Raw genomic sequence first — 71,391 nt, 5'->3', positions numbered from 1 at the left:
TGTGGCTCCAAGAGCAGGTCAGAGGCTAGGAATCCTGGGACCATTAACTCACCTCCTGACTTCCCAAAGCCCCTGAGGTGAGTAACTCACTTCCTGGCTCCCCTCCGAGCCACTCACCATCCTGACTTGGAAATATATCACTGTTCCTTCAATGTCGCTGGGTCAAAATCCTGGTACTTCCTCCCTAACAGCACTGTGGGTGTACCTACACCACATGGACTGCAGCGGTTCAAGAAGGCAGCTCACCACCACCATCTCAAGGGCAATTAGGAATGGGCAATAAATGCTGGCCCAGCCAGCGAAGCCTACATCCCGAACGAATAAAAAGAAAGTTGCTGTACTATTGGAAGTTGTGCTTTCAGCTGCCTAGGCTCTTAGCTATGGAATTCCCTTCCTAAACTTTTCCAGCTCTCTAACTCCTGTTCTCCCTCAACATTCCTTAAACTCTGACCAACTTTTGACTATTTGCCTTTCCATCTCTTTATGTTGCTCAGTGTCAGATTTTGCTTCATAATGCGCACTTGTGAAGTGCCTTGGGGCATTTTATTATGTTAAAGGTGTTGTGTAACAAGTTGTTATTGTTAAACTCAGCTGGCCTGCCCTCTCAGGGCGCTGTGAAAGATCCCTCGGCACTTATTTTGAAAAAGACCCGCAGAGTTCTCCCTCGTGTAGTTTCCAATACTTATCCCTCATCACTAAAAACAGATGATCTGGTCAGTTATCACATTGATGTTTCTGGGATCTTCTTGCTACGTTTCAAACGTCACAACAATACACAAGCAAAATACTGCGGATGCTGGAAATCTGAGATGCCATCGCTGGAAACACTCAGCGCATCTGATGCGGTCTGGCCGCATCTGTGGGGACAGAAACAGAGTTCACGTTTCAGGACTGAGGAAAGGTCATCCAACTGAAACACTGAGCAGGATTTTCCCTGTGAGCGATTCCATTAGGCTCAAATGGGGTCTGAATCCCCCACTGTGTGGAGGACGGGCACTCCCTGCGATTTTCTCCAGAATGACAATTAATGGTCAAAGGGCGTGCTTGCTGTCTGATTAACAATGGTGGGCAGGCTCTCAAAGCTGAGCCTTCCGGCTTGAAAGCAGCGGCAGGTTGCAATGGGAGGTAAGTGAGGCAGGAGGCCCTTCAAAATGGAGATGCCATCTCTCTTAACCTGTCAAACTTGAAATTAAAAATGCCCTTTGCACTAAGCCGGGCCATGACTGTGGGTAAGGGGAGTGGGAAATCCTCACTATTGGGTGGCTCAGGGTGACTAACCCTTATGGGATAATGCAGATAAAAGACATTTTGATGAAAGATCGTCTTGCACTCATTACTATTTGCATGTACTGGAAGCTACATATATTAATATACAGGGCTCTGTTCTTTGCAGACAGAAAGGACATGTACACACATTGCACCTGTTTCAGCTAAACAAGTGATAGCCATTTGCTGATCCATTTCTCAGGGCAATGCCTTGACCAATCAGAGCCAAGCAGCCTGGTTTAAATTTCAAACAATGCTTGGCAGTTAACTGTCAGTCACCATTAACTGGAGGAATACCTCCACGAATCAGAGTCCACTTGCCAACCAATCAGCACTCTGTGCTCATAGTGTGTTGTTGCTTCCCCTGACATTGGTATTCTTGTGCTTGTCCTGATGAGTGCAAGATGAAAAGCTTCAACAAAATGTCTTTTCTCAGCAATACTCAAGTTCTGTACCACCAAACGACTATCTTATGAGATAAACTAAGGGACTCTTTGACCCTGGGACCGGTGGGTGGTTCTGGAGGCCATACCAGCATAGAGAGAGGGGTTTAAAATCTACTAAAACTTACAACTCTTGTTGAGTCACAACATTGAGCTTGCCGACTCACTCACTTGCGGTCCCACTCAGATATCACTCAAATCAACTTGGAGACTCCCAGGATCAACCTTCCACAGAAAGATGGGAGAAAAGACCTCCTTTAAGGCCAGGACACTGTCAAAATAAGGGATAATCCCTCGAAACACGGGACAGTTGGTCACCCTGCGATGGCCCATGTGGCTGCAACTGCTGTCAGGCAGGCAGAGAAAGGCCATTGCTGCCGGGAGACCGCCCATAGGCAGCTAAACTGTCCCCCGTTGCCTCTGGGAACCTGTGGGCCCATTGAGAGATCCCACGTTAACAGGCCTTTCAAGTGGTGGCGGATAGGCGAGCAGGGTAGCCCTCCTTGCCTTTTTTTTTTGCAAAAATATACTTTATTCATAAAATATCTTCAATCACATTCCAAACCATTTCAAAAACACCATTACAAGGGTACAACCCAGGTTAAACTTTTACAAAATGTATCACCAGGTGCATCAGTACAAACAATATTACAATCATTTACAGCCTTTCATTTTGAGCTGTACAGCCCGAGGGGCTCTAAACAGTTCCCAGTCTCTCGGTGCGCTGTGGCAGAAAGGTCTTAGACAGCGACCCTTCCCCATTGCGCCTTTGCGGCAGCTGCCCCAAGCTTTAGTGCGTCCCTCAGCACGTAGTCCTGGACTTTGGATTGTGCCAGTCCGCAACAATCGGTCGGGGACAACTCTTTGTGCTGGAAGACCAACAAGTTTCGGGCAGACCAAAGCGCGTCTTTCACCGAGTTGATGATCCTCCAGCTGCAGTTGATGTTTGTCTCGGTGTGTGTCCCTGGGAACAGCCCGTAGAGCACAGAGTCCTGTGTCACAGAACTGCTCGGGATGAACCTCGACAGCAACCACTGCATCTCTCTCCAGACTTTCTTTGCAAAGGCACAATCCACAAGGAGGTGAACAACGGTCTCTTCCCCACCACAGCCACCTCGAGGGCAACGTGCAGAGGGGGTGAGCCTCCTGGCGTGTAGGAAGGATCTGACGGGGAGGGCCTTTCTCACCACCAGCCAAGCTACGTCTTGGTGCTTGTTGGAAAGTTCTGGCGATGAGGCATTCTGCCAAATGACTTTGACAGTCTGCTCGGGGAACCATCCCACAGGGTCCACCCTCTCCTTTTCCCTCAGGGCCTCTAGGACGTTACGTGCTGACCACTGCCTGATGGACTTGTGGTCAAAGGTGTTTTTCTGCATAAATTTTTCCACCAGGGACAGGTGGTACGGCACGGTCCAACTACTTGGAGCGTTCCACGGCAGCGTGGACAGACCCATCCTTCGCAACACCGGGGACAGGTAGAACCTCAGCACGTAGTGACACTTGGTGTTTGCGTACTGAGGGTCTACGCACCGCTTGATGCAGCCACACACAAAGGTGGCCATCAGTATGAGGGCGATGTTGGGCACGTTTTTTCCCCCTTTATCTAGAGGCTTGTACATCGCGTCCCTGCGGACACGATCCATTTTCGACCTCCAGATAAAGCGGAAGATGGCTCGAGTGATCGCCATCGCGCAGGAGTCTGGAATGGGCCAGACCTGCGCCACGTACAGCAACAGCGAGAGTACCTCACACCTGATGACCAGGTTCTTACCCGCAATGGAGAGGGAGCGTCGCTCCCACATGCCCTGTTTCCTTTTCACCATAGCCACTCGCTCCTTCCAGTTTCTAACGCATGCCCCGGTCCCTCCGAACCATATCCCCAGCACCTTCAGGCCGTCAGCCCTGACAGTGAAGGGGACAAAGGATCGGTCAGCCCAGTTCCCAAAGAACATGGCCTCGCTCTTCCCACGATTTACCTTGGCTCCCGAGGCCAGTTCGAACTGGTCGCAGACGTGCATCAGTCTGCGCACCGACAGCGGATCCGAGCAGAAGACGGCGACGTCGTCCATGTACAGGGAGGCTTTTACCTGAGTGCCTCCACTGCCTGGGATCGTCACTCCTCTTATGCCCGGATCCTTCCTGATGGACTCGGCAAAGGGTTCTATGCAACACATGAAAAGGACAGGCGAGAGAGGACAGCCCTGCCTGACTCCAGATTTAATCGGAAAGCTATCTGTTTCCCACCCATTGATTGAGACTGCGCTACTGATGTTAGTGTAGAGCAGTTGGATCCAATTTCGAATTCCCTCCCCAAACCCCATTTTGGAGAGCACATCCCCATGTAGGTGTGCGATATTCTGTCAAAGGCCTTCTCCTGATCCAAGCTGATGAGGCAGGTATCCACACCCCTGTCCTGTACATAGGCAATCGTATCCCTGAGCAGCGCCAGGCTGTCAGAGATCTTCCTGCCTGGCACAGAGCAGGTCTGGTCAGGGTGAATCACCAATTCCAGAGCGGATTTGACCCGATTGGCGATGACCTTGGACAGAATCTTATAGTCCACATTCAACAGTGAAATGGGTCGCCAATTTCTAATTTCCTCCCTTTCCCCCTTGTGCTTGTAGATGAGGGTGATGATGCCTTTCCTCATGGATTCTGACATACTACCGGCCAGGAGCAGACTCTCGTACACTTCTAGCAGGTCTGGGCCGATCAAGTCCCACAGAGCCGAATACAACTCCGCCGGCAAGCCGTCGCTTCCGGGAGTTTTACTCTTCTCGAAGGACTCAAGGGCCTTAGTCAGTTCATCAGGAGTTAGCGGTTTGTCCAGGCTCTCCCGCGTACTGTCGTCTAAGACCTCCGTGATAGAGGACAGGAAGGACTGGGAGGCCGTGCTGTCCGTGGGCTTCACGTCATACAATCCGGCATAAAAGGATTTGCTGATCCTCAGAATGTCGGACCGTGATGACTTTACTGAGCCGTCTTCTTCCTTCAGGCTGCTGATCACAGAGCGCTCTCTGTGTACCTTTTGGAAGAAGAAACGTGAGCACGTCTCATCCTGCTCCACGGAGCGGACTGGAACGGAAGATGATCTTGGAGGCCTCCGAGGCAAAGTGCGAGGCTTGCTGGCCCTTCACTTCTTGGAGCTCCTCCTTGACATCGACCCCCATCGACTGCAGCCGGAGCAGATTCTGCATCTTTTTCTGGAGTCGGGACATTTCCCTCTGTTCCTTTCTAGCTTTCTGGGTGCCTTTGAGGATGAAAAACTTCTTGATGCTTCCCTTGATCGCTTCCCACCAGTGTGTCAGGGACTCAAAGAGGGGTTTCACGGTTCTCCAACCTTTGTAATCCCTCTTGAGCTCCTCAATGTTCTCTGGGGTCAGCAGTTGCACATTTAGCTTCCATGCCCCCCTGCCCACCCTCAGGTCCTTCTCCAAGTGGCAGTCCGCCAGTAGGAGGCAGTGGTCAGAGAAGAACACCGGCTTGACGTCGGTGGATCTGACTGTGAATGCACGGGACACAAACAGGAAGTCTATCCTGGAACGAATGGACCCGTCTGGCCGCGACCAGGTGTATCTATGCTGCGCTCCGTCTGCAGGGTTGCTGAAGACGTCGTGCAGCTTGGCATCCTTAACTGTTTCCATCAGGGATCTGGACGTAGCGTCCAATCTGCTGCCGGCCCTGCCAGATCGTCCAGCCGCATCGATGATGCAGTTGAAGTCACCGCCCAGAATGACCGGCCTGGAGGTCGCCAGCAGCAGTGGGAGCTGCTGAAAAACCTCCAGCCGCTCAGCCCCTTGTGCCGGGCCATACACGTTAATTAACCGGAGTGGAGCGTTCTTGTACATTACGTCTGCTACGAGGAGTCGCCCGCCCACCACCTCCTTAACCTCGGAGACGGTGAAGTTGCCTCCCCGCAGCAGAATACCCAGGCCGGAGGAACGAGAGTCGTTTCCGCCCGACCAGATCGATGGCCCATGGGACCACCATCGTGACCATTGCCTGTAGGAGCTGAGGTGTGGTATCGCACACTCCTGCAGAAACAACAGGTCAGCTTTGACCTTGGCTAGGTAGTCCAAGGTCGCAACACATCGCGTAGTAGATTCCTTGCCGTCCCATGCCACCTCTGAGAAAAGGGCCCGGCGTGGGCTGCAGCACACAGGCCAGCTACAAAATTCTGCCCCTGCCAGCCTCTCTTCCTGATCTCACTTGGAGCTAAAAATCAAGCCCACATGTGCCTCTCTCCACAGATGGTGCAAGACCTGCTGAGCATTTCCAGCATTTTCTACTTTTATCCTATCTTACAAGACTGTAGCTATGCTTCAAAAGTACTTTTATAGTTGTAAAGCGCTTTGGGATGTCCTTAAGTGGTGAGTGGCGCCAATAGAAATCAATGCTTTGGAGAGGGGAGGTGGCCCTTTCTGAAGCTGCCCAGACTAAAAATGGCGCCGCGCCGTTTCTTTCAAAGCGCGTGCGCCGTTTCCCACTCGCCTTGACTAAAGATGGAAGCAGGTGGCACCCTAGGTGCATGCCCCAATCCGGCAGCGCTTGCCCCGCCCCCTTCACGTGGCCGGGGTCGTTGTTGGGGGGGGGGGGGGTGCCTGCATGAAAGATGGCGGAGGTGCCTGCATGAAAGATGGCGGAGGTGAAGCCGTTTACAAGATAGCGCATGCCCAGTTCCCCGGCGTCGCGCGTGCTCCGCGGAGAGGGCCCCTGCTTTATGATCGCGGTGCAACCCGTGGGCTGGTCTTTTCGGCGGCGGATCCTGAGTGTGGCAGGTGAGGGAGGCCAGCGGGCGGCTTCTTCAATAGGGAAGGGACGGACATCCCGGCTCCGGGGAGCGGAATAACCCGGGAGAGGAGGATGGGTGTGAGAGAGAGAGAGAGGCACCTGGGGAGGGAGGGAGATTTTGGAGCGAGGTGGGAGTGGAAAGTGTGCCCGAAGCCTCTGAGCTAGGCCGCGGCCTCGGTGCCTGGTGAGGGCCGAGGCCGGGGAACGTGGAGTGGGTGGGTGGCTGGGGGAGAGGTGTGAGGGTCCCGAGTGGTCCCGGGGTTGGGGAGAGACTGGACCAAAAGCAGGAGACAGTTTAAATGGAGAGAGATTGGGGAGCTCGGTGGGTAGCGGGGTCTGGATGTCCGGGTACATGAAGCTGGTCTGCAGGCGCAGCGAGTGATGGGGAAGGTTAGTGAAATGTCCCCTTTTATTGCCATATAAACAAAGGGCAGTTTTAATGTAGCTGCACAGGGCCTTGGTACGAGCACTTTTGGAGGACTGTTTGGTCTCTACTTAAAAAAATGGGGACATGATCGCCTTAGAAGCAGCTCAGAGAAGGTTCACTCACCTCATTCCTGTGATGAAGGGCTTCTCTTATTAAGAAAGGTTGGCCTATCTCCGTTGGAGTTTGAAGAATGAGAGGTGATCTTATTGAAACATGCAAGATCCTGAGGGGATTTTATAAATTTGGGAACAGGAGGATGGTTCCACTTGTGGAAGAGCCTGGAACCAGGGGGTACAGTTTTGAGAAGGAGGCTCTCTTTCTCCCCCACCCCCACCCCCACTTTGAGACACAGATGAATTTTTTTTTTTCTGAGGGTCATTAGTATGTGGAATTCTCTTCCCCAGAGGAGTGGAGGATGGATCATTGAATTTATTCAAGGCAGAGTTAGACAAGACAGCTTTTTAATTGACAAGGGAATCCAGGGATAACGGGGGCAGATGGCAAAGTGGAGTTGAGACCACAGCCAGATCAGTCTTGATCTTATTGAATGGCGGAGCAGGCTTCAAGGGCCAAATGGTCTACTTGTACTCCTAAGTCTTATCTTCCGACATAAATGACCATCGGGTCCTGCTTTCCTCTGCTTATAAACTGCTCCCTCGCTATTCCAGGATCATCCTGCGATGCAAAGATAATCCCCCCACCGAAGCTTCTTAAGCCCTTGCAGTGTCCCTGCTATCTTCCACCTCTAACAAGTGCCAGGAGCTCAGGGACTCCTTTCTCACTTGAGATTGAGACTGTCTGATTGGCTGTGTTGCTCACATCAGCTCGGCTATTGGACTCTGCCCTGCCCAGGTCCTGAACCTACATTTTTCTCTCCTCTCGTGCCCTCACTGTGTTCGTCTTGCCCGTGAAACCCACCTCGACCCTATTTCCACTAAAAGTGCTCTGATCACCCAACTTGCCCTCCTGACCCCCCCCCCCCCCCCACACCCAGTGTTAGCCAGTATTGTAAACAATTTAATTCCATTTTCTCTTTATTGTCCATGCAGAAATTCATTTTGGGTACATTGCTTATTCATTAAAAAAAAGTCTGCATTGTTGTGTGATTGCTCGAGTATAAATGAATGATAACAGTAAAAGAAAGTAAATTGCCTGATAACAGAGATCTAAACTTAATTAAAATGTGTTTAAAAACTATTCCAATGCATTAAAATAAATCAGTCAATGAGTCTCAACCTGAGTGCATATCCATTCCTCAAACTCCTGTTAAAGATTCTTGTAGAGAAGGGCATGAGCGAGTTCAGGAACCAGTTTGTTCTGCATCAGAGAGGTTGTAGCGCTTTCCCTGAATGCACCGTGTAGTAATACTCAAACAAGGGGTTGATTCTCATTGTTCATGACATTCAATGGTTCCCGCTCTTTTCAGGCGTTAGGCGTTGTCCTCTCTCCTTTAAATCTGCCATCACACCTCACCAAAAGCCAATCCTGGGCTCCACCCTCGGTGCAAACTATAATCCCATCTCCAACTTCCGTTTCCTCTTTAAGGTCCTTAAATGTGTTGTCCCTCGCAAATCCGTTCCCAGAACTCCATGTTTGAATCCCTGTAATCAAAAGTCCGCCCCTGTCACAGTACCAACATGGCTCCTAGCAAAGTCACACATGACCTCCTATGTGACTGTGACAAAGGTAAACTCTTGCCCCTCGCCCTTCTCAACTTTCCTGCAGGCTTTGAGGCTTGGTTGACCACACCACCCTCCTTCAGTGCCCCTCCACTGTTGTCCAGCTGGGTGGGATTGCTCTCATTTGGTTCCACTCTCATCTATCTAATCGTAGTCAGAAAGTCACTTGCATTGGCTTCTCTTCCCACTTCTACACTGTTACAGTGTTAGTTTTCACATATAGGACCATAGAACACTACAGCACAGAAAACAGGCCATTCTAGTCTGTGCCGAAATATTATTCCGCTAATCCCATTGACCTGCACCCAGTCCATTACCCTCCAGACCTCTCCCATCCATGTATCTATCCAATTTATTCTTAAAACATAAGAGTGAGCCCGCATTTACCACGTCAGATGGCAGCTCGTTCCACACTCTCACCACTGTCTGAGTGAAGAAGTTCCCCTTAATGTTCCCCCTAAACCTTTCCTCTTTCACCCTAAAGCCATGTCCTTTCGTGTTTATTTCTCCTAATCTAAGTGGAAAGAGCCTACTCGCATTTACTCTGTCTATACCCCTCATAATTTTGTAAACTTCTATCAAATCTCCTCTCATCCTTCTATGCTCCAAGGAATAAAGTCCTAACCTGTTTAATCTTTCCCTGTAACTCAACTCCTTAAGACCCGGCAACATCCTAGTAAATCTTCTCTGCACTCTTTCAATCTTACTGATATCCTTCCTGTAGTTAGGCGACCAGAACTGCACACAATACTCCAAAGTTGGCTTCACCAATGTCTTATACAACCCCACCATAACATCCCAACTCCTATACTCAATATACGCTGACAAGACCCAGTTCTTCCTCACCGCCACCTTCTTTGACTCCACTGTTGCTAAATTATCAGATTATTTGTCTTAACATCCTGTACTGGATGAACAGATATTTCCCTTTAATTAAATATCGAGACTGAAGCCATTGTTTTGGTCCCCGCTCCAAACTGTTCTCTGGTGCTGTCTGAGACTGAACCGGTCTGTTCACAGTCATGGTGTCATATTATGTTAATGGTGCAATATAGCTGCAAGTTGCTGTGGGGGCTGGGGAAGGGGGGTGGGTAATGTGTGGTCAGAACTCACTCCTGGGTAGAGAGGGAATCAAACCCACTCCTGGGCTGAGATAGGGTTGCACTATCTTAGCTGCAAGTCCTTTGGATGAAATGAATAGAAGCCTTTGTCTGTTTAGGTAGATGGGAACAAGCAGAGAGTATTGGGTGGCTGGAGGAGTTTGGACTCAGGAGTTCTCTCTGAACCTACTCTGCAAATTCACACAACTTTATGGAAATAAGATAACATTAATGCTGGGAGTGTGATTGTGCAGAGATATATTGCTATTATATAATTTAATCCTGGGAGTGTGGTTGTGCAGAGATATATCGCTATTATATAAACTAATCCTGGGGGCAACAGATATGAAAGGGGACAGACTACAACACAAGAAATAGGAGCAGGAGTAGATGATCTTGGGCTTCAACTCCATTTCTCCACCTGTTCCCCATATCCCTTGATTCTCTGAAATCGAAAATCTGTCTATCCCGCCAGCCTTAAATAAATTCAACAATGGAGCGTGCACAACCCCATGTGGCAGAGAATTCTGAAGATTCGCAACCCTTTGAGTGAAGTAATTTCTCCTCATCTCAGTCCTGAATGATCGGCCCCTTATTCTGAGACTGTGCCCGTGTTCTAGATTCCCTGACTAGTGAAAGCACTCTGCGTCCACCCTATGAAGCCCCTTCAGAGTTTTGTAGATTTCAAAGAGATCACCTCTAATCCTTCTGAACCCCAGAGAATATAAACCCAATTTATTCAGCCCCTCGTCATAGGACAACCGCCTCATCCCAGAGACCAATTGAATGAACCTTTGTTGTACCGCCTCCAATGCAAGTCTGTCCTTTCTTAAATGTGGAGACCAAAGCTGCACACAGTTTTGCAAACGCAGTGCACTGGAGGGTTTTCTGTGCCCGTGTTAGGGTTTGGAGTTTTTGGCGGCTCTTGGTTTTAAGTTGGAAGTAGGCTGATGTCTTTTCTCTCTCTCTCTTTTTGCAGAATGACTGAGTGGGAGGGTGTGCCCGCAGTTGCAGAGACCCCCGAGATCAAACTCTTTGGCAAATGGAGCACGGACGATGTTCAGATCAATGACATTTCGCTGCAGGTGCGTGAAGCTTTTCCTGTTCCCTTGTGTGATGATCGGGTTTACCCCCTGTGCAAGACGATGGGCCCAGTGCCTGGTGGAATTTAGGATGGGGCCTGTTTCTTCTGAGCCTCTACCTTTATTGTTCTTCCCCCCCACCTCCGGGGCAGAGCTTCCAATGGGGGTGGGTAGGTGCTCTGCCTTTGCCCGCTTCCCCCTTGGTCGAAGAAGTAGGATTGTGCAGAACGGCCATGATGAAGGTACAGGGAAGGAAGGGAGAGCCTGGGACTGGTTTCTTAACAACAAGAAGTGAGGGCACCGTTTTAGTTAAAATGGTTGGCCCAACCATTTCACTGCAGGATGTCCATGGCGCACTATAGATCAAACCTGGAAGGAAGACTTGTGCCTTGAATTGTTGTAATGTGGGAATCGTGGCAGGCAATTTGAGCAGAGCAAACTCCTGCCAGTGGCATTGTGACAATGATGTTAGTCGGGGAATAACTATTGGCTTGGGCGCTGCGGGTAACTCTCCTGCTCTTCCTCAAAACACTGCCATTGGACCCCTTACGTCACCCTGAGAGCGTGGATAGAGCCTCAGTTTAGTGTCACACCTGAAAGATGGCACCCCCTCGGCTCAGCACTGCGCTGACAGTGTCGGCTGCGATTGTTGTGCTGAAGGCTCTGCAGTGGGAATTGAACCTGCAACCTCCTGATTCAGAGGAGAGTGTGTTCCCGACTGAGCTGTGGCTGGACACTCCTGTTGTTTAAATGACCTTGTTCCTGGGGATTTGGGGCTGGGTTAATGTCGGGGAAGACTCGCATTTGGAGTTGCTGCCTCACCACACTAGCAGCAGCAGCAGAGTTGGGCTTCAGAAATATCTGAGCCACCGACTAGATACTACGGCTGCAGGTTCCACGTGTGCCAGCACCTCAGTCGAGTGATAATTTCTCGCTGCACTGAGTACTGCCAGGCATTAGTTGAAGGTGGGCAAGGGAGTTCTCCCAGTGTTGTGACCAAGAATACCCCCTCTCAACCAAAGTCACCAGCAATAGATTCACTGCTTTTTTGCTGCACGTGAGTCTTTGTTGTGTACAACATAAGGTGTTGTGTTTGCCTGTGTAATAACAGCCCTTTGAATGTTAGATTGTTTCATGTCTTGGTAACTGGCTGTATGTAAGGTGAGCGTGCCTGTTGCTCATTGAGATCCCAGGAATGGTGAATGCTGACCCCTAGTGGCTTTTCCTGGAATCCCAGTCATCAGGCCACTTGTTGGAAAATGCAAAATGCATCCCTTGAGGCACTGGAACTTCCAGCTCTGCCAGGTGACATGCGACAGAAGTCACTGGTTGACCGCATCAGATAATTAGTGAGCGAGCTGGGCTTTTGGAGTGATCTGCTTTTTAGTTTATCAGTGCTCACTTTCCTTTCCAAATGATAAGCACAGCAACTACAGGCCAGTCGGTTTAACTTTGGTAGTGAGAAAGCTTCTAGAAACAATAATTCGGGACAAAATTGATAGTTACTTGGACAGCCTGGGCTCACCATTGACCAGAAAATGACTGGATCGGCCATTTCAATACTGTGGCGACAAGAGCAGGTCAGAGGCTGGGAATTCTGTGGAGAGTAACTCGCCTCCTGATTCCCCAAAGCTTGTCCACCATCTACAGGACACAAGTCGGGATTATGATGGAATACTCTCTACTTGCCTGGATGAGTGCAGCTCGAACAGCACTCAAAGCGTGACACCATCTAGGACAAAGCAGCCCACTTGATTGGCACCTCATCCCACCACCTTAAACTTTCACTCACTCAGTGGCAGCAGTTTGTACCATCTACAAAATGCAGTGCTGCAACTCACCAAGGCTCCTTTGACAGCATCTTCCAAACCCATGACCCCTACCAACAACAAGTGCAGAAAATGCATGGGAACACCACCATTTGCAAGTTTCCCATCAAGCCACACACCATCCTGACTTGGAATTATATCACCGTTCCTTCACTATCGCTGGGTCAAAGTCCCTCCCTAACAGTACTCTGGGTGCACCTATACCACATGGACTGCAGCGGTTGAAGGGGGCTTACTACCATGTTCTCAAGGGCAATTAGGGATGGGCAATAAATGCTGGCCTAGCCAAAGATACCCAGATCCCATGAAGGAATAAATAATTTTAAAAATGTGGGTTAATTAACTAGGGCCTTTTTGTTAAGGGAAAATCGTGTTTAACTAATTTGCCGGAGTTTTTTGATGAACTAACAGCGAGGGTTGTTGATAGCAGTGCTGTTGATGTGGTGTATGGATGTCCAAAAGGTGTTTGATACAGTGCCACACAACAGACTTGTGAGCAAAGTTATAGCTCTTGAAATAAAAGGGACAGTAGCAACGAGGATACAAAATTAGCTGAGTGACAGGGAACAGGGTAGTGGTTAATGAATATTTTTTGGATTGGAGGAAGGTTTGTAGTGAAGTTCCCCAGGGGTCAGTGCTGGGGAGCCTTGCTCTTCCTGATATATATTAATGGCCTTGACCTTGGTGTATGGGGCACAATTTCAAAGTTTGCATGATGGTACGAAACTTGGGAGCATTGTGAACTGTGAGGAGGATGGTATAGCACTTTAAAAAGACATAGACAGGATGGGCAAGTGGTAATGCAGAGAAATGTGAAGTGATTGATTTTGGTTGGAAGAACAGGGAGAGGCAGTAAAAGGTACAATTCTAAAGTGGGTATAGGAGCAGAGGGACTTGGATGTGCATGTGCACAAGTCATTGAAGTTGGGTGGAGAGAGTGGTTAATGGAGCATATGTTAACCTGGGGGCTTGGAGTACAGAAGCAAAGATGTTATGTTAAACTGTATAAAACACTAGTTTGGCTTTAACTGGAGTACTGCATCCAGTTCTGGCCACCGCACTTTAGGAAAGATGTGAGGGCACGAAAGCACCCAGGCTTTAAGAGAGGGTGCAGAAAATATTCATGAGAATGGTCCTAGGGATGAGGAACTTGAGTTACGCAGGTAGATTGAAAAAGTTGTAGCTGTTTCCCTTGGAGAAGCGAAGGCTGAGATTTGATCGAGGTATTCAAAACCATGAGGGATCTGGACAGAGTAGATAAGGAAAAACTATTCCCATTGGTGGAATGTGAGGGCACAGATTGAAGGTAATTCCTGTCGAATCTGCTTCCATCGCCTTATTGGGTGGTGCATTCCACATGATCAGAACTCGATGTGTAGTGTTTCTCCTCATCTCCCCTCCGACTAGTTTGTCAAGTTGCCTCCAGTTAAGTATGGTGCCTTGTTGAACTTCCTTTTTCTTTCCCCCACCCTCCAGGATTACATTGCTGTCAAGGAGAAATATGCCAAGTACCTCCCGCACAGCTCTGGGCGCTATGCTGCGAAACGTTTCCGTAAGGCCCAGTGTCCCATTGTGGAGCGTCTGACCAACTCCATGATGATGCACGGCCGGAACAATGGCAAGAAGCTGATGACCGTGCGGATTGTGAAGCACGCCTTCGAGATCATCCACCTACTGACTGGCGAGGTGAGCGGTGGAGGGGCTGGTAAGGAAAGGGGTTGGGTAGGACAGAATTCCACCCCCCTTGTCTTCCAAGAGAAAGATAAGGTGCAAAACCGACTTGATGTTTTTGGAGTTAGACCAGTGAGGTGGCTGATGTTTCCTTTATTCTCGAGCGCGCACGGGCATCATTTAAAATGCTGGTGAATTTTCTTATCCTGCTCGCAGTGAGCCAGGTATCTCGATATAGCCGACGGCTCAGCAAGTCAAACTGAGCCTTCACTGCCCCAGCTGTGGTAGTTGCCAGACAACTGGTCAGCACAAGTGTCTGCCACATTTCCTACATCTCTGCTTCCACCTCTTCCCATCCCTCCTAAAACAATGATAGATCCCCCTTGTTCTCACCTTCCACCCACCAGCCCCTGTGTTTGGCAGTCATTTTCCACCACCTCCAGCGTGATGCCACCACAAAACACATCTTCCCCCTCCCCTTTCAGCATTCCCTCTGTGATGCCTGGTCCACTGCCAGCACCCCGTCCCCTTCCCACAGCATCTTTCCATATAATTGCAGGAGGTGTAACACTTGCCCCTTTACCACCTCTCTCCTCACTGTCCAAGGCCGCAAACACTCCTCCTAGGTGAAGCAGCTATTCACTTTGTCTTCTTTCAGTCTGATTTATTGTATTTGCTGCCCCCAGTACATTGGTGAGACCAAATGTAGATAGGGTGACTGCTTTATGGAACACCCCTCTGTTCAGCCCACAAGCATGACCCTGAGCTCTCGGTCACCACCTGTCATTTCAATTCTCCACCTTGTTCTCACGCTGGCATCTCTGTCCTCAGTCTGCTGCACTGTTTCAGTGAAGCTCAACGTAACTCTGAGGAACAGCACCTCATCTTTCAGTTGGGAACTTTACAACCTCCAAGTCTTAGCACTGAGTTCCACAATTTCAGTCTGTAATCTCTGCCCCCATTTTGTTTCCTTCGTGTCTTTTGGTTTTTCTTTCATTCAGCAGCACACCTGCTTCAGGCATAACTTTTGTTTATTTTCTTGCCGCATCACCATTCTCTTTGGCCCTGGAAGACTAACTCTTCTGTCATTCAATTTCTCCTGACATTTATAATGTAAAGAAGGGCTCTGAAGAAGAGTCATACAGGCTCAGAACATTAACTTTGTTTCTCTCTCCATAGATGCTGCTGGACCTACTGAGGTTTTCCCAGCATTTTTTGTTTTTAATCTCCTGACTTTTACCCTATCTCAGGTCTACCTTTTACTCCTTGTCCTACCCAACCCTTGCTCAAACCCCTATTACAGCTCTAACTTTTCTCTGCTCTGAAGAAATGTTAACTCCGTTTCTCCATGGGCGCTGCCTGACCCACTGAGCATTTCCAGAATTTTCTGTTTTATTCCGCCTTAATCTTGCTGCTTTTTAGTTAGTCACAGCCATATGTTCTCTGCCTGCTTATACAGTATGGCCAGTAGATGGCCACCAACTTCACCTGTTAGATTTACAGAACAGAAAGAGACCATTTGGCTCAACAGGCTTGTGCCTGTTGGCAGCACTCTCCTCTGTGGTTGAGGCAGTTGTGGACTAGAGTTCCATTGAGCACAGTATCAAGGCTGATGCTTGGGTGCAGTACTTGAGGGAGTGCTGCACTGTCGGAGGTGCTGCCTTTCAGGTGAAATATTAGACTGAGGCCTTGTCTTTCCCCTTCAAGCTGATGTAAAAGATACCTTGGTATTATTTCGACGGAGCGCAAGGACGTTCTACTCTGTGTCCTGGGCAATATTACGCCCCCCCCCGCCCCCCGTGCAATCAACACTCAAATCATTTTCTGGTCCTTACCTCACTGCTGTTTGTGGGAGCTGGCTGTGCACAAATAGCCCCATCAGTGTAGTCTTCTATTCCTTTCTCCCTCATGTATTTATCCAGCTTCCCCTGAAATGTATCTGCTCTGTTCACCTCAACCGCTCTGGTAGCCAGTTCCACTCTCTGGGTAAAGCGGCTTCTCCTGAATTCCCAATTGGATTTATTGGTGACTAGTTTGTATTTATGGACACCAATTATGTACACCAGCCTTGCTCCCTGCCACTCAAAATGAGAAACATCTTTTCAATACCTACCCTGTTCAAGCCCTTGATAATGTTAAAGACCTCTTATTGTCAGCTCACCTCTCGGCCTTCTCTTTCTTCTCGAGACCAAAAGGCTGCAAGATTGGGCTTGGAGTTTGGGTAAATGAACAGAATGGGCCTGTTGTTCTTAGGCTGTGAGCAGCACTGAGAAGTTCACACCTGTTGCCTATTCCTAGGGATCCTGAGAAATGGATTGCTGCTTGCTGTGGTGGGGCTTGAATTCTGGGTCTCTTTTTTTAGCATCGTAACCACTAATCCAACTGGCTCTGTTGCCAAGGTGTGAGGAAGCGTGGCCAGTTCTGAACTACGATGAGTAGTTGGCTTACAGCTGGGGTGTTACTGTGATCTGTGATGAATGCTTTGAGCTCCGTGTGTTAACCGTGTCCTTGTGCTGTTCAGAACCCACTACAGGTACTGGTGAATGCCATCATCAACAGCGGCCCTCGTGAAGACTCCACCCGTATTGGCCGCGCTGGCACTGTCAGGAGGCAGGCTGTCGACGTGTCCCCGCTGCGGCGTGTTAACCAGGTATAGGGGGTGGGTGGGGGGCACTGGTTTTCATAAGGGAGATGCTTTGTCCGAGTAGTGCTTGGATTTTTGTGCGCAAATGAATTTGGGCCATGCAGTTGAGCAGGATTTCGCAGCTTTCTGCAGCGCATTCAGCTTGGTGCAGAGAAAATCACGTTGGAGTCAAATACTGGATGGCTTCCAGAACCATTGACAGATTGGGCCTTGAGAAATATGTTTGTTGTTCCCTCTGGCTGCTCTCCACACTACAACAGCTGCCAGGTTTGGGGAAGTGCTTTCACTGTCCATACAGGGAGCTCTTTTGTGTAAATTCAACCAATTAGCAAGACGTGTGCAGCGAACTAGATATTTAACATCTCTTGCTGTTAATCCCCAGGCCCACTCGCATTTTCCACACACAGCTGCTGCCTGCTGCAGAGCCATATGTGTCCATTAATCACTAGGCACCAAGTGATGAGGCCATTCAGCACTTTGAATCTATTCTAGCATTCAGTTAGATCATGGCTGATTTGGTATTTTAAACTGCATTTATCCACCTTGTTTCTGTAACCCTTAATACCCTTGGACATCAAATATTGGCCTGTCTCGTGTTTTGAAAGTTGCTTGGCGTAGGATTTGACCATGCAGTCCGCCGCTTCAGTATCGCACTGAGGGAGTGCTGCATTGTTAGAGGTGCCATCTTTTGGATTGGACCTGTTAGAAGCCTCCAGTTGCTTGTTTGAGTTGGAGATGAAAGATCACATGGCACTGTTGAAGGAACATCATGGCAGTTCTCTGTCTTGGCTGACCACCGAACCAACTGATTAACCAGTCATTGGGCTTGCTTTATGGGAGCTTGTGTGAAAATTGGGCACAAAGTGCTTTTGGGGCCGTCTGGAAGTTATGAAAGGGGCTATAACAAGTCATTCTCCTTTTCTGGGGCGTCCCGGGAATGCGAAAGATGTAACATAAATGCAAACCTCTCCATTTGTAACACAGCACTATAGATATTGGCTCCTGGATTGGAGTAGGAGCTAGTCGCTTGTGGGGGTTTGCACCCCTGAAATGGGTGGAGGTGCTCACAAGCGCTTTCTGTCGCATATTTGAAGTCTCTGATTTTTTTTTTTTCACAGGCTATCTGGTTGCTATGTACTGGGGCCAGGGAGGCTGCATTTAGGAATATTAAAACCATCGCAGAGTGTCTGGCTGATGAACTGATCAATGCTGCTAAGGTAAGCCGCTGTGGCAGAGAAGAACTGTGTTTTCTTTTTTAAAAAAACAGAAAATGTCCCTGTTAATGGCAGTGCTTGAGGCTCGGGCTGGGTCACCTTCTGCAGTGCAAGGGAGGGGAAAGAAAACTACTGTAAACAAGGGAGTGTCCCTGCCAGAATGAGGTGGTTTATTGGCCCTGTGAAGGGTCCTATCACTGACTTCTTTGCTGCCTCTCAAAGGACTTGCTGTGTCATTCTGAGTTTGTTCAAAACTTTCTTTTGTGTTTGCCGATTATGAAAATTGCAAATCACTGGACCACTCTGCACGTCACGTGGAAGGCCATTTTCCCCATAATTGGCAAAAAGACTAGAGAGGTGATGAGTGTTTTTTTAAACCAGGCAGTTTTGTGTCTGAAAGGGCAGTGGAAACAGATTAAATGCTAACTTTTAAAAGGGAACTGGACTTGGAAAAAGAATGATATTTCATGGTGAGAGAGTGGGGAGCGGCACGAATTGGGCTCGTTCTTTCCCAAGAACTGACATTGGCGCGATGGGTTGGACAGCCTTCTCTTTGTGTGCCTGTTGATTGAATTGCTGAGGTGGACTCTGCATTTTAGAATGCTTATCTCAGCGGGTAATAAACTCCCTTATGTCTGAACTTCCCCTGAGCCCTTCTGAAGGTTTTCTGGGATAAATAGGCTGAATTATTTTATTTTACAACATCCTCCTGCCTTGCCTTCGGTGGTATTCCTCCTCGCCTCAATCTGTGGGTCGGGCATTGATCTCAGTCTAGGCTGACTGTCACCCACCCACCCAGCCTACCTGCCCTGAACACTATTCGGGAGCGCTACTTACAGCAGGTGCCATTTAAGGAATGCCTGTGTAGATTGTGGTTAAAGATCCCATTTCTTGAAAGGCACATCGAGGTCTATCGAGTGTTCTGGCCAACATTCCTCCCTTGCCAAACACCATTTATTAAAAAAAATAGTGTGAATGCTTGCGTGTTTTGATACTTATCTGACTTGCCGTGCAATTACTAAGCTGCTTTCTCATGCTTGACTGCCCCTCCCGCTTGCATTCACACATGAGTTTCTGAACCAGTTGATTGTATAAATCAGAAGCAGTCCTGGTTCTCACTGGGTCACTCTGGATTTGCCTGTCCTGAAATTACTCCTACAATGAGTACTTCTCCCATTTGACCCTGAGCCTATTTCTTGCTGCTTGTGGCGAGCTTGCATAAGAGTTAAAAGCAGCAAATTGAAAGGCGCTTTCTCTTACAGTCAGGTACACAGCCTGAATTGTGAATCTGATTGTGTGTGACCCATGACAGCTGCCTTCATCTTTTCCTGAGAACTTGGCATCTGGACCTTGTCTTTATTCAGTCCTCCCTCCCTCTTTTTTTGTACATACAAGTTCTCTGAAAGTAGTCACTGTTAGCCTTTTCCTTGACAAGGTTGGGTGAATGGATGGGGTGGAATTTGTAACTGCAAAAAAAAAAAAATGGCTACAGCAGGTGTTCCCAAGCTGTCTAGGCAGTGCCCTGGTTATTAATGATTCACTCTTGTCATTCACAGGGTTCCTCCAACTCTTACGCCATCAAGAAGAAGGATGAGCTGGAGCGTGTGGCCAAGTCTAACCGTTAGTTTTGTAACGTCTGGGCATCTGAATTCTCTAATAAAAGTGTTGAAAAGATACCTTGTCTCTTACGCCCTTCATAAGATAACAGTTCAGAACAGTGCGGGGGATGGATGGTCTGTGCTTTGGCAGTGCACTGTTAACTAGATTGTGTCAGTTGTGGCTCAGTTGGTACTATTCTCACCTCCTGAGTTGCAAGGTTCCAAGTTCAAGTCCCACTCCAGGACTTGAGCTCAAAAATCTAGGCTTATATTCCACTGCAGTGCTGGGGGAGGGCAGCGTTATTAGAGGCCCCATGTTTTAAGATATTAAACAGAGACCTCGTCTGCCCCTCAGGTGAATGTGAGAGATCCCGTGGCAGTATATTTCAGAGAAGAGCAGGGGAGTTATCCCTGGTGTCCTAGCCAATATTTATCCTGCCAGTCACATCATTAAAAACACATTATCTGATCAGTATTGCTAATGTTGGGGAGTTATGGTGTACAAATTGGCTGCTGTGTTTTCTACAATGCATTGGCAAAAGAAACAATGGCAAAGTGAGGAAAAGCATTTTTATGCAGCGGGTGGTTAGGATCTTGGAGTGCACTGCCTGAGCATGTGGTGGAGGCAGATCAATCGAGGCTTTCGAAAGGGAATTGGATAGTTACCTGAAGAGAAAATTTGCAGAGCTACAGAGAAAGTGCCAGGGGAGTAGGATGAGATGAGTTGTTCTCACAGAGAACCAAGAAAGACACAAAAGATGTAGGAGCAGAAGTAGGCCATTCGGCTCATCGAGTCTGCTCCGCCACTCAACGAGATCATGGCTGATCTCGATAATCCTCATCTCCACTTTTCCCCCATAACCCTTGATTCCCTTACTGATTAAAAATCTGTCTATTTCCACCTTGAATATACTTTACGACCCAGCCTCTACAGCCCTCTGCGGTAAAGAATTCCACAGATTCACCACCCTCTGAGAAGAAATTCCTCCTCATCTCTGTTTTAAATAGGCAACCCCTTATTCTGAGATTATGCCCTCTCGTCCTAGACCCTCCCACACGGGGAAACAACCTCTCAATATCTACAGTGTCAAGCCCCCTAAGAATTTTCTATGTTTCAATAAGGTCGCCTCTCATTTTTCTAAACTCCAATGAGTCCAACCTACTCCACCCCCTCATAAAATCCCTGCATACCAAGGATCAACCCAGTGAACCTTCTCTGGACTGCCTCCAATGCCAGTTTATCTTTCCTTAGATAAGGGGACCAAAACTGTTCACAGTAATCTAGATGTGGTTTAACTAGTGTCTTGTATAGTTTCAGCAAGACTTCCCTGTTTTTATACTCCATTCCCTTTGAAATAAAGGCCAACATTCCATTTGCCTCTCCTATTACCTGCTGAACTTGTATGTTAGCTTTTTGTGATTCATGCATGACAACCCCCAAATCCCTCTGTGCTGCAGCTTTCTGCAGTCGTTCTCCATATTCAGCTCCTCCACTCTTTCTGCCAAAGTGCATAACCTCACATTTTTCCCACATCATATTCCATCTGCCAGGTTTTTGCCCACTCGCTTAACCTGTCTATATCCCTCTGTAGACGATGGGCAGAATGCTTGCCTCCTGTGTTGTAACAATTCAATGGCTCTTTAGGACACTTAGTACTTTTATTTATCTTTTGGTGGTTTAGTATGTGATCTCTGCAATCATAGAACCATAGAACACTACAGCACAGAAAACAGGCCATTCGGCCCTTCTAGTCTGTGCCGAAATATTATTCCGCTAGTCCCATTGACCTGCACCTAGTCCATAACCCTCCAGACCTCTCCCATCCATGTATCTATCTAATTTATTCTTAAAACTTAAGAGTGAGCTCACATTTACCACGTCAGATGGTAGCTCGTTCCACACTCTCACCACTCTGAGTGAAGAAGTTCCCCCTAAACCTTTCCCCTTTCACCCTAAAGCCATGTGCTCTCGTGTTTATTTCTCCTAATCTAAGTGGAAAGAACCTACTCGCATTTACTCTGTCTATACCCCTCACAATTTTGTAAACTTCTATCAAATCTCCCCTCATTCTTCTACGCTCCAAGGAATAAAGTCCTAACCTGTTTAATCTTTCCCTGTAACTCAACTCCTTAAGACCCGGCAACATCCTAGTAAATCTTCTCTGCACTCTCAATCTTACTGATATCCTTCCTGTAGTTAGGCGACCAGAACTGCACACAATACTCCAAAGTTGGCCTCACCAATGTCTTATACAACCTCACCATAACATCCCAACTCCTATACTCAATACTTTGTTTTATGAAGGCCAGTATGCCAAAAGCTTTCTTTACAACCTTGTCTACCTGTGACGCCACTTTCAGGGAATTATGTATCTGAACTCCCAGATCCCTTTGTTCCTCCGCACTCCTCAGTGCCCTACCATTTACTGTGTATGTCCTACCTTGGTTTGACCTTCCAAAATGTAACACCTCACACTTTTCCGCATTAAATTCCATCTGCCATTTTCTGGCCCATTTTTCCAGTTGGTCCAGATCTCTGCAAGCTTTGAAAGCCTTCCTCACTGTCCACAACGCCTCCAATCTTAGTGTCATCAGCAAACTTGCTGATCCAATTCACCACATTATCATCCAAATCATTGATATAGACAACAAACAACAATGGTCCCAGTACAGATCCCTGAGGCACATCACTAGTCACAGACCTCCAGTCTAGAAGCAATCATCCACTACCACTCTCTGTCTTCTCCCACACAGCCAATTTCGAATCCAGTTTACAACCTCTCCATGGATACCAAGTGTCTGAACCTTCTGAACTAACCTCCCATGTGGGACCTTGTCAAAGGCCTTACTAAAGTCCGTGTAGACAACATCCACAGCCTTTCCTTCATCTACTTTCTTGGTAACCTCCTCGAAAAACTCTACAAGGTTCGTTAAACACGACCTACCACGCACAAAGCCATGCTGACTATCCTTAATCAGCCCTTGGCTGTCCAAATAATTATATATCCGATCTCTCAGAACACCTTCCAATAATATACCTACTACTGACGTCAGGCTCACTGGCCTGTAATTACCTGGTTTACTTTTGGAGCCTTTTTTAAACAACGGAACAACATGAGCTACCCTCCAAACCTCCGGCACCTCACCCGTGGCTAAGGACATTTTAAATATTTCTGCCAGGGCCGCTGCAATTTCTACACTAGTCTCCCTCAAGGTCCGAGGGAATATCATGTCAGGCCCGGGGGATTTATCTACCTTTATTCGCTGTAAGGCAGCAAGCACCTCCTTTTAATCTCGAAATGTTCCATGAAACTACTGCTTGTTTCCCTTCCTTCCTTATACACTACGCCAGTTTCCTGAGTAAATACTGATGCAAAAAAACTGTTTAAGATCTCCCCCATCTCGTGAGGCTCCACACATAGACGACCACTCTGATCTTCAAGGGGACCAAATGTGTCCCTTACTATCCTTTTAGTCTTAATATACTTGTAGAAACCCTTCGGGTTTATCTTCACATTATCTGCCAAAGCAACCTCATGTCTTCTTTTTGCCTTCCTGATTTCCTTTTTTAGTATTTTCTTATATTTTCTATACAAGTACCTCATTTGCTTCTTGTTGCCTATACCTGCTATACACCTCTCTCTTAACCAGATTGCCAATATCCCTTGAAAACCAAGGTTCCCTATGCCTGTTAACTTTGCCTTTAATCCTGACAGGAACATGCAAACTCTGCACTCTCAAAATTTCGCCTTTGAATGCCTTCGACTTATTGAACACATCCTTGCCAGAAAACAACTTATCCCAATCCACTCTTCCTAGATCCTTTCTCATTTCCACAAAATTGGCCTTTCTCCAATTTAGAATCTCAACTCGAGGACCAGACCTATCCTTATCCATAATTAGCTTAAAACTAATGACATTGTGGTCACTGGACCCAAAATGTTCGCCTGCACATACTTCTGTCACCTGACCTGTCTGGTTCCCTAATCGGAGATCAAGTATTGCATCCTCTCTCGTTGGTACCTCTATATATTGATTTAGAAAACTTTTCTGAACACATTTGACAAACTCCAAGCCATCCAGCCCTTTTACAGTATGGGAGTCCCAGTCAATATGTGGAAAGTTAAAATCTCCTATCACAACCTTGTTTCTTACGTCGGTCTGCTATCTCTCTACAAATTTGCTCCTCCAATTCTCTCTGACTATTGGGCGGTCTATAATACAACCCTATTAGTGTGGTCACACCTTTCCCATTCCTCAGCTCCACCCATATGGCCTCTGTAGACGAGCCCTCCGGGCTGTCCTGCTTATGCACAGCTGTGATATTTTCCCTGACCAGTAATGCCACTCCTCCCCCTTTCATCCCTCCCCCTCTATCATGTCTGAAACAACAGAACCCAGGAACATTGAGCTGCCAGTCCTGCCCCACCTGCAACCAAGTCTCACTAATAGCAATAATGTCGTAATCCCACGTGCCAATCCACGCCCTAAACTCATCTGCCTTTCTGACAATACTCCTTGCATTGAAATAGATGCACCTGAGAACATTTCTGTCATGTACGGACCCTTGATTTCTGTCTATACATGCATTCCTCGCCTGACCTTTATCCTCCTCCACCTCACTATCTGCTCTAACACTCTGGTTCCCCTCCCCCTGCAAATCTAGTTTAAACCCCCTGGAGCAGCACTAGCAAACCTACCCGCAAGGATGTTAGTCCCCCTTCAGTTCAGGTGCAAACCGTCCTGTTGGAACAGGTCCCACCTTCCCTGGAACAGAGCCCAATTGTCAAGAGTCATGAAGCCCTCTCTCCTGCACCATCTCCTTAGCCACGTATTTAGCTGCATTATCCTCCTATTTCTAGCCTCACTAGCACATGGCACGGGTAGCACTCCTGAGATCGTAACCCTGGAGGTCCTGTCCTTCAAATTTGCACCTAACTCCCTAAACTCTCTTTGCAGGACCTCCTCCTCCTTCCTATCCACGTCATTGGTCCCTACATGGACCACGACATCTGGCTGCTCACCCTCCCTCCTGAGAATACTGAGAACTCGATCCGAGATATCGCGGACCCTGGCACCAGGGAGGCAACAGACCATCCGGGATTCTCGATCACTCTCACAGAACCTCCTATCTGTCCTCCTAACTATCGAATCCCCTATTACTACTGCTCTCCTCTTTTCCCTCCTTCCTTTCTGAGCTGAGGGTCCAGCCTCGGTGCCAGAGACGCGACCACTACAACTTGTCCCAGGTAGGTCGTCCCCACCAACAGTATCCAAAACGGTATACCTATTGTTGATGGGAACAGCCACAGGGGTGCTCTGCTCTTTCTGTCTATTCCCCTTCCCTCTCCTGACATTCACCCAGCTGCCTGCCTCCTGACTTTTAGGGGTGACTGTCTCCCTGAAACTCCTGTCTATTACTGCCTCTGCCTCCTGTATGATGTGAAGTTCATCCAGCTCCATCAGTGGGGAAGTGATTCATAAGAGGCTGCTGACTAATCTGATACCTTGCCTTTTAATTTAATTCTTTCATGGGATGCGGGTGTCCCTTGCAAGGCCAGCATTTTTTTTTTTTTTTTTGTAAAAATATACTTTATTCATAAAAAATCTTCAATCACATTCAAAACCATTTCAAAAACAACATTACAAGGGTACAATCCAGGTTAAACTTTTACAAAATGTATCACCAGGTGCATCAGTACAAACAATATTACAATCATTTACAGCCTTTCATTTTGATCTGTACAGCCCGAGGGGCTCTAAACAGTTCCCAGTCTCTCGGTGCGCTGTGGTAGAAAGGTCTTAGACAGCGACCCTTCCCCATTGCGCCTTTGCGGCAGCTGCCCCAAGCTTTAGTGCGTCCCTCAGCACGTAGTCCTGGACTTTGGATTGTGCCAGTCCGCAACAATCGGTCGGGGACAACTCTTTGTGCTGGAAGACCAACAAGTTTCGGGCAGACCAAAGCGCGTCTTTCACCGAGTTGATGATCCTCCAGCTGCAGTCGATGTTTGTCTCGGTGTGTGTCCCTGGGAACAGCCCGTAGAGCACAGAGTCCTGTGTCACAGAACTGCTCGGGATGAACCTCGACAGCAACCACTGCATCTCTCTCCAGACTTTCTTTGCAAAGGCACAATCCACAAGGAGGTGAACAACGGTCTCTTCCCCACCACAGCCACCTCGAGGGCAACGTGCAGAGGGGGTGAGACTCCTGGCGTGTAGGAAGGATCTGACGGGGAGGGCCTTTCTCACCACCAGCCAAGCTACGTCTTGGTGCTTGTTGGAAAGTTCTGGCGATGAGGCATTCTGCCAAATGACTTTGACAGTCTGCTCGGGGAACCATCCCACAGGGTCCACCCTCTCCTTTTCCCTCAGGGCCTCTAGGACGTTACGTGCTGACCACTGCCTGATGGACTTGTGGTCAAAGGTGTTTTTCTGCATAAATTTTTCCACCAGGGACAGGTGGTACGGCACGGTCCAACTACTTGGAGCGTTCCGCGGCAGCGTGGCCAGACCCATCCTTCGCAACACCGGGGACAGGTAGAACCTCAGCACGTAGTGACACTTGGTGTTTGCGTACTGAGGGTCTACGCACCGCTTGATGCAGCCACACACAAAGGTGGCCATCAGTATGAGGGCGATGTTGGGCACGTTTTTTCCCCCTTTATCTAGAGGCTTGTACATCGCGTCCCTGCAGACACGATCCATTTTCGACCTCCAGATAAAGCGGAAGATGGCTCGAGTGATCGCCATCGCGCAGGAGTGTGGAATGGGCCAGACCTGCGCCACGTACAGCAACAGCGAGAGTACCTCACACCTGATGACCAGGTTCTTACCCGCAATGGAGAGGGAGCGTCGCTCCCACATGCCCAGTTTCCTTTTCACCATAGCCACTCGCTCCTTCCAGTTTCTAACGCATGCCCCGGTCCCTCCGAACCATATCCCCAGCACCTTCAGGCCGTCAGCCCTGACAGTGAAGGGGACAAAGGATCGGTCAGCCCAGTTCCCAAAGAACATGGCCTCGCTCTTCCCACGATTTACCTTGGCTCCCGAGGCCAGTTCGAACTGGTCGCAGACGTGCATCAGTCTGCGCACCGACAGCGGATCCGAGCAGAAGACGGCGACGTCGTCCATGTACAGGGAGGCTTTTACCTGAGTGCCTCCACTGCCTGGGATCGTCACTCCTCTTATGCCCGGATCCTTCCTGATGGACTCGGCAAAGGGTTCTATGCAGCACACGAAAAGGACAGGCGAGAGAGGACAGCCCTGCCTGACTCCAGATTTGATCGGAAAGCTATCTGTTTCCCACCCATTGATTGAGACTGCGCTACTGATGTTAGTGTAGAGCAGTTGGATCCAATTTCGAATTCCCTCCCCAAACCCCATTTTGGAGAGCACATCCCCCATGTAGGTGTGCGATATTCTGTCAAAGGCCTTCTCCTGATCCAAGCTGATGAGGCAGGTATCCACACCCCTGTCCTGTACATAGGCAATCGTATCCCTGAGCAGCGCCAGGCTGTCAGAGATCTTCCTGCCTGGCACAGAGCAGGTCTGGTCAGGGTGAATCACCAATTCCAGAGCGGATTTGACCCGGTTGGCGATGACCTTGGACAGAATCTTATAGTCCACATTCAACAGTGAAATGGGTCGCCAATTTCTAATTTCCTCCCTTTCCCCCTTGTGCTTGTAGATGAGGGTGATGATGCCTTTCCTCATGGATTCTGACATGCTGCCGGCCAGGAGCATACTCTCGTACACTTCTAGCAGGTCTGGGCCGATCAAGTCCCACAGAGCCGAATACAACTCCGCCGGCAGGCCGTCGCTTCCGGGGGTTTTACTCTTCTCGAAGGACTCGAGGGCCTTAGTCAGTTCGTCAGGAGTTAGCGGTTTGTCTAGGCTCTCCCGCGTACTGTGGTCTAAGACCTCCGTGATAGAGGACAGGAAGGACTGGGAGGCCGTGCTGTCCGTGGGCTTCACGTCATACAGACCGGCATAAAAGGATTTGCTGATCCTCAGAATGTCGGACCGTGATGACTTTACTGAGCCGTCTTCTTCCTTCAGGCTGCTGATCGCAGAGCGCTCTCTGTGTACCTTTTGGAAGAAGAAACGTGAGCACGTCTCATCCTGCTCCACGGAGCGGACTCTGGAACGGAAGATGATCTTGGAGGCCTCCGAGGCAAAGTGCGAGGCTTGCTGGCCCTTCACCTCTTGGAGCTCCTCCTTGACATCGACCCCCATCGACTGCAGCCGGAGCAGATTCTGCATCTTTTCCTGGAGTCGGGACATTTCCCTCTGTTCCTTTCTAGCTTTCTGGGTGCCTTTGCGGATGAAAAACCTCTTGATGCTTCCCTTGATCACTTCCCACCAGTGTGTCAGGGACTCAAAGAGGGGTTTCACGGTTCTCCAACCTTTGTAATCCCTCTTGAGCTCCTCAATGTTCTCTGGGGTCAGCAGTTGCACATTTAGCTTCCATGCCCCCCTGCCCACCCTCAGGTCTTCCTCCAAGTGGCAGTCCGCCAGTAGGAGGCAGTGGTCAGAGAAGAACACCGGCTTGACGTCGGTGGATCTGACTGTGAATGCACGGGACACAAACAGGAAGTCTATCCTGGAACGAATGGACCCGTCTGGCCGCGACCAGGTGTATCTACGCTGCGCTCCGTCTGCAGGGTTGCTGAAGACGTCGTGCAGCTTGGCATCCTTAACTGTTTCCATCAGGGATCTGGACGTAGCGTCCAATCTGCTTCCGGCCCTGCCGGATCGTCCAGCCGCATCGATGATGCAGTTGAAGTCCCCGCCCAGAATGACCGGCCTGGAGGTCGCCAGCAGCAGTGGGAGCTGCTGAAAAACCTCCAGCCGCTCAGCCCCTTGTGCCGGGCCGTACACGTTAATTAACCGGAGTGGAGCGTTCTTGTACATTACGTCTGCTACCAGGAGTCGCCCGCCCACCACCTCCTTGACCTCGGAGACGGTGAAGTTGCCTCCCCGCAGCAGAATACCCAGGCCGGAGGAACGAGAGTCGTTTCCGCCCGACCAGATCGATGGCCCGTGGGACCACCATCGTGACCATTGCCTGTAGGAGCTGAGGTGCGGTATCGCACACTCCTGCAGAAACAACAGGTCAGCTTTGACCTTGGCTAGGTAGTCCAAGGTCGCAACACATCGCGTAGTAGATTTAATGCTACGCACATTTATGGATACAATCTTTAAACCCATATTAAAGCATTTATTCTCCTACCAAACCCACTGTCTCTGAGAGTCCCAGACCTTTAGTCTGCTCCTTCATACCCGTAGTGAGCTCAAATTCCTTCACTTTGGATGGGCTGAGGTAGATCTCCTTGGCCGTGTTCTGCTCCAGTGGCATCTGGAGGTTCACGTAGTGAGCGGGTTTTGAGATGACCTTTGCTGGAGAAGCTTCTCCAAAACTCACCCCCTCTGGGGTGTTGCTGTTCCCGGCTTCCTGGAGCTGGGGTGCGATGATTGCCTCACTGCTCCCAGATTCCAGGGGCTGTGGTGCACTGGCCTCCTCAGGTTGCAGGCAAAGTTGGGGTGCGCTGGTCTCCTTGTTGTCTCCAATTTTCTGGAGCTCGGGTGTCTCGTCCTCCAACGCCCTGGAGCTTTGCCGCCTCTTCTGTCGGTGCCGCTCTGGCACTTCATCATCCGAAGAGCTGCTGCCCTTGTCATCCGTGTCGGATGGGAGACGCCTCTTGCCGCTTCTCTGGGAAACGCCTTTGCTTCTTCTTCGCTCCCTCTTACTTTTCTTGTTCTTCACCGTCCGCCACTCCCCCTGCTGCTTTTCCACTGCTGCCTCCTCCTCCATTGATTCGCTGTCCTGAGGACTGGAAGGTTCAGGGGGTAGTGCTGTTGATTGGCTCTCTGTTGCCTCAATCTCTTTCTCCACCTTGTCTCTCTCTGTGTCCTCCTTTGTCCCGTTGAGCTCCCTGGGGGCCTTGGTGGTTGGAGTGACACGGAACCTTTCTTCTGCTTCCCCCTGGTCGGCTTTGGCTGCCTGTGCGTAAGTACGGCAGCGTTTGGGGCAGGTCCTGTAGAGGTGACTTGCCTCGCCACACAGGTTGCAGCACTTGGCCTGTTTGCAGTCTTTTGTCTGGTGCCCTTCCTGTTTGCAGATCTTGCAGAGGGAGGCGCTGCAGTTGGCCGCCACATGACCAGCCTTGCCGCATGAGCGACAATGCTTGGGTTGCCCAGCGTAGACCAGGTAGCCACGGTTTCCCCCGATAGCGAAACTGGAAGGAGGGTGGAAAATGGCTCCCTTACCATCGGTCTTTAGCGTGACCTTAAACAGGCGTTTGCCTGTCCAGATCCCCAAGTCGTCTCGAATCTCAGTGCCGCTCCCCACCTTATCGAAGTACCTGGTGAGGAAGGTGACCACGTCGGCGACAGGGACGAAGGGGTTGTACACATGCACCATCACCTCACGTTCCCGTTGCAACGGCAGAGAGAAGTGCGGCTCCGCCGTCAGGATCTTCATCTCCGGCAGGTCTCTCTTCTCCTCGAACACCCTCAGGAGCCGGACGCAGTCTGCCACTCGCTTGAACGTCACGTCGAAATAACCACCTTTGCGGGAGTCGTGCAGGGTGAAGATCTCCGTAGCTTGGAAGCCGCACGCCTTCAACAGGATCCTCCTGGTGAAGAAGCCCCGATCCATAGGTGATCCTCCTTCATCGCTGTGGTTCACCGTGACTCGGACGGTGATAGGTAACCCACGGTATGGATTTGGATTGCGATTGGTTATCGCCCTTCCATCCCGACCTTGCCTTGGCAGGACCATGGTGTCGCCCCTGCAACACTACACTTGATCAGCATTGCCCAACCTGAATTGCCCTTCAATTGAGTGGCGTGCCAGGGCAGTTAAGAGGCAACCATATTGCTGTGGCCCTGGAGCCACATGTAGGCCAGACTGGGTAAGGATGGCAGATTTCCTTCCCCAAAGGGCATTCGTGAGCCAGGTGGGTTTTTGACGACAATTGATGATTGTCAGTGTCACTTGTTTCAAGATCTATTAATTGAATTTAAATTGTGCTGGCTGCCACGGTGGGATTTGAATCCAGGGCATCAGCCTGGGCCTCTGGATTAATAGTCCAGTGACATTACCACTGTGCCACTGTCTCCCCTTATGAAACAATGAAGGTGAAGTATGTCTATTCTAGTCGCTCATAGTAAACCGTCTGATTGCATCAGGATGTCCTTGGAGGACACGCGTGGAGGCAAGTTCTTATTTAGATTTTGAATTGCAGGTCGGAATTATTGTGCTGCATCCCTTCCGGTCGGCTTCCTCTCCAGCTCTTGACTCGGCCTGCATACTTTTTTCCCTGTGTGCCCAGCGTGACACTCTGATGCATGAGACCCCTACATGAGTGGCGTGTGAAATGGGCAGCCAGGCGGTGTGCCAATGTAGACTGCTTTGACAGAGCTGATGGCTGTATTGGCCCATTGCTCTTTTACCCCCACCACCCTGCACTGTTTTGAAGTCGCTGAATTTGTTGATTTATGTGTTGGCCCCTTTCAGACAGTACATTGGAGATGTTGCTTAGGGTGGGGAGGTGGCTGTTTGTCCAATTGGTCTCTCCGGTAGGAGGTGTGTGCTGGCCACCTGCAAAAAGTGATTATGCCCAGGGACCTGCTTCCCTCCTACCTTTTTACAAGGACACCAAAGTGAGCACCATTTTGTGAGCACGTCATTCCTGTTGCTAAGCATTCAGCAAGTGGGAGAAGAGGAACTAATTGAAGAGCTCTTTCAAAGAACTGGCACAGGCATGATGGGCTGAACAGTGCCCTAACACAGAATTAATGCCAAACAGTCATTAATTCTGTGTAATGCATAGTTTGTTTTTGGATGCCAATGGCAAGGTCAGCATTTGCACTTCCTTAATTGTCTTTGAATTGACTAGTTTGATAGGGGAGGCCATTTCAGAGGGTAGTTGAGAGTCAACCACATTGCTGTGAGCTTGGAGTCACATGTACACCATACTGGGTAAGGATGGCTGCTTCAAGGCATTTGGTGAACCAGATGGTTTTTATGGCAATCAGTGATAGTTGTTGTGGTCACTGTTACAAGCTTGTAGATTTTATTAATTGAATTTAAATTCCACCAGCTGCTATGGGATTTGAACCAATGTTCCCAGAGCATTAGCCTTCCTTCTGGATTACTAGTCTGGCAACGTTACCGTTACACCACTGTCGCCCTATGCTAGATCATGTGGATAAAATTAATCTTCACATGTTGCTTGTCTGAATCCTGAAACCCCCCTTGGTAGACTCTATAAGCACATCAATAGCCAAAGCGTGGTAAAAGGAGGAGTAGGGCCTATTAGGGACCAAAAAGGAGATTGACACATAGAGGCAAGAGGCATAGCTGAGGTGTTAAATGAATACTTTGCATTTGTCTTTACCTACAAGGCAAATGCTGCCCAGGCCATGGTGACAGAGGAGGAAACTCAGTCACTAGAAGAGTTTAAAATTGATAAGGAGGAGATATTGGATAAGTTGTCAGTACTTAAAGTTGATAAGGCACCGGGATTGGATGAACTGCATCCAAGAATATTGGAGGAAGTGAATGGAAATTGCAGAGGCATTGGCAATAATCATTCAATTTTCCCTGGATTCGGGGGAGGTGCTGGAGGATTGGATCATTGCAAACATTGTGCCCTTGTTCAAAAAATGGTTGTAAAGATCTGCCCTGCAATTACACAGCAGTCAGTTTAACTTCGGTAGTGGGGAAACTTCTAGAAACAATTATTCGGGATACAATTAATAGTCACGTGGAAAAATGTGGATTGATTCAGAAAAATCAGCATGGATTTGTTAAAGGAAAATCATGTCTAACTAACTTGCTGGTGTTTTTTGAAGAGGTAACAGAGATGGTTGAGGGCAAAGCTGTTGATGTGTACATGGACTTCCAAAAGGCGTTCGATACAGTGCCACACAACAGACTTGTGAGGAAAGTTATGGGTCATGGAATAAAAGGGACAATAGCATCATGGATACAAAATTGACTGAGGGTTAGGAAACAGAGTAATGGTTAATGGGTATTTTTCAGGTTGGAAGAAGGTTTATAGTTTGTAGTTCCCCAGGGGCCCGCATTGGGACCCTTGCTTTTCCTGATATGTATGAATGATCTAGATCTTGGTTTGCAGGGAACAATTTCAAAGTTTGTGGACGACACAAAACTTGAGAATTGTGAACTGTGAGGACAGTGTCGATCTTCAAAAGCACATTAGTGGAGTGGGCAGATGGGTGGCAGATGAAGTTCAATGTGGAGAAGTGTGAGGTGATGCACTTTGGTACAAAGAACATGGAGAGACAGCATAAAATAAAGGGTATTGTTAAAATGCTCAGAGCCAGTGCAGACACGATGGGCTGAATGGCCTCCTACACCGTAACGATTCTGTGATTGTGTACCCAGTCCACTGTTGTGCCTGTATGGCTTTTAAACTGTGTTGAGTGCCCTGAAATCTCAACCTGGAAGTGTGGAAGGATTGACTTGAGTCTGGCAGGATAGATTTGCTGCGTCTGATCAATATCCATTTTAATTTTTGTTTTGCTTTGTGTCCTGCTTGTTGCATTGCGTAGTCCCTTTAAGATTGCTGGGCAGCCACGTACTCGGGACTCTTAGAAGGACCATTGCCTCTGATGTTTTTGGTTGGCAAGTTCTAATAGGTGGGGTGCTCATGTATCACTAGAGTTACATCATTTGGGCAGAGCAAGATCCTCTCCAGCAGAAACCCTGCCAGCGCTGCACCTACTAATGCCAAAATATAGGATGTCAACATAATTGGGGAAGCGTTTATTTATAACACAGCGAGTTGTGATTTGCCTGAAAGGGTGGGGGAAGCAGATTCAGTAACTTCCAAATGGGAATTGGATACATTTGCAGGGCTATGGGGGAAGAGCAGGGAGCATGGGGTCAATTGGGCAACTGTTTGAAAGAGCTTGTGCAGGCACTATGGGCAGAATGGCCTCTTCCTATGCTGTAAGATTCTGTGATAAAGCAGGCACACCTACTATTGACAGCTGTGATGGCGAGGGCTTATTTTCAGCAGCAATGGAGAACGTTGCTACCAGGGCTAAATTTATGAGAACAGATAGGCTTGTCTTCCCTTGTGTATGGAAGTGATCTGATTTTGAGATGTTTTAGATAGGGTAAGTAAAGAGAAGCTATTTCTGCTGGTGTAGGGGAGTCCACAACAAGGGGGCATAACCTTGAAAATTCGCGCTTGGCTGCAGGAAGCACTTTTTGACAGTAAGGGGAGTGGAAATCTAGAAAAGGCTGCTGCTGCTGGACATGCACCCTGCACCACTGTCGACAACAGGAAGGAAAGCAGCTAAGTCAAGTCTGTGGATTAACTGAAAATGTCAAGATAGAGATTAATAGATTTTAGTCAGGAAATGGTATTAAGGGTCAGGGGATTGAGGTGGTTTGCGATACAGGTCGACCTTGCTGGAGCTAAGTGGAAGAATGGGCTCTCGACACCGAATTCACATTCCTACGTAACTGACTGCTTTTAGGGAAGAGAAGCCAGGATCCAGCCGCCCTATCCGTGCCCCCCACCCCGGCCCACCTGTGGATAAACTCTTCAGCCCAAAAATAGCTGGAACCCTCTCACCTTCTCCACCCCGCCCCACCCCCAAACCTCGCAAGGTGTTTCCGGCAGGTATATTCCAGGTACTTACAACCTGTTGTCCGAAGACTTTCCTTTTGCGCTCTGATCTTTTTTGTACCTACGTTTAATGTGATCTCTGGTCCTGTTATTCTACCGTGCTGGAATGCAGCTTGTTTGCTTCTGTCATTTTTGACAGGGGCAGAGCGCACATGAATGGAGATCTGTATTTTTAAACATGCCCTTTTGCATACCAATGAAACCAGAGCCCAGCATGGATGCCTTTTATTTCCTTGTCGCGCAGCCCTCCCTTTGTATCACCATGGATCCAACTCATGCTGGGTGAGTGGAAATCTACTGGAAGCGAGTGTGCTACCTCGGAGCTATAATTCTCTTTTCCGTAGAATTCCAGCAGGGTTCCCACACACCAGTTCAAATCCCACCAACTGTTCATGTGGTTGTGCTGTCCTGTCCAGGCAGGTTTGTTTAATAACAAAAACAGAATTACCTGGAAAAACTCAGCAGGTCTGGCAGCATCGGTGGAGAAGAAAACAGTTGACGTTTCGAGTCCTCATGACCCTTCGGCAGAACTGAAGTATAGATAGGAGAGAGGTGAAATATATATATATAATATATATATTTATATATATATAAAATATATAATATATATTCTTATATTTCACCTCTCTCCTATCTATACTCCAGTTCTGCCGAAGGGTCATATATATATATATATATATATAAAATATATAATATATATTCTTATATTTCACCTCTCTCCTAACTATACTTCAGTTCTGCCGAAGGGTCATGAGGACTCGAAACGTCAACTGTTTTCTTCTCCACCGATGCTGCCAGACCTGCTGAGTTTTTCCAGGTAATTCTGTTTTTGTTTTGGATTTCCAGCATCCGCAGTAGCTTTTAGCGTTTTGTTTTTATCTTTAGGTTTGTTTAATGTTTGGCTCAGTGCTAATCTCAGCCAATTGGCTACACCATAATGATCCAAGGAATAGGAGGTGAGATCTTTTGCCTTGGGCATGGCCTGGCATTGCTCTGCAGAAGCTCATCTCTACTTGGCCTGCAACCAAGGTCCCATCACCCTGTAGCGAGCCCCTCAAGCACAGGTTTGGTTAGCATAGAACCCGTAGAATGGTACGGAAATTTGGCCCATCACCCGTGTCAGCTGTTTGAAAGGGCTATCCAATTGGTCTCGCACCGTTGCTCTTTTCCCTGAGGTGTGCAAATGACTTTCCAGTAAAAATATAATTCCTTTTTGGCATGTTACTGAATCTGCTGCCGTCACCCTTTCCAGATCCAGTTCGCAACAATTTGCTGTGTTTAAAAAAAAAATTCTAAACATGTGCCTGATTTATTTGCCAACTTCCTTAATTCTTTGTCCTCTGGTTACTATCCCTTCTCGTTATTCTATCAAAGCTCTTATCCTTATTTCCACTGAGAACAAGAACCTCATCTTTTCACGTAGATCTCGCTATGTACTGTCGTGCAATACTAGGCCACACACAGCCAGAAGATTACATCTCCCAGCCCTTGGTCCATTGTGGTGTAGCCAATCAGTTGGGGGCTAGCACTGAGCCAAAATGATCATAAACAAACCTCCCTAGACAAGACTAAACAGCCACACCCATAGTTGACCGGATTTGAATTGGTGCCCGTGAAACCCACCAGCTAAGACCAGCTGTGTTCCAGTTGGCAGCACCTTGGTCTCTTGAGTCAAAAGATTGTGGACTTGCAGAATTTTAACGGCACAGGAGTCCTGTCTGCACTGGCTTTCCCAATGAGCATTATGACCTAGTGCCATTGCCCTGCCTTTTCCCCATGCCCCTGCACATTGTTTCTATTCAAATAATCATCTAATGCCCTCTTGAATGCCTCGATTGAACCTGCCTCCACCACACTTCCAGGCAGTGCCTTCCAGACCTGAACCACTCGTGTGAAAAAGTTTTTTCTCACGTCACATTTGCTTCTTTTGCAAATCACTTTACATCTGTGCCCTCTCGTTCTTGATCCTTTTAGGAGCAAGAAAAGCTTCTTCCTATCTACTCTGTCCAGCCCCCTCATGATTTTGAGCATCTCTATCAAATCTCCTCTTAGCCGCCTTCTCTCCAAGGAGAACGGTCCCAACCTCTCCAATCTATCTCATCCCTGGAACCATTAAGCCCCAATCCAAAGCTTGGAGTACAGAATCCTGGTGGGTGCCAGTGTACTGAGGGAGTACCACACTGACAAAGGTGCCACTCTTTGGATGAGACGGAATAACCAAAGCCCCAGCTGCCCCTCAGGTGACTGTGCAGCATCCAGTGGCAATCCTGGCAGAAAACCAGCAGAGTCCTCCTTGGTGTCCCTGCTCAATGTGTAACCTTCAAATAACTATCAAGTTACCTGGCCATTGTCACATTACTGTTTGTGGGGGCTTGCTGTGTACAAATTAGCCGCTGCAGTTTCTACATCACAGCCCTTGACTACACTTCAAAAGCACTTGAACATTGAACTGTGAAGCACTTTGGGATGTTCTGAGGTTATGAAAGGTGATGTAGCAATGAAAATCTTTTCTTTACTGCACCTGGTAATCTCAGATGGTTTCCCATCCAAATACTAAACAGGCCTGACTGTTTAGCTCCTGGGCCCTAGGCAGCAGGAAATCAGTCAGGCTTTCCTTTCTGTCCTGAAGAGTGCAGTTGGAAACTGGGTATGATGGGTGAGGCGAATGTGGATCCTTGGATCTGCTGCCTTCTGCAGTGCAAACAGCCAGCTGTCGCTGCTCAGCACTGCAATGAGGCCAAACCAATTCGCAGTCAGTAGGTGAAAGAGGTAGTGTGTCAGTGTACAAACTAGATGACCTGTGCCTTTCAGTTGGCTCACTTTCTGTAAAGTAACAGGGATAACCTTGTCAGGATTCTTTTGCTGGAGAGAGCAAACAACACATGAATCACAGCTCCAGACAGCACTCCACAAGCCCAGGGAATGGAAACCTGGATTCGCCCTTTCTGCGTTTGGGGGCTTTCCTGCCTGTTCACCTGGGGAACAGGGACCAGAGACGTCTGACCTCCACAACGAAAGGGGTCTAAGAGTGAACGGGAGAGGAGGCCCTCACATGGACCTTGGCTTTTCCCTCCTGATCTTGGCCAGCCACAGCTTGGGATAAGATAACACGTGCTAACAACTGCCTCCCAGGCTATGCCAGTTGGAGCAAAAGCATGAGCATCAGTATCGTAGACCTCTAGGGAAAGGGGTAGTTTGGTAATCTTGTAGGTATTGAGAATTTGGAAATTGAGTTAGGGACCAATTTTCGGTCAAAGAGATTAATGGCACTTGCCGTTATAATGTGTAAAATGTCCAGCAACTTGAGAGTAAGAGAAACGCTGCGAACTACTATTAGCCACAAATTGTTGGATTATTTATGCCACTGTGTCATTAGCCCCACAAAAAGTGCAGGTCACCTTCAAATGCTGCACAAGTTTCAAGAAGCTGCTGCATTAGACTTGCCACAGGAAATTAGGACTGGTGAATAATTGTGCAAGTACCTTTTTAATTAGATATGCCCTCAACCTCACTGGCCCAGAAAGAGAACAGTTTAAACTGTGGAGTCTCATTCCCACAGGTAGTAAATTGTTGTTAGAGATTTATATTGGTTAGATTAATTTTTTTTCTTACTCTTACTTGTTTGTCTCTTTTTTCTTTTTCTCATAATCCAATCTTTCCCTCGCTCCATTTCACTCTCTCTAGCTGATTGGATTCTAATTCACTCTATTCCATTCTCCATTTTGTCTTTCTCAATTCTTTGATCTCATTGGTTAAACAGATAGACTGTTGGTCCTGTTGTTCACCAATGTCCCGTCACCCTCACTGCTGTTATCAGTACACACCTCCAGCAAAAGGGGGAGCGAGGATAGTCTAACTGAAGGAGCCTTGCTCCAACACATTCTGGGAGAACATTTTCAAAGGGCTCAGAAATACATAGGTGAGTGCTGCTATGTGTTGGTGTTATGAGGGTAGTGCTTGCTTTCTGCTGCCGTTACTTCCTCTCAACTCTTTATATTTATGAGGAAGGAGCACATTGTCAATGATACCTCATCACTGATTCAGTCTGTGACTTCAGTGGAATGAACAACTGGACAGCTTCTTGTTTGCTTTCCTTCCAGGAAATTATCAGTTGCCTCTGTCATCAGAGAAATCGGATTGTTTTGGTGGCTGCAGGTGATCAGCTAAGAAAGAGTCAGAGAACAGAAGCGTGCACAAACTTGTTTTACCCTAGGGACGGTAGTGGTGCAGTGTGGGTTGATTATATTACTGTTACAATTCAGAATATGTGGTGTGAAAAGACGGCTGGTTTGTTTTTTGAGTTCAGTTTAAAAAAAAAACAATGTTCTGCAGACGAAAAGCTGGTATCAGCTGGAGCACAAATGGCAGCCATTCACCCTGTTCATCTCACAGCCCTGCAAAATGTTTCATTTTTGAGTCCATAACTTTGGAGCATTGGAATCGTCTTAAAGTCCCAACTGGTTCACTATGTCCTACACAGTCTGGCCTATATGTGACTCCATCTCACACCAGCATGGCCAACTCTTAAATGCTCACCTCTTAGTCAGTGGGGGTTGTATATAGACCCCCAAACTGTAATGGTGATGTTGGGAATGGCATTAAACAGGAAATTAGAGACGCATGTAATAAAGGAACATCTGTAATTATGGGTGATTTTAATTTGCATATAGATTGGGCAAATCAAATTAGTAACAATGCCATAGAGGAGGAATTCCTGGAGTGTATACGGGATGGTTTTCTGGACCAATACGTTGAGGAACCAACTAGAGAACAGGCCATCCTAGACTGGGTATTGCGTAATGAGAAAGGAATAATTGGCAATCTAGTTATGCGAGGTCCTTTGGGGATGAACGACCATAATATGATAGAATTATTCATCAAGATGGAGAATGATGTAGTTGATTTTGAGACTAGAGTCCTGAATCTTAATAAACTACGATGGTATGAGGTGCGAGTTGGCTATGATGGATTGCGAAACGTTACTTAAAGGGATGACAGTGAATAGGCATGGCAAACTTTCAAAGAGCGCAAGGGTGAACTGCAACAATTATTTATTCCTGTCTGGCGCAAAAGTAAAACAGGAAAGGTGGCCAAACCATGGCTTACAAGGGAAATTAGAGATAGTATTAGATGCAAGGAAGAGGCATACAAATTGGCCAGATAAAACAACAGACCTGAGGATTGGGAGCAGTTTAGAATTCAGCAAAGGAGGACCAAGGGATTGATTAAGAAGGGGAAAATAAAGTACAAGAGTGAGCTTGCGGGAAACATAAAAACTGACTGTAAGAGTTTCTATAGGTATGTGAAGAGAAAAAGATTGGTGAAGATAAATGTAGGTTCCTTACAGTCAGAAACAGGGGAATTTATAATGGGGAACAAATAAATGGCTGACCAACTAAAGACATATTTTGGTTCTGTCTTCACAAAGGAGGCCACAAATAACATACCAGAAATGTTGGAGAAAACAGAGTTTAGTAGTGGGAGGAACTGAGAGAAATCAGTATTAGTAGGGAAATGGTGTTGGGAAAATTGATGGGATTGACGGCCGATAAACCCCCAGGGCCTGATAATCTACATCCCAGAGTACTTAAGGAAGTGCCCCGAGAAATGGTGGATGCACTGGTGGTCATCTTCCGAGATTCTATAGACTCTGGAACAGTTCCTACAGATTGGAGGGTAGCTAATGTAACCCCACTATTTAAAAAGGGAGGTAGAGAGAAAACAGGGCATTATAGACCAGTCAGCCTGACTTCGGTAGTGGGAAAAATTCTAGAGTCCATTATAAAAGATTTAATAGCTGAGCACTTGGAGAACGGTGGCAGAATCGGACAGAGTCGAAAGGGAAATCATGCTTGATTTTTCGAGAATGTAACTAGTAGAGTTGATGAGGGGGAGCCAGTGGATGTGATTTATTTGGACTTTCAGAAGGCTTTTGACAAAGTCCCACAGAAGAGATTAGCATGTAAAATCAAAGTGCATGGGATTGGGGATAATGTATTGAGATGGATGGAAAACTGGTTGGCAGACAGAAAACAAAGAGTAGGAATAAACGGGTCTTTTTCCAAATGGCAGGCAGTGACTAGTTGGGTACCGCAGGGACCCCAGCTATTTACAATATATGTTAATGATTTAGATGAGGGAACTAAATGTGATATCTCCAAATTTGCAGAGACACAAAGCTGGGTGGAAGGGTGAGCTGTGAGGAGGATGCAGAGATGCTTCAGTGTGATTTGGACAAGCTGAGTGAGTGGGCAAATGCATGGCAGATGCAATATAATGTGAATAAATGTGAGGTTATCCACTTTGGTAGCAAAACCAAGAAGGCAACTTATTATCTGAATGGCTATAAATTGAGAGAGGGGAATGTACAACGAGACCTGGGTGTCCTCGTATACCAGTTGCTGAAGGTAAGCATGGAGGTGCAGCAGGCGGTAAAGAAGGCAAATGGTTTGTTGGCCTTCATAGCGAGAGGATTCGAGTACAGGAGCAGGGGTGTCTTTCTGCAATTATACAGGTCCTTGGTGAGGCCACACCTGGAATATTGTGTGCAGTTTGGACTCCTTACCTGAGGAAGGATGTTCTTGCTCTAGAGGGAGTGCAGTGAAAGTTTACCAGACTGATTCCTGGGATGGTGGGACGGACATATGAGGGGAGATTGAGTCAGTTAGGATTATATTCGCTGAAGTTTAGAATAATGAGAGGGAATCTCATAGAAACCTATAAAATTCTAACAGGACTAGACAGGGTAGATGCAGGAAGGATGTTCCCAATGGTGGGGGAGTCCAGAACCGGGGTCACAGTCTGAGGATACGGGGTATACCATTTAGGACTGAGATGAGGAGAAATTTCTTCACCCAAAGAGTGGGGAGCCTGTGGAATTCACGGCCACAGAAAGTAGTTGAGGCTAAAACATTGTATATTTTCAAGAAGGAATTAGATCTTGCTCTTGGGGCAAATGGGAGAAAGTGGGAGCAGGCTATTGAGTTGGATGATCAGCCATGATCATAATGAATGGTGGAGCAAGTTCAAAGGGCCGAATGGCCTACTCCTGCTCCTATTTTCTATGTTTCTATGCGTGTAAGTGGCCTAGCATGTCACTCACAGGTATCACATGTATGCTACTCAGGGGTTAATGAGGGGATGGGCAATAGATACAAGTCATGCCAACAATGCCCTCATCCTGAGAATGAATAAATAAATTAAAACACACACCCCATCAATATTGCCCTCAGGAGGCTGCTCACAGGGGCTCATATTAGATTGGTTTAGATATTGAAACCTGATAATGTGTATTGAGCCAATCTTGTCAGAATAACATTGTCCACTATTCATAGATTTAATATCATCGTGAATGCACAGGTTAGTGCCTCACCTGAAATATGGCAGCAGGGTTGTCAACTCTGGATTAATATATTCCACAAGAACACAAGAAGTAGGAGCAGGAGCAGACCATATTGCCCGTTGTGCCTGCTACCCAATTCAATACGGTTGTGGCTAGTCTTGGGCTTCATCCCCATTTTCCCGCCCACTCCCCGTATCCCTTAATTCTCTGAAACACCAAAATCTGCCTATCCCACCAGCCTTAAATGTTTTCAACAATGGAGCATCCATAAACCTCTGGGGTAGAGAATTCCAAAGACTCACAACCCTTTGAGTGAAGTAATTTCTCCTCATCTCAGTTGGAAATGATTGGCCCCTTATTCTGAGACTGTATCCCCCTGTGTTTTAGATTCCCCGACCAGTGGAAATAATCTCTTAGCGTCTCCCTGATCAAACCCCCTCAGAAATTTGTAGGTTTCAATGAGATCGCCTCTCATTCTTTTAACGAGAATATAAGCCCAATTCTCTTGTCCTTTCATCATAGGACAACCCCCTCATCCCAGGGACCAATATAGTGAACCTTAAATTGAAGTTTGGTGACTGAGGGAATTTAAGGGTTAATTTCTATCTAAATTCTCGTCTTTCTTTAATTTAGTAATTAACTAAAAGTTGCTGTTTGGGGTGGAAGATGATTTGTTTTAGGTGAGCTTTAAAACAGGGTTTATACAGGCTCTGCTTGCAGCTACAATTAGTTAATTAGATAACTGGCTTAAACAGGTTTTCAGAGACTAGATTCATTGAGTATAAAAACAGGCCATCTTACGGTGCTGACTTTGTCTGTACTGCAGTACTGCTTTGGGCTGCAGCAGAGTGCTTAAGTTGGAGTTTGGTGATTGAGGGAGTTCGGTGAGGAGAGAACGAGGTGATCCTTTGAGTACCGTGAGTACGGTCGGGTAGGTACTTACTACTTTGAAAGCTTATAGTTTTTAAGGTCTTATTTTGTGGTTCATCATTTGTAAGGGATATGTTCTGTAACAACAAGGAGCAGGGAAGAAGGGCCCTAGAGTAATTGATATTATTTGATATTAAGTATCTTCCAAAAGGTTTAATTTAATTTAAAGGGGTAAGTCATGGCAGGAGAGCTCAAAGCCATGATGTGCTCCTCCTGCTGTATGTGGGAAGCCGGGAACATTTCCAGTGCCTGTGTCCTGCATGTGTGTGGGAAGTGTCTCCAGCTGTAGCTCCTGGAAGCCCAGGTTTCGGAGCTGGAGCTGCGGCTGGGGACACTGTGGAGCATCCACGAGGCAGAGAGTATCGTGGATAGCAAATATAGAGACGTGGTCACACTGTAGGCTAAGAATCCACAGGCAGGAAGGGAATGGGTGACCACCAGGCAGAGCAAGAGGACTAGGCAGGTAGTTCAGGAATCTCCTGTGGCTATTCCCCTGCAAAACAGATATACCGCTTTGGATACTATTGAGGGGGAATGGCCTCTAGGGGAAAGCAGCAACAGCCAAATTTGTTGCACCACAGTTGGCTCTGCTGCACAGGGTAGGAGTACAAAGTATGGGAATGCAATAGTTATAGGGGATTCAGTTGTAAGAGGAATAGATAGGCATTTCTGTGGCTGCAAATGAGACTCCAGGATGGTATATTGCCCCGCTGGTACTAGGGTCAAGATGTCTCAGAGCAGCTACAGGACATTCTGAAGGGGGAGGGTGAACAGCCAGTGGTCGTGGTACACATTGGTACAAATGACATAAGTTAAAAAAAGGGTTGAGGTCCTAAAAGCAGAATATAGGGAGTTAGGAAGTAAGTTGAAAAGTAGGACCTCAAAGGTAGTGATCTCAGGATTACTACCAGTGCCATGTGCTAGTCAGAGTAGAAATAGCAGGATGCATCAGGTGAATGTATGTGGCTGAAGAGATGGTGTGAGGGGTCAGGTTTCAGATTCCTGGGATGTTGGGACCCATTCTGGGGGAGGCGGGACCTGTCCAAACTGGACGGGTTACGCCTGTGCAGGACTGGGACTGATGTCCTAGGGGGAATATTTGCTAGAGTGGTTGGGGAGGGTTTAAACTAAAATAGCAGGGGGATGGGAACATATGCAAGAAGTCAGAGGAGGGGAAATCAAGGACAAGAACAAAAGACAGAAAGGGAAATAAGAAACCTGATAGGCAGAGAAATCAAGAGCAAGTATCAAACAGGGCCTCAGTGAAAAATAGTGGGAATGGGACAAGTAATGTTAAAAAGACAAGCTTTAAGGCTTTGTGTCTTAACGTGAGGAGCATTTGTAATAAAGTGGATGAATTAACCGCGTAAATAGATGTAAACAGATAAGATATAGTTGGGATTATGGAGACATGGCTGCAGGGTGACCAGGGATGGAAACTGAACATCCAGGGGTATTTAGTATTTAGGAAGGACAGACTAGAAGGAAAAGGTGGTGGAGTTGCATTGCTGGTTAAAGAGGAAATTAACGCAATAGTGAGGAAAGATATTAGCTCCGACGATGTGGAATCTGTATTGGTAGAACTGAGGAACACTAAGGGGCAAAAAATGTTAGTGGGGGTTGTATATAGACCCCCAAACTGTAGTGGTGATGTTGGGAATGGCATTAAACAGGAAATTAGAGATGCATGTAATAAAGGAACATCTGTAATTATGGGTGACTTTAATTTGCATATAGATTGGGCAAATCAAATTAGTAACAATACCATAGAGGAGGCATTCCTGGAGTATATACGGGATGGTTTTCTGGACAAATACATTGAGGAACAAACTAGAGAACAGACCATCCTAGACTGGGTATTGTGTAATGAGAAAGGAAAAATTGGCAATTTAGTTGTGCGAGGCCCCTTGGGGATGAGTGATCATAATACAATAGAATTCTTCATCAGGATGGAGAGTGACGTAGATGATTCTGAGACTAGGGTCCTGAATCTTAATAAAGGAAACTACGATAGTATGAGGCACGAGTTGGCTATGATGGATTGGGAAACGTTACTTAAAGGGAAGACGGTGGATAGGCAATGGCAAACATTCAAAGAGCGCAAGGGTGAACTGCAACAATTGTTCATTCCTGTCTGGCGCAAAAGTAAAACAGGAAAAGTGGCCAAACCATTGCTTACAAGGGAAATTAGAGATAGCATTAGATGCAAGAAAGAGGCATACAAATTGGCCAGAAACATACCTGAGGATTGGGAGCAGTTTAGAATTCAGCAAAGGAGGACCAAGGGATTGATTAAGGAATGAAAAATAGAATATGAGAGTAAGCTTGCAGGGAACATAAAAACTGACTGTAAAAGTCTCTATAGGTATGTGAAGAGAAAAAGATTGGTGAAGACAAATGTAAGCCCCTTACAGTCAGAAACGGGAATTTATAATGGGGAACAAAGAAATGGCTGACCAACTAAATACATACTTTGGTTCTGTCTTCACAAAGGAGGACACAAATAACATACCAGAAATGTTGGGGAACACAAGGTTTAGTAAAAGGGAGGAACTGAGAGAAATCAGTATTAGTAGGGAAATGGTGTTGGAAAAATTGATGGGATTGAAGGCCGATAAACCCCCAGGGCCTGATAATCTACATCCCATAGTACTTAAGGAAGTGCCCCGAGAAATGGTGGATGCATTGGTATTCATCTTCCGAGATTCTATAGACTCTGGAACAGTTCCTACAGATTGGAGGGTAGCTAATGTAACCCCACTATTTTAAAAGGGAGGCAGAGAGAAAACAGGGCATTATAGACCAGTCAGCCTGACGGTGGTGGGGGACATCTAGAGTCCATTATAAAAGATTTAATAGCTGAGCACTTGGAAAATGGTGGCAGAATCGGACAGAGTCAGCATGGATTTACGAAAGGGAAATCATGCTTGACAAATCTACTGGAATTTTTCGAGAATGTAGCTAGTAGAGTTGATGAGGGGGAGCCAGTGTATGTGGTTTATTTGGACTTTCAGAAGGCTTTCGACAAAAGTCCCACATAAGAGATTAGCATGTAAAATTAAAATACATGGGATTGGGGGTAGTGTATTGAGATGGATAGAAAACTGGTTGGCAGACAAGAAACAAAGAGTAGGAATAAATGAGTCTTTTTCTGAATGGCAGGCAGTGACGAGTGGGGTACCGCAGGGATTGGCGCTGGGACCCCAGTTATTCACAATATAGTTAATGATTTAGATGAGGGAACTAAATGTAATATCTCCAAATTTGCAGATGATGCAAAGCTGGGTGGGAGGATGAGCTACGAGGAGGGTGCAGAGATGCTTCAGTGTGATTTGGACAAGCTGAGTGAGTGGGCAAATGCATGGCAGTTGCAGTATAATGTGGATAAATGTGAGGTTATCCACTTTAGTAGCAAAAACATAAAGGCAGATTATTATCTGAATGGCTATAAATTGAGAGCAGGGAGTGTGCAATGAGACCTGGGTGACCTCATACACCAGTTGCTGAAGATAAACATGCAGGTGCAGCAGGCGGTAAATAAGGAAAATCGTATGTTGACCTTCATAGCGAGAGGATTTGAGTACAGGAGCAGGGATGTCTTGCTGCAATTATACAGGTCCTTGGTGAGGCCACGCCTGGAATATTGTGTGCAGTTTTGGTCTACTTATCTGAGGAAGGATGTTCTTGCTATAGAGGGAGTGCAGCGATGGTTTACCAGACTGATTCCTGGGATGGTGGGACAGACATATGAGGAGAGATTGAGTCTGTTAGCTTTATATTCGCTGAAGTTCAGAAGAATAAGAAGCGATCTCATAGAAACCTATAAAATTCTAACAGGACTGGTCAGGGTAGATGCAGGAAGAATGTTCCCAATGGTGGGGGAATCCAGAACCAGGGGTCACAGTCTGAGGATACGGGGTATACCATTTAGGACTGAGATGAGGAGAAATTTCTTCACCCAGAGAGTGGTGAGCCAGTGGAATTCACTACCACAGAAAGTAGTTGAGGCCAAAACATTGTATGTTTTCAAGAAGAAGTTAGATATAACTCTTGGGGCAAAAGGGGTCAAAGGATATGGGGAAAAAGCAGGAGCAGGCTATTGAGTTGGATGATCGGCCATGATCATGACTGGTGGAGCAGGCTCGAAGGGCCGATTGGCCTACTCCTGCTTCTATTTTCTATGTTTCATTGTTTGCTGTATCGCATCCAATGCAAGTATACCCTTGCTTAATATGGAGACCAAACCTATACATAGCACTCAGGATGTGGTCTCACCAACCCTGTACGACCGTAGCGAGACTTCTTTATTCTTGTACTGCTGGAGATTTCATCACATGACCTCCTGTCTCCAACTGCCCTGCACCCACACTCCCTTCATTCGTCACCTAACACATCCTCACGGCCAATAGCAAAGCGATAAGGCTTTTCATTAACTGATTGATTCTTGACCGTCAGTCCAACAGCCTCTCACCACCACCCCTCCCCCACCGTCTCCAATATTTATATACCTGTTAAACAGAAATGATGAAAGAATATGAAACAAACACATACTTTATTCTTTGAATGCCTCCTGGAGGTTAATCTTCAATACCTGGACACTCCAGGCCCAATCCTGGAGTGTTGACAGCCCTACGTTTACCTCGGAGGCTGTCGAGGACAACACAGTCAATCATTTACTGGGTAACGGTGGCTTAGTGGTAATGTCAGTGGACTAATAATCCAGAGGCCCAGGCTAATGCCCTAGGATACAAGTTCAAATCCCATTGCTGGTGGAGTTTAAACTCAATTAATAAATCTGGAATTGAAAGCTAGTCTCGGTAATGGTGACCATGAAGTTATCATCAAGTGTCATTAAAAACCCATCTGGTTTGCTAATGCCCTTTTGGGAAGGAAATCTGCCGTCCTTACCTGGTCTGGCCTATGTGAGTCCAGATCCATAGCAATGTGATTGACTCTTAATTGCCCTCTGAAGTGTCTGAGCAAGCCATTCAGCTCAAGGGCAATTAGGGATTGGCAACAAATGTTAGCCTTGCCAGTGATGCCCACATCCCATGGAAGAGGTAGTAATAAAAAAAAAAATCTTGAGACCACATGTATCCCATCTGCTGGCTCAGCACAGAGCTGGGTCAATACCCAGCATCATCTGTAATGTTCAGCTACCTTTTCATAAAAATTCATTCTCGAGGTGTGATTGTTGTAGGCAAGACCAGCATTTACCATTCATCTCCCTTCGTCCTCTGAGAAGGAGGTGGTGGGCCACCTCCTTGAACCTCTGCAGCTCGTGTGGTAAAGGGTTCCCATGGCATCATTAGGTAGGTGGGGGGGGAAGGGGGGGGAGAGTGGGTTGGGGGGGAGGGGTGGGGGCGGGGGGAGCCCAGAGCTTTGAAGCAGTGACCATGAGGCAACGGCTGACGTATACCCAAGTTTGGTTGGTCTTTGTGACTTGCAGGGGAACTCGGATGTGGTGGTGCTCCCACATGTCTGCTGCCCTTTCCCTTCCAGCTGGCGGAGGTCGTGGGTTTGGGAGATCCTATTGAAGAAGCCTTGGGGAGTTACTGCATCTACCCAGTGAATGGCTAGAGAGATAGGTGATTTGAGAACAGGAGTAATGGCGCCTTGCTGCATTTGTATAGAGCCTTGGTAATACCGTACCTGGAGTATTCCGTACAGCTTTGGCCTCCTCAGCTAAGGAAGGATGCACTTTTAAAAAATTCGTTCATGGGATGTGGGTGTCGCTGGCTGGACCAGCATTTAATGTCCATCCCTATTTGCCCTTGAGAAGGTGGTGGTGAGCTGCCTTCTTGAACTGCTGCAGTCCATGTAGACACCCATAGTGCCATTGATGGAGTGGAATAAAAGTTCACCAGTCTAATCCCTGGGATGGCAGGATTGAGGAAACTAGGCCTGCATTCTCTCGAGTTTCGAAGAATGAGAGGTAATCTCATTGAAAGTTACAAAATTCTTACAAGGTTTCTCAGCTAGATGTAGATAGGACATTTCTCTTGGTTAGCGAGTCTAGGACCAGGGGAGACAGCCTCAAAGTAAGGGGAAGGCCATTTAAGACTGAGGTAAGAAGGAATTTCATCACTCTGAGGGTGTTGAATCTTTGGTATTCTCTGCCTCAGAGAGTTGTGGAAGCTCAGTCATTGAGCATGTTCATACAGAAATTGATAAATTTCTGGATACCAAAGACATCAAGGGATATGTGGATTGTGCGGGAAAGTGGCATTGAGGTAGATGATCAGCCATGATCTGTTTGTATGGTGGAGCAGGCTCGATGGGCCAAATAGCCTATTGTGGTCTTTTAAGGATGTGTGTGTGTTGACTCAGTGCATAATTACAGAGGAATTGTACCAGGTTTTGGTGAATCAAGGGTTCATTTAATACTCAGAAAATCAATGGCTCATTTCAAGACAAAAACCAATTCTTTGTGGAGAGAGAGGAGACTGACAGTGAGTATTGAAGTACCTCCACCTTCAAACAGCTCAGATTAAAAATAAATCGGCAATATAAAACATCACCAAGAAATATATACAATATATGAGAAAGTCGCGTGCTATATGCAACATACAACGTGTCTACTTTGGCTCAACTATAAAATAAGGGGTTTGGGTGTACCTTGCCCAAAGCAAACTATGCTTCACTATGAGATGAATGTAGTTTGCCTGGGGCCTGAACGACTTCATTAAGGGCTGAGGTAAAAGCAAAATACTGCGGATGCTGGAAATCTAGAACAAAAAATAAATAAAAATACCTGGAAAAAAACTCAGCAGGTCTGACAGCATCTGATGAAGGGTCATACGGACTCGAAATGTCAACTGTATTCCTCTCCGCAGATGCTGTCAGACCTGCTGAGTTTTTCTAGGTATTTTTATTTTTGATTTTGTTCATTAAGGGCTGGATGTAGCTTGCAATGGGACGGTGCATACCTCACGTGAGCACCAGATGGACTTCACCCAGTGTCAAGTGGCCCTCGACCTAGGCTGGGTATGCTCTTGCTTCTCTGTATGGTTTCAGCACTCTCTTGCAACCTCATTTTAAATGAGATATCAGATAACGATCTCCGACAGCCAAAGCCTTCCTGCCGTCTCTTTCCTCCCCTCGTCTCAGGGTCCCCACTCTTCACGGAGGTTTGTTTCCACAGGCTCCCCAGAATGTTCGCTGGTTAGTCCCCAAGCGAGTACGGGGGAAATTGGGTAATTGACTGAGTAGTGGGGGTGGGGGGTGGTGCGGGGAACGTGGTGGGGTTAGAGGTGGTGGGGATAGTGGAAATGATGGGAGCGGGATTAATCGCAGCAGAGTTTGATCCTGTCCCCCTCCAAAACATTGACGCATAGTCACCGGGCTGAGGTCAGGAACAGAACCCTGACTGATTCCACCACTACCTAACCCAAGGCATCCTGAGGCCAGTTGAAGTGCCCTGCATCAGCCTACCAGGCTGAGTTAGTTACCTCAGCACAGCTGACAGACCTTCCTGTTTCTGAATGGCCCATTTGGGCCCTCACCCCAAGACGGCATAGCAGTGGCGAACATGGAAAGAACAAATCTAGTTCAGCTACTGATTGGGTGTTAACTGATATAAATTTTCGAATGACTCCACACCCTGATAAAACATGCGTGTGTTACTGCACTCCTACGCAGCCGATGCACTAGATCCCAGCTGAATTTATGAATCTGGATTCGAGTTAGGCAATTAGAATAAAGGGGTGCACGTCGAGAGTCTGTGTGTGGAGCCCCAACTCGTGGCAGCAGGTCTGCCGAGTTCTTGTAGTCAACTGCGACCCCCCCCCACCCCAAGTAGGAGGGAGTAATCCCATTCAAAACACGCGGGTAATATACAGCCTCGCCAGAGAGACTCCCACAAGAGTCACTGTGCAGCAGGTAGTCACCGGAGGAGTTCTGGCAACATTCAAAGATTGTGAGCGACCCCTGTGGGCATGAGGTGCCGTGTGCCCGAGCCTAAGGGAAAATCAGTGACCTAGTGCGTAGCCAGAAAGTGGCTCCTGTCGATGTCCTGTCTGCCCTGAATCTTGATTCATGTCTTTGGTTTCGCAGTTGCATTTTCTAAAGCAGTTGGGCAATCAATGCAGCGAGATCATTCCTTCGCGTTCGCTTGGATTAGAGTTGCATTTGAATCATTTACAACGTTACACGTTCTCAGTTCAGCTTCCAGTCGCTATATTCTCTCTTGTCACTTCCACCTCCGTAACATCGTAGGCCTCCACTCCTGACGCGGCTCATCTGCTGCTGAAACGCTCATTCTCTGACTTTGTTACTTCCAGATTTGACTATTCCAATGCTCGCCCTGTCCAGCATCCAGCAACTCGAGCTCATCCAAAACACTGCTGCCCTAATCTAAACTGGGTTCAAGTGCTGTTCACTCACCTCTCCTGTACTTGCTGGCTTACACTGGTTCCTGGTATGGCAAAGCCTCAAGTCCAAAATTGCCATCCTTGTTTTAAGCCTTCCACGGCTCCATCTCTTACTCTATCTCTGTAACCTCTGCCGGCCCGACAACCCGCTGAGATTGCTGCACAGCTCCAATTCTGGCTCCATGTGATTTTTCATTGTTCCCCCACTGATAGCTGAGCCTTCAGCAGCTGAGGACATAAGCTCTAGAAAAGCCTTCCTAAACCTCTCCACCCCTTTCTCCTCCTGTAAAATGTACCTCCATGCCCATCCCCTTTGAACAATGTGCGGTCACCTGTCCCAGAGTCTCTTCATGTGGCTCACAGTCAGATTTTGTCTTGATCGTCACAACTGTGAAATGCCTTACTGGGACATTTTACTCACTCGAGGGCTTTATATAAATACAAATAGTGAAGAAAGTCTATGATTTGTTCTCAGTGCCAGTTGGCGTAAAGCTGCAGAAATGGACCCCAGGCAGGATATTGGAGGTCTCAGCAGGTCTGTCTGAGCTGTGCTCGGCATTGACTTCATACAGTCACCGCCGACCAGAAATGTTAGAACGTGATGAAGGCAAAGTGGGAACAATGCAGCTGGGGCAATGGGCTTGAGTTCTAAGTGAGTCATTGGCACTGGTTCATTCATCCTTCTGAGACAACAAACTACCATGGGTCTTACCCAGCTTGCGCTTCCGTCGAGTTTCCCCGGTTGAGGCTGCTGCCAGGGGGACGGGTTGGCATGATGACGAAAAGAAAAATCCCCGACAACACGAGGGCGATGGTGAATAGCAGCACGACCCCGATGGCGACGTAGTAACACCAGCTGGAGCGGATGGGCAGCCACTCCAGGTGCCTTGGCGCGGAGTCCGTACTGCGAGGTGCCGGCTGCCCCACGTCCAGGCTCATGCTGACACTGCTGAGGTGGACGGGCTTGAGGAAGGAACCAGGCTCCGGGCTCTTGGTGTAGAGCTTCCCCTTATCGCGGCTGAAACGGATTGAGGGGACGCTCTGCATGCTGGAGGGCAGCCTGGACAGGACAGCCTGGTTGTTGTCCAAGGCCGGCAGCCCCTTGCCGGACGGCAGCGGGGTGGGGTGCCGGCACATGGGGCATGTGACCGAGTTGATGTTCTCCGAGGACACGTTGATCCTGGCCAGGCACTCGAGGCAGAAGGTGTGCCCGCAGGCCAGCAGCTTTGGCAGCTTGAAGATGTTATCAAACGGACTGAAGCAGATGATGCATTCCAGATCGGAGCCGCCGGAACACATGGCGGGCGGGTCGGTGGCAGTGATGTCCGAGTCTTCGGCCATGGTTGGAGCATCTGTGTACAGAAAATGGGGCGGTGATCAGTCTAATGATAGAGTATGAACAAGAGGAGGCCATTCAGCCCTGTTGAGCCATTCTGTCGTTTAATTAGATCGTGGTTGACCTGTATCTTAATTTACTCTGCTTGACTTGTTTCCATAACCTTTAATAACCTTACCCAACAAAATTCTATCAGTCTCAATTTTAATTTGACAGCCCCAAACCACTCGCTCTACCCCAACCTCAACAGCTTTATAGAGGACAAAGTTCCAGATTTCCACTACCCTTTGTGCAAAGAAGTGCCTCCTGACATCAACCCTGAACGGCCTCGCTCTAATTTTAAGGTTATGCTTCAGTTCTGGCCTCCCCTGCCTTAAGAACCACATTTTGGGAAGGATGTTATGGTGTTCGAGAGGGTGCAGAAGACATTTACTAGAATGGTGCCATTTAAGAGAAGAGATTGGAGAAGCTAGGATGGCTCTCCACAGAGCAGAGAAGGTTAAGTGGAAATTTAATGGAGCAGTTCAAAATCATGAAGGGTTTTCATGGACTGGATAGAGAGAAACAATTTCCACCAATGACAGGGTCAGTAACTAGAGGACACAGATTTAAGGCAGCTGGAAATGGAGTCAAAGGGGAGATGAGGAGAGTTTGTTTTTTTACACATGATCTGGAAAACGCTGCCTGAAAGTCCAGTGGAAGCAGATTCAATAGTCGCTTTCAAAATAAAATTGGATAAATACTTGAAGGAGAGAAAATTGCTGGGCTAAGGGGGAAGGGCCAGGGGCAGTGTGACCAATTGGACAGTTCTTTCAAAAAGCTGGCACAGGCATGATGGGCTGAATGGTCTCCTTCTCATTATGGCTCATTTTACCCATGCTCTGCAGAGAGACCCAGTCAGTCCCATTCCCCCCGTTCTATTCCTGTAGCCCTGCAAATTTTTCTCCCTCAAGTGCCCATCCAATTTTCTTTTGAAATCATTGACCGTTTCCGTTTCCACCACCCTCAAAAGCAGCAAGTTCCAGGTCATGACCATTTGTTACGTTAAAAGGTTCTTCCTCACATTCTCCCACTGCATTTCTTGCCAAAAGCCATAAACCTATGTCCACTAGTCTGTCTACCATCAGCAAATGGAAACCTCTTTTCTTTGTCCAACTTACCTACAGCAACAGAAATGTATATTTATATAGCACCTTTAATGCAATGAAATATCTCAAGGCACTTCACAGGAGCATTGTAAAACAAAGAAAAACACCAAGCCACAAAAGGAGATATTAGGTCAGATGACCAGATGCTTGGCCAAAGAGGGAGGTTTTAAGAAGTGTTTTAAAGGTGGAAAGTGAGGTAGAGAGGCGGAGAGGTGTAGGGAGGGCACTTCAGGGGTTGGAGCCCAGGCAACTGAAGGCACGGCCACCAATGGTGGAGCAATTATAATTGGGAATGCACAAGAGGCCAGAATTAGAGGAGCATAGATATCTTGGAGGATTGTGAGGTCGGAGGAGATTGCAGAGATAAGGAAGGGCAAGGCCATGGAGAGATTTGAAAACAAGGATGAGAATTTCAAAATGAAGGTGTTGCCTGACTGAGCGCCAATATTAGGTCAGCAAGCACAGGGATGATAAGGGAATGAGACTTTCTGTGAATTAAGATACAGTAGGCAGTAGAGTTTTGGATGATTTCAAGTTTTCAGAGGGTAGAATGTGGGACACCAGCCAGGAGCGCATCGAAAGTCAAGTCTAGAGGTAACAAAGACATGAATGAGGGTTTCAGCAGCAGACAAGCTGAGATGGGGGTGAAGATGAACAATGTTATGGAGATGGAAATAGGCGGTCTTAGATATGGCACGAATATGAAGTCAGAAACTCATCTCTGGATCAAATGTGATTCCAAGATTGTGAACAGGCTGGCTTAGCGTCAGATGTTGTCAGGCAGAGGGATGGAGTCGGTAGTTATGGAGCAGAGTTCTATCTAAAACCATCATAATCTTGTACACTGAATCTCCTTTACTCCAGGGAGAACAAGTTCAGCTTCTCCAACCAAATCTAGCTAAAATTCCTCATCCTGAAACCATTATGGTGAATCTCCTCTGTGCCCTCTCAAGGACATTGACATATGTCCTAAAGTGTGGCCTAACATGAGCTTTATAAAGGATTAACATCCTTGCACTGAATAACTTTATTTATAAAGCCCAAGATCCCACATCTGTCACTTGTCACTGGTTCAAAATCCTGGAACACCCTTCCTAACAGCGCTGTGGATGTTCTTACAACACATGGGCTGCAACGGTTCAAGAAGGCAGCACACCACCACCATCTGAAGGACAATTAGGAATGAACAAAAAGTGCTGGCCTAGCCAGAGATGCCCACATCCCACGATCAAATAAAAAAATTGCTTTGCTCATTACTCAATATGTCCTGCCACCTTCAAAGACCTATGCACATGACTCTGCCCCCATCGCTCAGTGTATTCTTGAGAACTGTGCCATTAAATCTACATTACCTTTCTTATCAGGAAGATATGAAGAGTCATATGGACTCGAAACGTTAACTCTGTTTCCCTCTCTACAGATGCTGCCAGACCTGAGTTTTTCCAGCATTTTCTGTTTTTGTTTCAGATTTCCAGCATCTGCAGTATTTTGCTTTTATTTTGCCTTTATTATCCCTCCTGCAATATGCATCACCCTACACTTCTCTTTATTAAATTCCATCTACCATTTGTCTGTCCTTTCTGCCAGCCTATCCATGTTCTGTTTCACTGCCGATGGTTACCATCCTCACTGTCAGCCATACCTCTTAAATTTGGTATCATCGGCAATGATAGAAACTTCACTCTGTGTTCCAATATCCAAGATATTTATGTACATCAAATAAAGCAGCGCTCCCAGCACCGAACCTTGTGGAAAACCACTGTCTACTACCAACCTGAAAAACAATCATTTAACACGACTCACTCTTTTCTGCTCTTTAGTCATTTTTAAAATCCAAATTGACACTGACCCTCCTACCCCCTGAGCTGCAATTTTGTTAGCATTTGACAAAGTATCACATACCAAGGTAGGCTTTCTTAAAATCCATATGGATGACATCCATTGGTTTCCTTTCATCAACCTTCTCTGTCACTTCATCAAAAAAAGTCAATTAGAGTAGTCAAACACGATCTGCCTTTTACAAATCTGTATTGGCTCTCCTTAACAGACTCAAATCTCTCAAAGTGCCTGTTGATTTCCCTCACCCCCACCCCCCGATTATTGTTTCCAAAACCTTACCCACCACTGATGTTAAACTGACTGACCTGTTGTTACTGGGACTGTCCTGTACCCTTTCTTGAATAAAGGTGTCATATTTGCTACTCCCCAATCCTCTGGCACCTTGTTCATATTGAAGGAAGATTGAAAGATTATGGCTGATCCTTCTGTACTGCACCCTCACTTCCTGTAACAACCTGGGATACAACCATCCAGACCGCTCTAAGCAAAGTCAGCCATCCCGGTACATCCTTCCTACTAATTTTCATCGCATCCATTACCTCTACCACCTCCACCTCTACTCATATTTTGTCAGTGTCCTCTTCCTTAGTAAACACTGATATAGAGTACTCATTATTCTAGCCTTGTCCTGCGCCTCAAAGCATTTCTCACCTTCTCTGTCCTTAATAAGTCCCATGCTGCCATTTACTACTCACTATTTACACGCTGGGAGAAGGTTTTTGGATTCACTTTTATGTTTCTGGGCTGTAAGATTCCCTGATTCTTGGCATTACAGTGGATGGTCAATATGAAAAAGAAACGGTGAAGAACAGTGATTAAAAAAATAATAAAACTTGCTTGTGCATGCACATAAAGATTAAATTGAAGATATTCCAAGTTGTACCTAGACTTCACCTGACCAGAAAGCATGGAAATGTTTATGAGCTTCCCTGGGAAGATGGTGGAACTTACTGAGAAGCCACTGTTTGTGCAATCGACTGGTATGCCAGGCATTTGATAGTCAACCACACCATGTTGGCCCGAGGCATCAGGAGGCCTGCTTGGCAAAGGCGTTAAGAGTCAACCTCATTAGAGCCACGCTTGGAATGGAAGTGGCCAGATTTCGTTGTGGCAGCCCACAATTTTATGTCTTAAATTTATTCTTTCATGGGATGTGGGTGTCGTTGGCAAAGGCAGCATTTGCTGCCTGTCCCTAACTGCCCTTGAACTGAGCGGCTTGCTAGGCCATTTCGGAGGGCAGTTGAGAGTCAACCACATTGCTGTGGGTTGGGAGTCACATGTAGGCCAGACCGGGCAAAAAAAACCAGCAGATTTCCTTCCCTAAAGGACATCGATTTTAAAGGACAAGTCATTCAGTGCAAAATGTTAATCCTTTATAAAGCTCATATTAGGTAACACTTTAGGGGATATGTCATTGTCCTTGAGAGGGAAAAGAGGAGATTCACCAGAATGGTTTCAGGATGAGGAATTTTAGCTAGGTTAGTTTGGAGAAGCTGCGATTGTTCCCCTTGGAGTAAAGGTCAGATGGTTTTTTTTTAATGACAATCAGTGATAGCTTTGTGGTCACCATTACTGAGGCGAGCTTCACATTCCAGATTTTATTAATTGAATATAAATTCCACCAGCTACCATGGTGGGATTTGAACTCACATCCCCAGAGCACCTGGATTATTAGTCCTATGACATTACAACTACACCACAGCCTTTGCATAAATTACCTGAGCTCACAACTTCGTGTACTGTGCTGGGTGTTCAATTCACAACACCCTTGGGGGTGGGGGAGGGTGTTGTGGGGGACAGCAGGGGTGGGGGTTACTAAATAGAAGGTGCCATGTAAATGCGTTGTGGCGGTGGCGGTTGTTCCCAGTAAGCAATGCACTCTGGTACCCAGCTCCTGGTCACTCTTCCTGCTGGTATCAGGATTTTGCTCACTTCACCGTCACTGTCCCCACTGGTATCAAGGCCTGACTCTCCCCCCATCAGTATTGTTTCTACAGGTATCAGGTTCTGAATCCCCCCACTGTCACTGTCCCTGCTGGTGTCGGGCTCTGAATCTCCCCCCCGCCTCCCCCCACCATCATCGTTGTTTCTGCTGGTATAAAGGTCTGAATCCCCCCATCATCACTGTTCCCGCTGCTATCAGGGTTCGAACACCCCCCCCCCACTGTCACTGTCCCTGCTGGTATCGGGCTCTGAATTCCCCATCATTGCTGTCTCTGGTGGAATCGGGGTCTGAATCCGTCCAGTCTCTATCCCTGCTGGATTCAGGGTCTGTATCACTCCACAGCCACGTCTATGCTAGTATTGGGATTTCAGGCAACTGATGATGATGATGACTGTCCCTGTCGGTAGCAGGTTTTGAATTACACTGCACTAACAGTCAGTACAAACAATGGGCATTTTGAAACACAGGGCATCTGGTTTGTGAGCTGTGGGTAATTTACAGATTACAGCATCGCTGCCGTCCTTCCAGCTTCCTGTATGTCAGTGGGAAAGAAGCTCTGGGTTTTATGAAAGTTTTCAAGTGGTCCAGTGAACACATCAAAATGTCCAAACTACATGAAATAAAAGGAGGAGGAAGGGTTTCATTTCATGCCTTTTTTTTTTCCTGGCTACATGCTCCTACAGGCACTTCCCTGACCCACAACAATTGAGAGTTGATTCCATGATGTGTTTACTTACAGCAAACAGACTTTTGACCTGAAAGGGATAGGTCAATTAAACATACCTTAACAAAAGAATAATGAACAGTGAGTCACGTTGTGTAACAGTCCCTTATTTGTTGAATATGAGCAATGTCATGGCATTACATAACATGCTTTCAACTGCAAACTATAGGATCCTGTGTGCAATAAGAAATAAACTTGGGAAATGCTGCAAGCTGAAATGAAATTGGAAATGCGAGATGCATTCCAGGACATCACTGCAGGAGTTCCTCAGGTTTGCGTCCTCGGCCCAACCATCTTCAGCTGTTTCATCAATGACCTTCCCTCCATCAGAAAGTCAGAAGTGGGGATGTTCGCTGATGATTGCACAATGTTCAGCACCATTCACGAGTCCTCAGATACTAAAGCAGTCCATGTCCAAATGCAGCAAGACCTGAACAATATCCAGGCTTGGGCTGACAAGTGGTAAGTAACATTTGCGCCACACAAGTGCCAGGCAACAAGAGAGAATCCAACCATTGCCCCTTGACATTCAATGGCATTACCATCACTGAATCCCCCGCTATCAACATCCTGAGGTTTACCATTCACCAAGAACTGAACTGGATAAGCCATATAAATACTGTGGCTACAACAGCAGGTGAGAGACTAGGAATCCTGTGGTGAGTAACTCACCTCCTGACTCTCTAAAGCCTGTCCACCATCTACAAGGCACAGGTCAAGAGTGTGGTGGAATACTCTCCACTTGCCTGGATGAGGGCAGCTCCAACAACACTTAAGAAGCTCGACACCATCCAGGACAACATAATGCACTTGATTGGCACCCTGTCCACAAACATTCACTCCCTCCACCAATGATGCACAGTGGAAGCAGTGAGTATCGTCTACAAGATGCGCTGCAGGAAATCGCACCACCTTCGAAATACATGACCACTACCATCTAGAAGGACAAAGGCAGCAGATACATGGGAATGCCACCACCTGGAAGTTCCCCCTCCCAAGTCACTCACCATCCTAACTTGGAAATATATTGCCATTCCTTCACTGTTGCTGAGTCAAAATCATGGAACTCATTCCCTAACAGCACTGTGGGTGTACCTACTCCACATGTACTGTAGCGGCTCAAGAAGGCAGCTCACCACCACCTTATCAATGGCAATTAAGGATGGGCAATAAATGCTGGCCTAGCCAGCGATGCCCACATCCCATGAATGAATAAAAAAGTACAGGACATTCAGTGAGGTACACTGATGTAGCACAGGACTGTCAATGTGATACAGCACAGTGTAGTCATTGTGACACAGCTAAAACAGCACAGGACTGTCAGTGTGATACAGTACAGTGTAGTCATTGTGACACAGCTAATACAGCTCAGGACTGTCAGTGTGATACCGTACAGTGTAGTCAGTGTGATACAGCTAATACAGTACAGGACTGTCAGTGTGATACAGTACAGTTCAGTCAGTGTGACACAGCTAATACAGCACAGGACTGTCAGTGTGATACAGTACAGTGTAGTCAGTGTGACACAGCTAATACAGCACAGGACTGTCAGTGTGATACAGTACAGTGTAGTCAGTGTGACACAGCTAATAGAGCACAGGACTGTCAGTGTGATACAGCACAGGACTATCGTTGTGATACAGCACAGGACTATCGTTGCGATACAGTGATACAGCATACTACTGTCAGTGTGACACAGCTGATACAGCACATTACTGCCAGTATGATATATCAGAGGACTATCAGAGTGATACACTACAGTCAGTGTGATATACTGGTGCAGTACAGCACTGTCTGTATGACACAGTTGAAATGGTACAGTACTCAAGTAATACAGTGTGATGAATGCAACTCCAACAACACTAAAGAAGCTCGACTTCATCCAGGACAAAGCAGCCCACTTGATTGGCGCCCCATTCACCACCTTCAACATTCACTCCCTCCACCACCGACGCACAGTGGCAGCAGTGAAGATGCACTGCAGCAACTAACTAAGGCTCCTTTGACAGCACCTACCAAATCTGCGACCCCTACAACCTAGAAGGACAAGGGCATCAGAAGCATGGGAATACCACCAACTGCAAGTCACACACCATTGCCATTCCTTCACTGTCACTGGGTCAAAATCCAGGAACTCCCTCCTAACAGCATTGTAGGTGTTTCAACACCAAATGTACTGCAGAGGATCAAGAATGCAGCTCACCACCACCTTCTCAAGGGCAATTAGGGATGGGCAATAAGATGCTGGCCCAGCCAGCGATGCCCACATCTTGTGAAAGACTAAAAAAAGTACAGTTGGTATGGTACAGTACGGTCAGTGTGATACAGCTCGCAGAGGACTATACTGTCAGTGTAATTCAGCTGATACAGGACAGGACTGTATGTCTGACACAATGAATACAGTACAGTGCTGTCACTGTGAAACAGCTAGCAGAGGACAGTACTGTCAAAAGAACACAAGAAATAAGAGCAGAGGTAGGCCATATGACTCTCGAGCCTGCTCCGCCATTTCATAAGATCATGGCTCTTCTGATTGTGGCCTCAACTCCACTTTCTTGTTGCCTCCCAATAACCATAGGCTCCCTTGTCAATCAAAAATCTGCCTAACTCAACCTTGAATATATTCAATGACCCAGCTTGCACTGTTCTCTGTGCAGGAGAATTCCACACATTAACGACCCTCAGAGAAATTTCTCCTCATCACAGTCTTAGATGAGAGGCCCCTGATTTTTACATTGTGTCCCCCTAGTACTCTCCCACAAGCGGAAACATCCCCTCAGGATATTACATGTTTCAGTAAGATCATCTCTCATTTTTCTAAATTCCAATGAGTATAGGCTCAATCTGCTCAACCTTTCCTCATAAGACAACCCCCTTCATTCCAAAAATAAACCTAGTGGCTCTTCTCTGAACTGTTTCCAATGCAAGCATATCCCTCCTTAAGTAAAGAGACCAAAACTGTAAACAGTACTCTAGGTGTGGTCTCACCAATGCCCTGTGGAGCAATACTTCCCTACTTTTATGTTCCATTCCTCTTGAAGTAAATGCCAACATTCCATTTGCCTTCCTATCACTTGCTGTACCGGCATAGTTTGCGATTCATGTACCATGACACCCAGATCCCTCTGTACCATGGAGTTCTCCAGTTTCTTCATTTCAGGAATGTGTTGCTTTTTTATTCTTCCTGCCAAAGTGGACAAATTCACATTTTCCCACGTTATACCTCCATCTGCCAAATTTTTTGCCCACTCACTTAACCTTTCTAAATCCCTTTGTGATTCTTTATGTCCCCTTGACAACTTACTCTCCTACCTATCTTTGTGTCATCAGCAAATTTAGTGAGCATACATACATTTGGTCCCTTCTTCCAAGTCATTGGGTAGATTGTAAATAGTTGAGACCCTGACACTGATCCCTGCGGCAGTCCACTATTTACAGCTCACAACTCGAAAATGACCCATTTATCCCTACTCTCTGCTTCCTGTTAGCTACTCCTTCAGCTTATTTTATGTAGTAACATTTGATGTGGCACTTTATCAAATGCCCTTTGGGAATCCAAGTACACTACATCTACGACTCCCCTTTATCCACTTGCTTGTTACTTCCTCAAAAAGCTGTAATAAATTATTCAAACATGATTTCCCTTTCACAAAACCATGTTAAGGCTGCCTGATTGTATGATGATTTTCGAAATGTCCTGCTATTACCTCTTTAATAATGGATCCTAGCATTTTTCCTATGGCAGATATTAGGATAACTGGCCTATAGTTGTCTATCTTCTGTCTCCCTCCCCTCTTGAACAGAGGTGTTACTTTTGTGATTTTTCGAATCCGCTGGGATCTTTCCAGAATCTCGGGAATTTTGGAAGATCACAACCGATGCATCTATTATCTCTACAGCCATTTCTTTTAAGACCCTCGGATGCAGGTCATCAGGGTCCGGGGACTTGTCAGCCTTTAGTTCTGATAGTTTTCCTAGTAACTTTTCCCTAGTGATTGTGACTGTTTTAAGTTTCTCCTTCCTTTTTACCTCTTGATTTTCAAGTGTCCTGAAGATATTTTTGTGTCTTTTACAGTGAAGATAAACACAAAATACTTTGCTGTTTCCTTGTTTCCCTTTACTAATTCCCCAGTCTCACCCTCTAAGGGACAAACACTCACCTTAGTTGCTCTTTCTTTTTAAATATTCGTAGAAACTTATTGGTTTTTATATTCCTAGCTAACTTTCTCTCATTCTATAATTTCTCCCTTAGTTTTTTTATTCATTCTTTGCTGGTTTCTAAAATCTGTCCTATCTTCTGACCTCTCACTAACAATTTACAGAATTGCATGCTTTTTCTTTCAATCTGATACTATCCTTAACTCCTTTAGTTAGCCACGGATGGTGCCTCCTTCTCATTCTTTCTAAATGGAATATATCTTTCCTGAGAGTTATGATGCATCTCATTAAATGCCTGCCACTGCTTCTCTATTATCCTACCTTTTATCTTATTTTCCTAATTCACTTTAGCCAACTCTGTCCTTATACCCTTGTAATTGCCCTTATTTACTTTAAGACACTGGACTTAGACCCACAGTTCTCACCCTCAAACTGAATGTGAAATTCTATTATGTTGTGATCATTGTCGCCTAGAAGGTCCTTTACTATGAGATCATTAATTAATCCTGTTTCATTGCACATTACCAGGTCTAAAATAGCCTGCTCCCTGACTGGCACTAGGGCATACTGCTCTAAGGAATTGTCCCGAGTGCACTCTATGAACCATTCTTCCAGGCTACCTTTGCCAATCTAATTCACCCAATCTATATGTCAGTCTAACACAACTGATATAGGACAGCACTATCAGTGTGATACAGCTGGTAGAGGACAATACTACTGTCACTGTGATACTGCTGATACAGTATTATACTGTCAGTGTGGTATAGCTGATATAATACAGTACTATATGCCTGACGCAGATGATACAGTACAATAATGTCAGTGTGACACAGCTGATAGAGTACAGTACTCTCTGGTGTAATACACCTGATACAGTAGTGTGGAAAGTATGGAACAGCTGATATGGTACAGTACTGTCAGTGTGATACAGCTGATACAATAAAGTACAGCCAGTGACACAGCTGATACAGTAGTCAGTATGCTGCAGCTGATACAGTGCAGCACCATCAGTATGATATAGCTGATACAGTACTGCATGTCAGTGTGACATTGCAGATTCAGTACAGTACTGTCAATGTATTGTGGCTAATATAGTTCAGCACTGTTAGTCTGATATGGCTGATAAAGTACAGTCAGTGTTACACAGCTCATACAATACCGTCATTGTGATCAAGCTGATACAGTACAATACTGTGTAATTAGATATAGTATTGCACTGTCAGTGTGACACAGCTGGTACAGTACATTCAGCGCAATATAGCTGATACAGTACAATACTGTCAATGTGATACAGCTGATACAGTACAGTACTGCTGATAGCTGACAGTACTGTCAATTCATATACACTTGCACATGATGTGCTTACAAACTTTCAACACTATGCACACACGCATACCCACATTCTTGTATGCATATCAAACAGCTGTATACACTTTTGTAGATAAACTCAGACATGCATACACATGCACATGCACATTTTCAAGCGCACATGCATCCACCAGGTGGTTTGCGGATCATGAGATTTTCAATCCCATAGGATTTTATTCCCCATCCATTTTCTACCCTCTTCCCTTGAAGGTTGTTGACCCTGGCTGCAGTTCCACCTTTAAGTACTCCACCCATATTGAAACGGAAAACTAGAATCACAGTGCAAAAGGAGGCCACTTGGCACATCAGCTCTCTGTAAGAGCAGCACAGCTAGTCCCAATCTCCGGTTCTTCCCTCCTAACCCTGTAAATTATTTGTCTTTAAGTACTCATCCAATTCCCTGTTGAAAGCAATGATTGAATCTCCCTCTACCTCAATCTCAGACTGTGCCATTCAGATTCTACCCATCCACTGCACCATTAAACTTTTCTTCATGTCAACGTTGGTTCTTTTGATGATCACCTTATATTGCTGTCGTTTGGTCTCAAACTTTCTGCCAAATTAGAACAGTTTCTCTCTGTCAACTCAGTCTAGATCCCTCAAGATTCTGGACACCTCTAATAAATCTCTCCTGAGGTTTCCCCAGGTAGAACAGCCTCTGTGTCTCCCATCTACCTTTCCAATATCTTTACATCTTTCCTTAGGTGCAGTGCACAAAATTGTGCACTATACTCCAGTTGAGGCTGAATCTGAACTTTGTAAACATTTTTCACAACTCTTTTGTTTTCATACTCTATCCTTCTATTTATAAAACTTAGGACCTTTTTAACCACTTTCTCAACCTGTGCTGCCACCTTCAACAATTAATGCACATTTACCCCCCCCCGCAGCCCCCCCCCCCCCCCCCCCAGATTCTCTGCTTCTCTCTTTAACGTTCCCCTGAGCATTACCCTGGGTCTCTGGAATACCAATCCAGTGATAATACCACTATGCCACTGGTCTTTCTACCAAACTGTAACACTTCACACTTCTTTGTATTAAATTTTATCTGCCACACGTCTACCATTTAGAATTGTGCCCATTTAAAAAAAAATCAATCACAGGATGTGGGCATCACTGGCTAGGCCAGCATTTATTGCCCATGCCTAATTGTCCTTGTTCAGAGCACATTTTAAGAGTCAACCACATTACTGTGGGTCTGGAGTCACATGTCGGCCAGACCAGGTAAGGACAGCAGATTTCCTTCCCTAAAGCATATTAGCGAACAAGATGGGCTTTTATGACAATTGTTTCATGGTCATCATTAGACTTAATTCCAGATGGTGGGATTTGAACCCAGGTCCCCAGAGCATTACACTGGGTCTCTAGATTACCAGGCCGGTGATAATAACACTATGCCCCTGCTCTTTCTACCAAATTGTATCACTGCACACTTCTATGTATTAAATTTTATCTGCCACATGTCTACCCATTCCACCAGCCCATTCTATGTCCTCTTGAAGTCTAGTCTTCTTTACATTTCACAATACAAGTTTTCAAGTTTTGTGCCATCTGCAAATTTTGAAATTGTGCTCTGCTAGGGTTGCCAACCCTCCAGGATTTGCCTGGAGTTTCCAGGAATTGAAGATCAATCTCCAGGACAATGCTATGTGCAACCCTGGAGAAAAATCATCGAGACTTTAAAAAAGATTGTGTTTTTTTTTTGCCATTTTATTTGAACATTTCTCTTTACCAGATATAAAACATTGAAAATGGGGGAAGAAAAGGCTGTTTGGCTGACAGTTAAGCATCACCCAACTGGGTAATGAGTCTTTCTGCTTTCCAATTGGTGTAGGAAGGCAGTATACGTCACAGGGATGGATGTGTTGGTCAACTATTGGCTGGACTATGGCGGTGGTGGGGGTTGGGGGCGGGGGGGCAAGTCATGTGATGAAACCTCCAGGAATACATTTTATCACAGCTGACAATCCTACACCCGGCACAGCCAAGCTTATGTCATTGATACACATCAAGAAAAGCAGTGGCTTTAGCACCAACCCTTGGGGAATCCCTTCCTCTAGATGGAAAAAACAACCATTCACTTTGACTTTTATTCCAAGGACTTCAACCTTGCTGGCAAGTCTATTATGTGGTGCTTTATCAAACACCTTTTGGAGTCTATATCCATCACATCAACTATATTACCCTCATCAACCACCTCTTTTAACTCATCAATACCCTCAATAAAGTTAGTTCAACACAATTTGCCTTTGACAAATTCATGCTGGCATTTCTGAATTATCCTGCATATGTCTAAGTGACTATTAATTTTGTCCTTACATTGACTGTCAGCTTGCTTTTCAACTGTAGCATCCATCACGTCCGGTTCTGCCCTCACTCAATACACTTTCCAGCAAAGGTCACTGGATACTGATCAGGGCCCTGGCTAATTTTTTACCTTTCCTCTCCCAGAGGCACGGAGGGTGATTGCAGGGTTACCAACCCTCCAGGATTTGAGGATGAATCTTCTGCCAGCAAGCCAGGAACAAGCCAAAGCCAGTGGAAATTAAACAAAAATGTATTTGTAGTTTCTTTGACCACTTTGTTTATTATTTAAAAGATATTGGAGATGGCAGGGTGAGGGTGGAGGCTGGGGGGTGTGGGGGGGGGGTGTGGGGGTGGGGTTGGGGTGGGGAAGGGTGTCGGGGAGGTGGGTAATGTGCTGTTTGACCATCTAGGTAAGTTATAGGGAGGGAGGTGATACAATGAAACCTCCAAGAATACAGCCAACAAGAGTTGGCAACCCAAATTGCAGTGCTCGCAGATTTACCAACTGGGCCACTAGAAGGAGCCCTTCACAGATTATTCTGCAACTTCTTTTAAAAACGCATGTATGGGTCTTTGTTAAGGAAACCACCAGCACAGACTGGGAGTAAATGGAACAGAGGGAGCGGAGGTTAGGAATGGGGGGTGGAAAGTGGGTGGTCTGAGGCCTGGACACTGGCAGGAAGGGAGGCCTGCTGGGGGCTGAGTGAAAGCAGCTGATGCCAGGAGCTTGGTGAACCCCAAACTACGAGTAAGCAACACAGTTGTCCATGTGGCAGATGCCTGAGTATGTCTTAGATAGAAGGAAAATGAAAGAATAAAAGAAGACAGGGCAGAAAGAGGCCATTCAGCCCATTGTGCCATGCTGGCTCTTTGAAAGACCGCTCCAATTCATCCTACTCTCCCAGCTCTTGTCCCATTGCCCTGCAATGCCCCTCCTTCCGAATTCCCTTTTGAAATTCCTATTGAATCTGCTTCTGCCAATCTTTTAGGCAGAAGATCAGAGTAGATGGCCACAGAGTATTTTCTCCCTCATGTGTGGCCTCTGGTTCTTTCACCAATGGCCTTAAATCCGTGTCCTCTGGTTGCTGACCCACCCACAGTTTCTCCACATTCACTGTGTTAAGACGTGGGGCAGAATTTTTAGGTGGGTGGGTAGGTAGCGATCGGCAGCCCTGGGGATCGGCGCCTGACTGGGATTTCACGCTGGATGGCCAATTAACGTCCAGCCAGCGTGAAGTGCGCACTGAGGAGCTCAGCGCTGCCGGGGTGGGAGCAGGGAGAGAGTGGGTGCTGATGTCAGCATGGGCACGGGCTGACAGCAAGCTCTCCAACGGCAGACAGTTGCCTCAAGGAGATGAAGACCTGAAAAGCATGAAATAAAGTTTCTAATATCAGGGGAAAAAAAAGTGCAAGCATTACAATCAGTCACCTGAACATACACACATGATAAAAATGCTGTCCGTAGATTTTTATTTTTTTTTCATTTAGTGACGGAAACATCATCCCAACCTTGGATGAGGTTTCTTGAAAAATGCAAAGTCCGCCTGGCTGATTCACCTGTCCGCCAACCACAAGGTTGGACGGGCCACGAGAAATCGGAGATGATCGCACCTTTAGTTATGCTGCTCAGCCTCTTAATTGTCAGGGGGCGCGCTTCCAACTTTTGCGGGTGCCCACCAAGTGAAATGTCGCACGAGCTCGGGATGACATTGGCATGCTTGCCCGATATCATCTCACGCAATTTCACTTCCTATCGGGTCGGGCACATGCCCAGCTAAAAATTCTGCCCATGATTTTGAACGCCTCTATCACATCTCCTCTTAACCTTCTCTAGCCTAAAGGAGAACTACAAGACAGGGTGAATCAATTAGTTATACACCTCCTGCTGGAAGTGTAGAAATTCCTGGGATTTTTCCATTCCAAATCACTTTCCCAAAATAACCTGGATTTCCTTCATTGCAACATGGTAACGACAATACTTAATCGACTGCAAAGCATTGGAATATCCTCAGGTCCTGTAGGCCACTACCAACATGCAAATCTTTTTCTTCCTCTAGCACCAGCCTTCAGAGAAGTGAATCAGGAGCAAAAGGTCACTCTCCCTAAAAGGAAGAAACAGAAAGACTTGCAAAATGACCGGCACTGGTATAACCTTAAAATGGAACTTCAGCCCAGACCAGTACCAGTTATTTCCCAAGTTTTGCTGGTTTCTATTTTGGGGAAAGACTCAAAGGCCACAGCCTAAGGCCGACCTACCACAGTATACCGAGGTGATGAGAACCTGCATAAAACCCTTCAGGATGTATGTTTAACATGAAATGTATATTGTAAATATAATGTATAATCGTGAGTGTAGTGAGTTGTATTGTATTTTTAAATTCATTCATGGGATGTCACTGGCCAGGTCAGCATTTATAACCCATCCCTAGTTCAGGGGACATTCAGTCATTTAAGAGTCAACCACATTGCTGTGGGTCTGGAGTCACATGTAGGCCAGACCAGGTAAGGACGGCAGATTTCTTTCCCTAAAAGACATTAGTGAACCAGATGGGTTTTTACAACAACCAACAATGGTTTCATGGTTATCATTAGACGTTTAATTCCAGATTCTTCTTGAATTCAAATTCCACCATCTGCCCTTTGGGATTCAGGGTCTCTAGATTACTAGTCCAGCAACAATACCACTATGCCTCCCCGGTATTGTACTTTATGTTTTATTTTATCCTTTCATGTGATGTGGGGGTCGCTGGCTCGGACAGCATTTATTGCCCAATTGTCCTTGAGAAGGTGTTGGTGAGCTGCCTTCTTGAATTGCCATGTGGTGTAGGTACACCCGCAGCGCTGTTAGGGTATGGGCACATTTGAACTGTTATGTATTTTGTTTTACAAATTTGATTAAAACTTTTTTTTGGAAAAAATAAACCGTTCTCCTTCACATTAAGGAGTGGGGGTGGTATTAATCCCAGAGACCCCTTCCTCACCTTCCACAATGTCCTTACACGTTACACAGAGCCAAATGAAACATTTGGATTAAAAACAGAGAACTTTTAGGGGCTTACTCTCTCTATCATGGTCTCTGCTTTACTTCCTTTCAGTCCGCTTCCTGCGCGCATTTCCTCCTTTATTTTAACTGTCACGCCAAATTTATATTTGTGAAGGACTCGGTGACATTTCCAAGTGCTGGCTGCAACAATATTTGAATATTATTCTTTGCAAGCCCGCCGTTTAACCCCTTATATTCCGACTGTTTCGATCTTTCTGATTGTCCTCCAGTTCTTAGCCCAATTGGAAACTCTTCTTTATATTTCTCTGATGCTGTGATTGCACATTCCGCCCAGATGGTCCGCTTACCTATGTAGATCTCTGAGCTTTCGGCTGCGGGATTATTTTTCATCTCCTCCTCTGTCGTTGCTTCGCGTTTCCTTGACTACCTGTTCCTGCGAGACGGCGGGACACATTCGAATTTCGTCCGTCAGTTATCGGTATTCCGGATGCTGCTGCTGTCTCTCAATAGCCAACGTTGGGGCTGTTGCTGCCTCTCTCTCTCTCTCCCTCAGTAACCCGGTGTGGGAGTTCTGTCCTGCTCCCTCTCTCTCTCAGTGTTGGAGCTCTGTCCTGCTCCCTCTCTCTCTCAGTAACCCGGTGTTGGATCTCTGTCCTGCTCCCTCTCTCTCTCAGTAACCCGGTGTGGGAGCTCTGTCCTGCTCTCTCTCTCTCTCAGTAACCCAGTGTGGGAGCTCTGTCCTGCTCTCTCTCTCTCTCAGTAACCCAGTGTGGGAGCTCTGTCCTGCTCTCTCTCTCTCTCTCAGTAACCCGGTGTTGGAGCTCTGTCCTGCTCCCTCTCTCTCTCAGTAACCCGCTGTTGGAGCTCTGTCCTGCTCCCTCTCTCTCTCTCTCTCAGTAACCCGGTGTTGGAGCTCTGTCCTGCTCTCTCTCTCTCTCTCTCAGTAACCCGGTGTGGGATCTCCGTCCTGCTCCCTCTCTCTCTCAGTAACCCGGTGTGGGAGCTCTGTCCTGCTCTCTCTCAGTAAGCAGGCACAGACGATATTTAAGATTTGGCTTGTTGTTTCTCAGTGCCCGGATAGCTGCTCTGCCCTGTTTTCTATCATGAGCAATTATCCAGGATATGTTTACATTGCGTCCTGTATCGGTCTGGTAGCTGATCCAATGACTTGCCTCGGAGCCGTTTAAACTGAAGGCATGTGGCCTGCCTCCTCACACCCAGAATGCTGTGAGCTGGTCCAGCCTGTTCCACCTGTTGGCTCAGAATGCACCTGGCCAGGTGCCATGAACCTGCAAGCCCAGCTCAGCTTTTATCGGAGGGGGTTGCGCAGGTGCGGCCGCTGTGGGGAGGGGAAGAGGGGTTTTAGTGAAGAGAGACACGCCTGATAGTATTGGACAGGGGCATAGCAGAGAGACAAAGTTGCTGCCCTCGCTTCTTAGCACATAGGATCTTGAGCAGGGAAGTTACGCCAGAACTGTATAAAAACCAGTTAGGCAACACAAGAAATGATTTGCATTTTTATAGCTCTTTTCACAACCAAACGTCTCAAAGTGTTTTACAATGGAATACTTTTTGCACTGTGGTCACTGTTGCAATGTAGGGAAGGCGGCAGCCAATTTGAGCACAGCAAGCTCCCACAAGCAACAATGTAATAACGACCAGGCGATCTGCTTTTTTTTCTAATGTTGAGGGATAAATATTGGCCAGGATGTCTCCCCTGCTTTTCTTCAAAAGCAGACCATGGGATCGATCCAGCGGAGAGGGCAGGTGGGCCCTCAGTTTAAGGTCTCATCTGAAAGGTGGCACCTCGGACAGTGCAGCACTCCCTCAGCACCGCACTGGAGCGTCAGCCTTGATTTTTGTGCACAAGCCCTGGAGAAAGAGAGTGGAGCCTGGAAATTTGTGACTCAGGGACAAGAGTGCTGATTTAGCCAGTGAGTGTAGAGTTCTGGTCACCACACCACAGGGAGGATGTGATCAGACTAGAGAAGGTTTATGAGAATCTCAACAGAATTTTAGCCATGGTGAAACTGGGGTTGTTTTCTTTGTTTATAGCGGAGGGTGAGGTGTGATTTAATTCTGGTCTACGAAATAATGGGGGACCAAGATAAAATGGATATAGGAGCTATTCCGTTAGCATAGAGATCAAACACCAGACGACATAGGGTTAAATAATTGGTAGAAACTTGGAGGGGAGTTGAGGAATGTTTTCAGCAAGAGGATGATGGAAGTCTGGCCTAATGGTGATAGAGGCAGAAATTTTCACTGCACTTGAAAAAAACACTTGGACAGTGCTTGGAGGGCTGTAACTTACAAGATTACGAACCAAAAGCTAGAAAGTGGGATTAAACTGCCTACTTCTTTTTAGCCAGCATGGGCACAATGGGCTGAATGACCTCCTTCTGTGCAATAAATGTCTAGGATTCCAATAGTACTGGACAAGGTGCAATGGGTAGGGGTTGTTGTGGAGTCTGTGTTACATAGCAGGGAGAATGAGCTGGA

At 46.8% G+C, this 71,391-nt stretch overlaps 2 protein-coding genes across 3 annotated transcripts; one reads left to right on the top strand and one right to left on the bottom strand.

Moving 5' to 3' along the window:
- Positions 1–6,402: 6,402 nt before the first annotated feature.
- rps5 (ribosomal protein S5) lies at positions 6,403–19,822 on the top strand. The gene is made up of 6 exons (XM_078566735.1): positions 6,403–6,487; positions 10,686–10,791; positions 14,094–14,303; positions 16,810–16,938; positions 18,051–18,149; positions 19,703–19,822. The coding sequence occupies exons 2-6, from the start codon at positions 10,687–10,689 to the stop codon at positions 19,769–19,771; spliced, it is 612 nt and encodes a 203-aa protein (XP_078422861.1). The 5' UTR covers positions 6,403–6,487; position 10,686; the 3' UTR covers positions 19,772–19,822.
- Positions 19,823–49,046: 29,224 nt separating this feature from the next.
- On the bottom strand, positions 49,047–69,428 carry LOC144695751 (RING finger protein 225-like). 2 transcript variants are annotated; one of them, XM_078566722.1, is made up of 2 exons: positions 69,237–69,428; positions 49,047–52,412 (listed from the first exon to the last, which is right to left on the bottom strand). In XM_078566722.1, exons 1-2 carry the CDS (start codon positions 69,277–69,279, stop codon positions 51,769–51,771), a joined length of 687 nt encoding a protein of 228 aa, XP_078422848.1. In that variant the 5' UTR covers positions 69,280–69,428; the 3' UTR covers positions 49,047–51,768. The 2 variants fall into 2 exon arrangements, with proteins under 2 accessions (XP_078422848.1, XP_078422849.1); XM_078566723.1 differs by lacking the exon at positions 69,237–69,428 and adding an exon at positions 66,980–67,090.
- Between the last annotated feature and the right edge of the window lie 1,963 nt (positions 69,429–71,391).

This window comes from Cetorhinus maximus, chromosome 21, assembly GCF_964194155.1.
Source record: "Cetorhinus maximus chromosome 21, sCetMax3.hap1.1, whole genome shotgun sequence".
Lineage (NCBI taxonomy): Eukaryota > Metazoa > Chordata > Chondrichthyes > Lamniformes > Cetorhinidae > Cetorhinus > Cetorhinus maximus.
This window is presented reverse-complemented; position numbering and strand designations above follow the sequence as displayed.

Excerpts from the sequence above, each read along its gene's own strand:
- LOC144695751 (XM_078566722.1), bottom strand. The coding sequence starts at position 69,279 with ATGAAAAATAATCCCGCAGCCGAAAGCTCAGAGATCTACATAG. Across the intron at positions 52,413-69,236 it reads AAGCTCAGAGATCTACATAG|ATGCTCCAACCATGGCCGAA; the intron begins GTAAGCGGACCA and ends TTCTGTACACAG.
- rps5 (XM_078566735.1), top strand. The coding sequence starts at position 10,687 with ATGACTGAGTGGGAGGGTGTGCCCGCAGTTGCAGAGACCCCCGAGATC. Across the intron at positions 14,304-16,809 it reads TCCACCTACTGACTGGCGAG|AACCCACTACAGGTACTGGT; the intron begins GTGAGCGGTGGA and ends TGTGCTGTTCAG. Across the intron at positions 16,939-18,050 it reads CGCTGCGGCGTGTTAACCAG|GCTATCTGGTTGCTATGTAC; the intron begins GTATAGGGGGTG and ends TTTTTTTCACAG.